The sequence below is a fragment of the Leptosomus discolor genome, chromosome 21 (assembly GCF_034619465.1).
Source record: "Leptosomus discolor isolate bLepDis1 chromosome 21, bLepDis1.hap2, whole genome shotgun sequence".
In the NCBI taxonomy this organism is placed as follows: domain Eukaryota; kingdom Metazoa; phylum Chordata; class Aves; order Leptosomiformes; family Leptosomidae; genus Leptosomus; species Leptosomus discolor.
This window is the reverse complement of record NC_141411.1, coordinates 843,187-911,015: the sequence shown is the minus strand read 5'-3', so window position 1 is coordinate 911,015 and position 67,829 is coordinate 843,187. Positions and strand designations below refer to the sequence as shown.

The window sequence follows — 67,829 nt, the reverse complement described above, 5'->3', positions numbered from 1 at the left end:
GACCACGGCTACGGGGCAGACACCAGCCCCGCACGAACGGGTGGGCACAGACCCTGCCCGGGTCCTTCCCGCTCCAGGTGAGGGACGGATACGACACCAGCAGGGATGTACCCAAGGAGCGAAGAGGAAAGGCGCAATGGGGACAGGGACAGGGGCGGTTCCAGAGCAGGAGCAGCATCGAGGGCTCCCGCCGCCCCCGGGAGGGCTCCGGCAGCAAGCGGCCCCCAGGAGCCAGCGTGAGCCCTGGCGCACTGCGGGACAGATGCTGCCGTGCCCCGTGACGTGCCGGGGCGCATCCAGCCATGTGGCCTCCAAATCAAAGGAAAGAGCCTTTCCACTCACCGGGAGCGGCTCATATGGAGGACATGTGAGCGCTGCGGAGGGAGCCGGGGAGCGGGGGGCTTGCTCCCAGCTGGCGGGGGGATGGGGCAGCTGCCCAGCGGGGCGGACAAGCAGCAGAGCCTGCAAGCCCGACCCCCAGAGAGGAGCTGGCTGGAGGGAAGGGGGCTGTAAGCGCCGGGATGCAGCACTCACCCTGCTGTGCTGCAGCCTGCCCGCTCTCAGCCTCTCCATCCCCGCGACGGCACCTTTACTCCTGCCTGCATCCTCTCCTGGCAAAGGATGGGGAATGATGAAAGCTCCTCACCACAGCCCCATCCTGCGAGGCCCAAAGAGAGCCCTGCTGCCTTTGAAGTTGCTTTCAAAGGCTCTCGAAACGAAGACGAACATGGTTTTGATTTGCAGCTTCTTTTACAGCATTATAAAAACAGCTGCGAACTCGAACCAGAGACATAAAATAGCAGGCGGCAAGCTGTGCCGCGCGGGGAAAGCCGAGCCCGGCCGGAGCTGGCGCCAGCTCCTGCGCTCAGCATCGTCCCGGGAGGGAGGCAGCCGCGGCCGAAGGGCGCTGGCTGGTCCTGCAGTGCCAGCACCGATGGGCACCCGCACGGCCCCTGAGCGAGGGTCAGCGAGGGGGACCGGTCGGGCAGCCCTGAGAGCAGCCCAGCACCCCGAGCTGCTGAGCCCTGAGGCTCAACATGAAATTCCCGAGTCTGAAAGGTGCCCGGGAAGCCAAGGCTGGAGTCGGTGGCCACCAGCGATGGCTGGACTTGGCTTACCCGAGGGCGGGGTGGTCTCGCTCCCAGCCGTGAAGGTGCCGCCGCACGGTGCCCTGCTCCCCGGTGGGCCCGGCCTGCTCACTCCCCGTCCCCGTTTCTCTCCCCGCGGCAGGCAGCAGGGAGGCCGCCTTCGTCTATGCCATCTCCTCGGCCGGAGTGGTGTACGCCATCACGCGGGCGTGCAGCCAGGGGGACCTGAAGGCCTGCAGCTGCGACCCGCTCAAGAGGGGCCGCTCCAAGGACGAGCGCGGGGAGTTCGACTGGGGCGGCTGCAGCGACAACATCAACTACGGGATCCGCTTTGCCAAAGCCTTCGTGGACGCCAAGGAGAAGAAAGTGAAGGACGCCCGGGCGCTGATGAACCTGCACAACAACCGCTGCGGGAGGATGGTGAGTGCAGCCCCTGCTGCCAAGCCCAGCCGTCCCACCGGGATGTCCCGCGGGGGAACGGGCAGCGGGAGCAGCCCGGGCATAGGAGTGGGACCCTGGGTGTCTGCAGAGGGCAGGTCCTGCTGCAGACGGGGGCAGGACGCTGCCCTGCCTTCCCAGTGCCCCCCTGCACGCCCTGCCTGGGGAACGGCCCCAGGGGGATGGCAGGACCTTGCTTACCTTTGCCCCCAGCACGTGTCCTCGCTTCGCTGCGAGGCATCGGTGACCATGGGAGTGCGTCCTCCACATGCAGCACCCCCTCCCGTTCGGGCCCCGTCCCAGACGGGCGAGGGCTGATAAGCTCCGCCAGGGACGTGCAGACCCCGACACGGTGTCGGACGCCCGGGAGCACCGCCGGTCCTCACGGCATCCCTCTTCCCACAGGCTGTGAAGCGTTTCCTGAAGCTGGAGTGCAAATGCCACGGGGTCAGTGGCTCCTGCACACTAAGGACTTGTTGGCTGGCAATGTCAGATTTCCGAAAAACGGGGGATTACCTAAGGAAGAAATACAACGGGGCCATCCAGGTGACGATGAACCAGGACGGCACTGGCTTCACGGTGGCCAACAAGAACTTCAGGAAGCCCACAAAAACAGATCTGGTGTATTTTGAGAACTCACCTGATTACTGCGTGATGGACAAGTCAGCAGGTAAAAACCAAAGCTCCAGTCGTTGCCCAAAAGCAGCTCTTCCTCCCCTCCTGACAGGCCAGCAGCTCCCGACAAGCCCAAGCTGGCAGGGCTCCTTCGGGACGTCAGCTCCCCACCAAACCCCCGTCCCTGGTGTGGGGTTGTGCTGTGGGGGTCACCCAGGCCCTCGGCGGGTGTGGGTACTCACTGGAGTGCTGGGTCCCCACAGCACCTCCTGCCTGCACAGAGGACTGGGCTTGTCCAAAATCCCCCAGCTTTACACCAAAGATCCAAACCCATCAGGCCTCTTGTAATGAACATGGGGCAGCATTTCCTCAGAGCCTCCCTGCTGCAGAGCAAAGCTCCCTTCAGCAGGCAGCAGAGCCCGCTCCGTGCGGCAGGCTGCTGGCCTCTCCTCTGAACGCAGCCCGAGGCTGGGAGGAGAGCGGGGCAGGCGGCGTCAGGGCTGCTCAGCTCCCGCAGGGAGGATCAGTGGTTTCCCAGCCTGGAGTATCCCCGGGTCAGGGGTTCTCTGGGGCCGTGGGGGCTCGGTGGGGAAGGCAGCACGTGCTCCCGCCGCCCTTCAGCGAGTCCTTAGCCCGAGCAGAGGGGGCTGCAGCAGCAGGTACAGGGAAGGGGCCTTGCAGAGTCACCACAGCTGCAGCCCCGGCCAGGCTCGCCACCCGCGCCCTTAAAGCCAGCACGGGCTCCCCGGCCTCCCCCCCACAGCCTGTGGAGGCCACGCTGCGGCACAAACAACGAGGTTTCAGCACAGAGACAGTCGTCCCCGAGGTCCCCGTGGCAGCTGGGAGCTCCTACCGCTGCTGGCAACTGCGGGGCAAGGGGGTGGAGGGAGCCTTGGAACGAGGTGGAGGAGCAGCAGCGCCCTGACCCGCTCTCGCTTCCTTCTCCAGGCTCCCTGGGCACGGCCGGCCGCGTGTGCAACAAGATGTCCCGCGGGACGGACGGCTGCGAGGTGATGTGCTGCGGGCGGGGGTACGACACCACGCGCGTCACCCGCGTCACCAAGTGCGAGTGCAAGTTCCACTGGTGCTGCGCTGTGCGCTGCAAGGAGTGCGAGGACACTGTGGACGTGCACACGTGTAAAGCACCGAAACGGGCCGAGTGGTTGGACCAGACCTGAGGAGACGGGAGCGCAGAGGGCAGAAGCCCCTGCCACCCCCCTTGCCATTTTTTTTTTAAGACCCTGTGCCCTGAGGGCCGTGACGTTCTGGGAGCTGTAGTTCAACTGCATGGCTTTTATTTAATTAATTCTGCAAAGCACTAAAGGACGGACTACATTTCCCAGGAGGTACGGTGGACCCTTCCGTTTGCCCAGCAAAACTAATCCCCTACCTAGGAGGAGTCTGCAATCCTTGCTTCGACTGTGAAACTGCCGTTGCCCGTTGTGCTCTGTGCAACGGAGACGGACTCGGAGGACCGATCGTCGGGATGCGATGGCTGAGGAAACCTGCACCTCCCCGGAGAACTTCTGTCGCAGTAAAGCTTCACCAGCGAAAAACACTAGTTCAGAATAATCCGCTCTTGCAGAAAGCATTCTTGCTTTTACTTTTTTGCAAGGCCAGAGGAAGGGTGTTGCAAACCCGTAAGACAGTTCCGCGATCCCTGCATTTCCCTCGGGCAGAGCCGGCACACGGCCCCGGCCGCTGCTGACCCCGCCGAGCAAGAGCAACCTCTGCTTGAGGCTTCCCCCCGTCTCCCCAGCGAAGGCGACAAGCGGAGCTGTAAATTGGGACTGAAAAAACCTGAATGACTGCACAAAGACAAGGGCCACCCCTAGATGCTGGCAGGCACAGAGGGCTAGAGAAAGCAAGAGAATCTGTGAACTTACTGGTAGGTTCTGAAGTTACAGATACGACAGCATCTCTGTAAAACTCACTTGTATGTTGTGTACACTGCTTATTATTTTAAGTCAAAATTCATTATAAACCTGTATCAGAAAACGATGTTCTTTGCTTTTTTGAATTCCTGCACGCCCCGCAGGGCGCTCCCCCAGCGCGGCATCGCCCCGCGGCTCCGCGGTCCTGCAGCACAGCCGTCCCTGCCTCGGCAGCGACCGGGCGCTCCCCACAGAGCAGAGCCGTGGCACCCCGCGTGCAGAGCCCCAGGGGATCCTTCAGGAGCAGCAGCACGCTCCGGGACACCTGACATAACACTGGGTCAAGCAGGAGAGGCTAGATCAGCTTCTAAACCTTTCCCATAAAAAAAAAAACCAAACCAAACACCCAAACCTTAAACTATCAACTAAAATTGAAGCTGATGAGAGGAGGGGCAGGCAGCCGCAGAGCTGCCAGCAGATACAGAGATCAGCCCCTCTCATCTCTAGACATTTCCTCAATTCTTTTTTCTCCCAGCTCGGACAAGCAGTGATCGCAAAGGTGCTTTATTTAGTGTACAGCTGTTTTAGAGAGTCTGGTCAAAAGGTACCAATCCACACAAACTGACTCAATGTACAACCAAGACAGCTGAGCCCACAAACTAAATTATCACCAGTAAAAAAAAAAAAAAAAAAAAAAAAAAAGAATTACCTTAATCATTGCAACTCCTGAGCATAAGCTGAAGCTGATGGGGTCGTTTCTACACTTCCCTCCCAGAGCTCCACTGCCCACAGCCTGGGCAGGCTCTGCTTTCCCCCTGAAATACGTTGTTCGTTTTCCTAACGTTGATCATCATCATGCTGACGGGCAGGTAAGGACGTTTCACACACTCAGAGCAAGTTTTTAAGTTATAAGCTTACGGCAACAACAGGAAAGGACAAGTCAAGGGTAACATTCACTGTAAAGACTTCCAGCGGGGGCTGCTTTCACACTGCTCTCCGAGGAGCCAGGGCTTTCTCCCGGGGCAGCGAGATGTGTGGGCAGAGGGAGCTGAGCAGGCTACAGCGGTGATGTCTGAAGGAAGGTCAAAGCAGCAGGATGGGATTAAGGCAAAGAAGATTATTCTGGTCCTAAGCCACCCATCAGCTACTGCACAAAGAGCATCTCTGGATGGGGATTTTACCCAATGGCCCTAGGAAATATTAGTTTAAGTGGTGAGAGAAAAAACACTTTGAAAACTGCTTTGATGGGAACTGCTCAAAGAATTTAAAGAGTCTGCCACGGGCACATGATAGCACCTTACTCCATGCCAGACGTCTGAGACTGCTCATGCAGAAAAGGGACCTTCAGCAGAGCTGCCGCAGTCACAGACAAGTAAAAAGGCGACGTTTTAGCCGAGCTCTTAACACAGGCACAGGAACCCCACCTCCCCGCTGCCTAACCCATTTCTTACAGCATTAAACCATCTCCCTTTTGAATCCCGTACTGACAGCACGAGGGGGCTGAGCAGCACCTTTTGCCCTCTCTGCTCTTGCAGAACACGCGCTCAAGCTGGTGTTTACCTGGGAGGCTCCCGGGTCTCACCCCAGGCCCTTCAAAGCCCTCTGAATTTCGAGGGGAGGCAATTTCCCCAAAGCTTTGCTCCGTCCGGGCTGTGCCGAGGAATGCTGGCAGGTGAGCAGGAGGTCTGAGCCAGGCCAAAGGCATTTCAAGCCTGCCGTGGTGCAGCGTCCGTCAGCAGCAGGCTAATCTGCCGGGAAGAGCTCCCTCATTTATCTTCATTACTGCTCCACCTACCATCAATTTACGACAGACTTTAAAAAAATGCTGCCCCCTCAGCAATCAATCCAAGCCTCCCTCCCAGAGCAGGACACGCTCCGTGGGCCGGGAGGGACCCAGTGCCTGGGGACCCGGGCTCAGCTGCCAATAAACATTTCTTCCTCTCCAGAGGACCCCTGGGAAGCGTCTCCAGCAGAAATAGTGCTCCGCAGCAGCTCTGCGGGCCCACCCGATGGATGACACCTGAATCAACGGCCGCTGCCAAAGTAGGTCTTCCCTCTGAATGCAGATGTTCAACGTTTTAAAACGAAGGAGGAAACTCCCAAGGTCAGGCTGTCATGGGTTCGTTGGCTTCCCGCCTTCCCCTGTCCCCACCGAGGTACTAACACCGGGTGCCCTCAGCTCTCCGCAGAATAACCACAGCCGAGAAGGCAGCCCAGCCAGGCTCAGTGGCACCATGGGGCTCCCCTCCCAGCCGCCTCCCCGGTCACAGCACAGCAGTAAATCAGAGTAAAAATACCCTGGGAGCAGGTACCAGGATTACAGAAGCACCTGGAGGAGCCACCGACCAGCACGAGTCTACCCGACAGAGGAGGTGAGCGTTTCTTCTGCAAAGGGCCACGCAAGGCTACGCTCGCTTCTTGGCTATTAACAACAATTAGCAAAAGCACCACGCCTGGCGATCAGAAGCACGCAGGTTAGCTCGAGCGAGCTCCCAGGGCTTGTGCAGGAAGACGCCCCAGTGCGGGCTGAAGGAAACTCAGACCGGTGCCTGTCTTCCCGCGGATGAAGCTCCCCTTCAGCACACTCACCCTCAGCAAGCAGGTGTTCTCCGTCATGACACGTTTAGGAAGGCCGCGGTCTGGACAGGGAACACTCGGTTCCTCTCACCAGCCCCTCAAGTAATCCGCCTAAAACGTGCACAGAGCCTTTTGTGCAAGATCATCTCGTTACCCTCCAGTCAAAAGTATCTGAACTCAAGGACAAGGAGCAGAATTAATTGCTTAATGAGCTTCTGAATAAATTACCTTCTCTGAAGAAGCTGGACAGGACACACAGGAGGTAGAAGGCATTGAAGACATGGGATCCACACAAATTCAGGGTATTTTCTCTACTAAACCACGTGCGAGTGAGAGCAGGCCTCAGCCCAGGTGACACCACCACTGTTCGGGAGGGATGTGGGGACGAGACCGACTGTGTTTGAGCCCCAGCGATGCCGAGTGCACGCGCTGCTCCGCTGCACCCATCCTAAACCCCCCTCGCCGCTGCCGTGGGCCCCTTCTGTTCACCATCGTGTTCACACACATGCAGAAGGCTTTGCCGGGGTACCTGTGCCCGCGCCGGCGCGCTCTGGGGTGGCCATCTCCGTACCAGCTCCAGCTCCCGGGGACAGATTTATCGGGGCATTTTGACTAACATTTGCATAACCTGTCAAGATCTGCATGGGAGCTTTCACAGCCCTTATGACCGAAGCCGAGTCACGGAGGGCTGCTCCAGCTAGCAGCAGGGGGGTTACTGCTCTGGAAGCTCAGCTGATGAGTCAAGGCAGGAGAATGCAACAGTCACACACTGTGTCACACTGTTTTATAACCGATGAGAGCCTACAGCCAAATTAGAAAAGAAATCAAGAGGTTCTTTAGAGGAAGATCCAAGCTGACGAGGCCACGGTATGACTGCACAACTGAATGCATCCAGAGTAACAGGAAAATGTCATTGGCCAGAAATAACCAAAGCAAGAAGATCCCCAATGGAGAAACACACTCATCTTGGTGGATGCACCCTTACTGATGCAATACGTGTGGGTGTGTTATCCAGCTCTCCCCAATGACCAGACTCACTGAAGGCCCAACCAAAACGCACAATACAGCAATCGAAGCTGGAAACGAGGAGAATTCCAAGCACATGAGCAGCATCCCTGATCACCGCCTCCTTCGTCCAGTGCTAAGGGCTGGGCACGCCGAGCACACCCCACTTCGGAGGCTCAAGAAAGGGAGGAGGGAGCCAGGAGAGCTGGAAGCTGAAGCTGCCTTCCCTCTATCCACCTTCATTAAGAGCTGGGTGAATTCAGACCACAGAAGCCCACTATGATTGCCACTATCAATGTGACCTGATGTTTTGAGATTTTGACCCGTCAGCAGAAGACGGGAATAGCTCGCACGTCACCTGTGCGGCGACAGAGCCTTAACTGGAAGGGAGAGACGGGAGGAGACTGCCCATCCCTTTTAACAGCAAAACAGGGCAAGGCGGACCGCTCGGGGGCTGGTTGAGCCTGAAGCCCGTCTGCTCTCCCTGCCCTCGCTGCCAGCACTGTCCCCTGGTAAGAACACAGCACCAGTGCACATCCCCCTGCCTCCACAGCTGGCCCCATCCTGAAACCTCGGGGCAGCCTCGTGTGGCTCCCAACCACACGCCCCAGGCATCAGTAGTTTGGGAGGTGCGTGTGTGTCCCCTCGGTGTGTCACCTCGGGGCAGGGGGAAGGGCAAAATCAAAGTCTGTACGAGCCCCGCAGGTACATCTCCCTTTCTCCAAGGGAGTTTGCTCTCCCGTTTCACCTCTTCAACCTGCTGGCACTGGAGGCAGATGATGCAGTTTGGGGAGAGGTGCAGGCACTTCACTCTCCCCCTCCCCCTGGAATCTTCCTCTCACTTGTGGTCCTTGGGATTCACCCAATGTTTCTCAGAAAAAAAAAAAAAAAGAAAGAGGACCTCAAGACAAGTATGCATTTAATAAGCAGTGAGACAAATAAGCTCCAGTTATCCCAGCAGAATTACAACACCAGAGAACAATTTTCTGCATTCCTCCGAAGGCCTGAAGGAACCCAATTGCCTCCTCTCAGCCTAAATAGGTACCAGACACCAAGTGCTCCGTAAGCAAACAGAGCCCCCAAAGTGCAAAAATGAAATAAGTAAAAAGCTTCACATTACATATAAACCAGCCGTTTGCACCTTGTTATTAATGGTCTTGACTACGACCTTTAAACCCTGCCTTGCTCAGAGCCACGGATCTACACGCCTTGGCACCCTCGCAACAATTCCAGGACGAGGAGCAGGGAATAAACAAGCCTGGCCAGCACCGGAGGAGATGCAGGACAGGAACTGGCCACGACAAACCCGGGCTGAGAACCGCCCCAGTGCAGCAGCCCGGGCTAAGAGGTGACCATCTCCACCACGGATTTGTCAACAGAACCTCCGTGACCGGGGCTTCCGACCGCATGGGAAGTCCTGGCGCTGCATATAGACGTGCAGGACAGCCAGTAACGCGTGCATCTGCCCCCGCTTTCAGAGAACAAAGTGCTCCCAGCACAGCGAGGAACTGCCAGAGCCCAGTCCCCAGAGGACAGCTCTGGTGAGGACTGAAAGTCCACAAGAACCGGAGTTGCCTCGAGCAGACCCTGGTACCCAGAAACACTTATTGGTCTAAACTGCCTCACCGCTGCTTCAGGGGTTCTGGTAGCGTAACAGCGCCTTAGGCAGTGGGAAGCTTCACCCTGAGAGCTGCTCGGGACAGAGGCAGCACCTCCGGAGGGGACGGGACAGAGGCAGCACCTCCAGAGGGGACGGGACAGAGGCAGCACCTCCAGAGGGGACGGGACAGAGGCAGCACCTCCAGAGGGGACGGGACAGAGGCAGCACCTCCAGAGGGGACGGGACAGAGGCAGCACCTCCAGAGGGGACGGGACAGAGGCAGCACCTCCAGAGGGGACGGGACAGAGGCAGCACCTCCAGAGGGGACGGGACAGAGGCAGCACCTCCAGAGGGGACGGGACAGAGGCAGCACCTCCAGAGGGGACGGGACAGAGGCAGCACCTCCAGAGGGGACGGGACAGAGGCAGCACCTCCAGAGGGGACGGGACAGAGGCAGCACCTCCAGAGGGGACGGGACAGAGGCAGCACCTCCAGAGGGGACGGGACAGAGGCAGCACCTCCAGAGGGGACGGCCCTGCAACAGAAGCGGCTGGAGAACGCTCTGGAGATAGAAATAAACGCTGCTTTCAAGTTCCTTGATTTTCACTGGCTATGAATGAAATGGAAAGTTGGGAAGTCTACTAACATCACGTACAGCCTCGTGGAAAGGCTTCTGCCATCCCAACGGCTACAAGGTCACTCTAGTGCAGGTTTCAGGGAAATGGCAATAATCAATGCTTATCTGTCCTAAGTCATAATTGTCATTTTTTATATATATATATACACAGAAACACACACACACAACTGAATTGCATGTGGATTGCTGGGGTATCAGTATGGCAGGATCAGATGGTAAGTCCCTGCTCCTCAGCGGCAAACAAACGTTCCTATGAAGCAGGAACAACCTGGTAGGAAATCAGACAGCGCTCCTCCTCCTTGCTCAAGAATTACTGGCACTTCTAGAGAGACAGGAAGGGTCTCAGCACACAGCCTGTTGCCAGCTTTACTTTCAGCACAAGCCCATCCCCTTTCTGTTGCTGTTATGTCAGGGGAGGACAGTGAAAGAAAGCAGCTCTTGGGATGATACATGGGAGGCAGCGCTTCATTTATAACCCCACACAAACGCTGGAACATGTTCAACTTTAAATAGCATTAGGTTCGTTACCTTATGGGCCCCTGCGGACCAAGAAGTGAAATTACATGAACACAACATATCTATTAATCACCACAGTGATTCCACAGTGAGAAATGGCCCCAGTGACATACATTCAGCTGGAAAGAAAGTTGAGAAAATTACCGACTAGTAGTTAGGCAACTCGAAAAGATTTGGTAGTACCTTTCTGTAGGGCTCCCCTCTTGATCCCTCAACAAATTCAAGCATTGAGCTTGGATTGAAGCCCAGTCAACAGAAATACCTGGTGGAGAGCAACAACGGCATTTCTGCCTAAACACGTGTGTCTCCTCAGCCAGGGTTACCAACAAGCTACACTTACACGAGACGCACAGGCGACTGTCCGCTTCATAGTACTTTGTTCACAAGGTAAAGAAGGATTTAGAAAAAAAAAAAGAAAAAAGAAAAAATACCATTCTCAGTCTTCTGTGTCAAGATAGATTATAGGTCAACTCTAATTGACCTGTAATTGATTGATTCAGAGAATAGAGTAGGCTACAGCAAGCTGCTTCCATCCAGGATTCAGAAACTAGAATAATTTACACCACCTTTGAAAGAAGCCATCAACACCTCGGCTGACATCAATCCTTCACAGAGATCAGTGAAGAGTAAACATGTAAAATCTCCCTAGTTATTACGGGTAAGTATAGGTGTTTATCCGTAAAATGCAAGATGATGGACAACTTTTCGTGTGTTCACAACCAGCATTTGTCCACGAGCCTGGGCTATGGTTATCACCGCCACTTTTACGAACCTTGGGCCAACACGACTCTGCTTCCTCACTGCCGAGCAGCAGCCCCGAACGTGAGAAAGGAGACATCTTCTCTAAGGAGGGGCGAGTGGAAACGGAGGTCGCACCAGTTACCCCAAACCACCTGGCCGCCACAGCCATCTTTTCACCTTTGCATAAACAAACCCTCGTGGCGGGTCCGTGCATGAAGCAATTCCTTTGGAGAGCGCTCCACACCTCTGTGCTCCTCAGGTCCTAGTGTCAACTCTGGACTAACACTCGGAAGTGCAAGTCTCCCAAGGAGACTCCCACGCAGGTACCACGACCACTTTTGGCAGTTTCAGACACCACCCTGTTCTTCAGGGCAAAGCGGTTTGAAAGACAAAAGATGCACAACTAAATATAAAGAAGTAATAATAGGAAAGAAAGGAGTTTATACTATCGTTTCCTTGCGTAGCTCAAGCTCATAGGAAACAGAAGAAACAAATCTTTGTTTGCACACTATAATCTATATTAAACAGACACTTAAGAAGTCAATAAATTCAATGTGTTAAGAAGCAACCTTTTAATAAAGAAAGCAGAACCATACTTCGCTGTTAACAAATATTTTGAAAAAGGCTTACAAAACTAAATCTAAGCCAATTATCTGGTGCATCTGCAGCTGAGAAGGAAGCGTCAGTGCCCCCAACATCTGCTCAGTTTGTGTCCTCTCCTTTCTTACAGAGGAAGTACTGGCTTCCAGTTGTACAAGTGATTAAGAGAGCAATAAGGTATTGCTCAACAAAAACTATTTTCTTAGATGATTACAGACTAAGGCCAAAGAAGAAACTGATACGCTAAGCACCATTACCAACACGGAAGCCTGTCAAAGAGACCAGTTTGAATAGCACAGCGTTCTTCCCTGCGCCCCAGGTCTGGGGGTCAGGTAACCACCGGGGGTCAGGCTCGCCAGAGCGACGAGATCGAACCATCGTGGGAAGCACGCTCCAGTCACACTGGAGCCAGCTGATGCCAGAGACTGGACAGCAGGAGGACCTCGATGTTCTCAAAAGTGAAGCTGAAGGGGGAAAGAAGAGTCCCAAAGCACTGGAAGAAACAGAACACAACAACGACAACAAATCAGCTCAGTTTCAAAACCAAGATCCTTTTACAGGCTCAAGGTACGAACAAAACACCACCCTGTGTCTTTCCCTCAAGGCCACAGAGCTACTACCCCCTCGACGCCGACGCCACGGAGCAGGCTTGTAGTAAGCATTAAATATTAGCCAAGACAGACAAAAGAAGAGAAAACCCTCTGGAAGCCGCAGCTCCGGCCTTGTCCACTCACCCCCGGCGCGGTCCGCTCAGCTGGAGGCCAGAACGCTGGGAGCACTCACCGGCCACAGCACGCGCAGCACCTAGGCAGAAGCAGGAGGGGTTAGGGCGGCGCTTCCCTGCTACAGCTGCCCCGAGCCCCGCGCCTCCAGTTCTGAGCACACTGGAGAGGAGGGCAGTGGTGTATTTTCTCGGCTATTCAGGCATGGATTATTTATAGGTCATCGACTCAAACATGTGAAGATGGAACAGACCATCCACCAAGACCGGCCTGTGCTTCCAGGGAGGATCCATATTCTAGATGCCATCTAAACAGTTCCAGAAATAAAGATCAGGCTCAAACAAACGGTGCAAACTCCCCTGCACCTTCTCAACCCATCCCCCAAGTATTCCGCTGCGACTCGTGTTATCCTCGTACAAACCCTCTTTTCAGGAGGCAGCAATGACAGGACTCATTTAGTTTGAGGGCTTTACTTTGGCCCTCCTGGCTTCTATCATAACCTCAAATATTACATTGAAAAGGCTTTTAAAACATAACATTCACAGCAGCGCAGGAGCTTTCCCTTGCAGCGAGCTTCTTCCCCGCCTGTTTGCGGGTGGCACCTTCACATTAAGTGCATGAGTTAAGATGTAGATTAGCAAGGCAGGAAACCTTTGCCCTTGGCATCGACACTCAGCTGTGACAGGAAACTTCAGGCTTTTTTCTATGAAGTGTAGACCCACTCATTACACATTGGCAGGGAAGTGCACATCTCCGAACTATACACATTTTCTCTTAGATAAGCAAAAGACTCAAGTGTTTATAAATATGAAAAGTTCAGCAGCTGGCTAAAAAGTTAATTCTTCAGTCTCACTTAATGAGCTTTGGGGAAAGTGGTAGGGGGATTTGTTCAGAAAGTAAAGCACGGTGTCACAGAAAGCAGGACTTGCCAGATGGGGCTCTGCTTAGTCCTATTTTCTGTCTCTAGATGGCTGCTCTCAGCAAAACGGCAAGGAATCCTCTGACGGGGAGCTACAGAACAACCAGAATGAGAAACGTTTTCTCCTAATCTTGCAATTATAAAAATTAGCCAATTTTTAATTTAAGTCCCATGACTTCCTTCTTTGTTGTGAAAATATCAAGTGATCCATATCAAAACGCTTTGGAACATGGATTGCCTTAGGATTTTGTCCAATCCCCTGAACAAGGAAGTTGTTTCCAGTAGGATTCAGCAGGAACACTGCTGCAGTATTTCTTCAATACTTCAATATTAACTAATACTGGTCTATTCCAGTAGCATAACACTCAGACTCAAAAAATGGCATTTGCTTGGAAGGTAAGCATGTTAGTTGTTTTCAGGAACTTCTGACAGCGCCCACTGTCACTCTGCATCTCTAGTTTTCTTGAAAGCAGACCTATAAGGTATCACCGAAGGAACTGTGCAACATCATTTTTGTCAGATGATACGCAACTACCCAGTCCTCCACCTATGTAATTATTAAAAAATAAAAATTCATACTCAATGGAAAAATAACGAGGCACTTTTGTCTGCAGTTTCAACAGAAGTTGTTCCATGTAACAGAGTATTTTTCAGCTTGCTCAGTGACCTGCAGAGATTGCCATCCCTTGTGCATACCTCCCCGCTTCTGTCCCTTACCCAGAAAACTCTGAGCAGCAACTGCTCAAGAATCAGAGCTGCCTCTGGTGATCGAGAACAGCGTGATTCTCCGAGAGATCGGAAATCTGGCTGGAACACCCAGCAAGGCCGAGCTCTTGTGCACGGAGCGCGCTTGCGCCCGTCCCGCAGGTCACAGGGCGCTCTCCCACTCCTACCCCATCCTCACCAGCACCGACTCACAGAACATCTTCCCTTCACTGAGGAATATTAAAAGCCCGAGCGGCAAGAGAACCAACGAGCCCCAGCCGGCTCTAAACCACTCGGGACTTGTGCCAGCGCCCGTCCTCGTGCCTGCAAACCCCCGACGTGTGCCAGGCAGGGCTGCGCCCCCCTCCAGAGGGAGCCGGCTCGCAGCCCCTGCTGGGGCTCGGGGCTCTGCTGACGGTGTGTTACCCTGTGTACATTGGAACCAGCAAATGCTTCATTGTGATTTTTGGCCACTTGGAATATTTTTAGCAATTTGCCAGGGTTTACTCTGTGATTTATTATGGAGGAAACAAACTCAAGCACTAACGAATGAAAATATGTAAACTCAGACTCTTCAAGTCAATAGAAAGGTATTCAACTTCTCAAAGCCCTTTAGAGGCAGGCAGTTTGCTGTAGATTCAATTGCTGGAAACAACAGTTTGCTTACGAAGCAACTGAACTGTAATCTAAGGAGTCATATTTAAGTCACTGGGAGACTCACAGTGAAAAGTTCCGTATATACAACACTTCCCAATTGTCATTCCTAAAACTGTGTTCTAGATTTGCTGGAAACTCAACAATTCAACAATTTATTGGAAATATGTTTTGTATTGCTTCTTCACTAAGGCCAAAGCACTCCAGGTATCTACCATCGAGAACTTTATTATCTCAAATTACTATATTTAGTAAGTTAGAACACAGGATCATGGAAAAAATACCTGAAGTCATGAAATCTACAGGAAAAAAAATTCATTTAGAAAGCTTAAAGCACTGGAATTACCTGCAAATATAACACTAGATACAGCAAATAATAATCGTTTCATTACGGTACTCTTGGGTGGAGAGGTGGGTGTCATTAAATAGAAGGCAAGCTTCCATTTTCGGTATGAAAACTCAGTGGGATGCTACTGCCACATACCTCCAGAACACAAGAGAGAATGCTTTATGAAGTGTTAGCAGCCATCACAGCATTATCGATGGTTAAATACTGAAGCAATAAGTCAGAAGCGTTAGTTTGATATCGAGTATCATTGTTTCTCACAAATTTCCCAAATGCTTCTGAAAACATCAGGAATGGGATCAAGAGTACAATAATCTAATAATTAAAATAAGCAACAATATTAGTCATTAGAGTATGATTGGGAGTTAACATTCATTCTAGCTAAAACAGCAGAATACTGGAAGACGGTATTTCCTTCTCAGCCATCAATCTGAAGAGATGAACACAGAATTCACTTGTCTGTTCATCTCAACATCCAGTTTCCACTTTTGCCAGCATCAAGCCAGCCCAGCGCGTAGCAAGAGCCCCTTTGTGCCTGCCACCACTGCGACTCGGTCGGTAGAACGATGTGGCAAAGTGCAGTCTTCCGGACCCTCTCTTCATCTGAGGAGACACTATCCATCCTTTCCTACAGGAGACCAGCGAAATCAACACACTGCCAGATGACCAAACCCTGGGAGTTTCTTCCCCGCATTTGGACACGTCACTTGACATTCGAAATGTCATTATGCGAAGCCAACTAACTCCTACAAAGTCTTTTTTTGGTTCAAGAAACCCAGCAGAGAGAACTTCACCAAGCAATTCTTTGTTAGCATAACATTTGACCTTGTATCTCTTTGGAAATCATACAACTTTGCTAATGCAGTCCTTACAGAATTAATCAAGCAGATATTTAAACCCTAGTTACTATGAACGCAGCCAATTATGAGCAGCACTGAAATTTGTCACTGGCGTGTCCAACTACATTTTCCAACACAAAGATCAACAGAACTGTGTGGAAATGAGGCCCCATTCTCAGCCCTGCATGACTTGGACACTGTAGACTAGAATTGCTAGCAAAATCAACGCTTTTAGGAACAAAGTATTCTTAAGAAAAAAGGCTTAGGTCCCAGGTCTCCATTACCTGCTGCACTAAAACATAACACCTTTCACCCTCTATTTTGACTAGCAAAGCTAGGATAAATGGTTCATTGAGAACTCAGAGCTCTTTATTTGCCACTCCACTCTACCGCACGAGACCCGCAGCTCAATAAAGGCCAAATGCCACGGCTTAGGCTGAGAAGTGGTGAGGGGAAGCTGCCTACGGAGCTTCTTCCTCTGCCAAAGCAAGACAGCACAGCTTTCAGAGCCCAGGGCAGGATGGCAAGGTTACAGCCAGCAGCAACGTTAACAGATAAGCACGGGGAAAGAAGCTCTAAAAAGAGCAGGGCAGAGAGAGGGAGCAAGGAGACGGGCACAGAGGGCACCCCAGGAACAAGCGCCTCACCAGCAGGCATCTTTAGGTCTATTTAAAGCAGCACAGATCAGACATGTATCCAGCTGAAAGCCTGCTGGCCACTGTCAGGTCCAGCTTCTATCCCTGAACAGGTACTCAAACACCAGAACTGTGGTCGCTGAACACCTTCTCCACCTCGTAATCAGAACCAGATGAGATACAAACCCATTGCTCTAGTTCCCAAAAGGTAGGTGACGGCTAACTCACTCCTGGACCTGGCTTGGAAGCTAAGAGTTACCTTTGCTTTTGTCCCCTCCATTCCCACCATGCTACCAGTCTCCAACGCTCAGCAAGAGACCTGCCGTCCAGCCTGCCTTTTACTCGCTTCTCAAAACCTCCAGCCAACAAATCCCGTTTCTGGGGCTCTCAAATTGCAGACTTCCACTTCTATGACAATAAAATCCACACTCAACACTGTGCTCTGTGGCAAAGTTTCTCTGGTGCCGAAATGCTGCTCTCTCACCACAGGAGCGCAAACTAAAGCCACAGTAGGCTATCGTAAGAGTGCGCCTTCTTGTCAAAACAGACATTTTGCCCAATTTTCAACAAGCGTTTGTCACTAATTAGATTCTTACAAAGGGAGATAAAATAATTCACGCCCCACGAGCGTGAGACTGACTGGAGCCTACTTCACCGTGGACCTGAAAACTCCCGAAGATCCCACCAGTTACCTAAGCAAGCCCCCGACAGAGACAATACTTACAGCTTTAGCGAAAATGACCATCAGCTCAGGGAACTGGTGCGTAAGGAGGGCGAGCATTGCCGAAAAGGAACATAGGCCTGCTGTGAAATGGATGAAAAAGGGAAGTTCCTTCTGTGGGTAAACGGAGACTTCATGAAACGCTGGAAGGAAAAAATGAAGAGTATTGACATTTGATAACTGAGGACAGTTTTCTGAATTATTTACACAGTCTTGTAACTCAGTCCTAGACTTACAGCAGTCTGGACTCAAGACTTTTGTGCAGCACGTTAGGTCCCAGTACTTAAACTTCTCAAAAATGTCTCCCCTACATTAAATGCTTGTCTTCGTTACTAATAGTCATTACGTCTTTCTCTTCACAATCTTCTTTTTTCACCTGCATGGGCTCTATTTTTGAAGCATTTCATCAGGTTTAGCTTTTGGTATCTACTCTTTTAACAGGACAGAGGGAAGAACTGTAAAATCCACAAGCTGTCAAAACTACCTAGATCCATTTAAACAATTCGGGTGTTTCCAACCCTCTGCAGCATTAATCCTGTTACCCGAAGAGAACAGCCCATCTCCCCCTCCTATAAGAAGCTCAGCAAGTGCAGAACCACCATCGTGTTATATACACACGCAAGGTACCTCCTTAATGCTTTTCAAAGATTTCTGGTTGGTAGGCTACAGTAAATTTTTTTTGAGCAGCTGACAGAGTAGACCTCAAAGGAAACAGCCCCGGGACTAGGTTATAAATTCTGTACATAGCAGCTCCTCGCAATTTCCAATCCATGGCCACAAACTCAGAAGAAGGTGATTAGGCAGGCCAAGGGCTGGCAGAGGGAGCTTTCAGCACTCAGGACACTACTACTGGGTACCAGCTGAGGACCTGTTCGGTGAATTCGCAGTTACTTACTGGCTCTGAATACCTGCAGCTCTTGACTTTTATCCAATGATTTTAAAGGGCTTTTAAATGAAAAAAAAAAAAAAAATTTCAAGACAGAAGTCATTATGAAAGGGCTGCGCACTTCTTGTGTTTTTAAAATCTAACAAAACCCTCAAGATTTAAGTAAGCTTTCTCATAAAACAAGAAAATACAGTTGTATTAATTCTAAAACTGAAGTCTGAGGAGGAAAAAGGCACCGCACGCTCCCAGTTACTGTGCTGAATGCTGGCACAGGAAAGCCACCGTCGCAAGGGCAAGCCCAGCAGAAGTGGATGGTGCTCTTGCAACTCCTCAACAGCAAAACGTGCCGGGGGTGTGTTCCACGGTTAAGCACAGATTTCGGAGCACAACTAAGCGGAACATTCGGAGCTCCATATCCAGCGCCCATCAGGATGTTTAGCATTATCCCAGACTCTCGGTCCACCTTCGCACAGGCAGCCAGCCCTGCGAGGCCGTGACCCAGTGTGACAGTGACACACGCCTCTACTGAGCAACCAAAGAAACCGCTTCTCCACCACGGGACATGGTTATGCTCGTGTACTATGGAGAAACTCACCTGGTTTTTAAAACAGAGTAATGCAATTTAGGAAAGGTCCCAACTTAAATTAGGAAAGCATAAGAGAAATAGGAAGGATTCTTTTTGCACTAGTTTTTCCTACACTGGCTAATTAAAATCAAATCCAAAGCAGGTAAGGACAACCAAGGATAATTCTATACATTCACAGCCATTAGAATTGTTACTAGTCAGACCAACACAGGATTTTTGAATCATTGATTTGGTCAACATATTTTAAATAGATAAATTTTTAAAAAATTAAGCGTCAAGATTTCTTGAGGAAGTACTGCAATAAAAGTGTTAAGATGATTTTATTTATGGGTAGTTTTATATTTAAAACACAAGAGGAATGCGTGAGTGATTGTGTTGAAATATCTGCATGTGTTGGTGTTTAATTATACTGGGAAGTCTACAATTTAGGGTTAGCTGCTAACCAAGGAATTCCTTGTGCAATATCCTGCATAAGTGAGAAACGAGTAATTTAAAGCAGTCTGGGGGCAAATTTAAATTACACATTTTAAATATAACTTCAGGCTTTTAAATAGAAACACGTATGTGTAGTTTTCCTTTCCACAGCTGTGGTCTCAGTGGGTCTGCTGGTGCTTTTGCAGTAGCACTTTCCAGTCCCGTGGGACTTGCATTTCTTCATGATGTAGAAGTTCATGCCCAAAGGAATTCTATTAGCATGTACAATTAACAGTCAATTCTAATCTAAACTAATGCTATTCTCCTAAATATGATGAGCACAGGCCCTAATGATTTAGTCTGTTTGCCTTACTTAAAGAAAAAAACCATGTAGGCTCATGATTGCATAAAGTAATCTTGAAGTAAGGGGTTGTTGGAGAAGACTCACTTGTCAGTGTCAAGTGTTAGTACAAATCCATAAAAATAGATAAAAAGTTCCAGGAAGCATACTGTCCAGCAGACCAGTGTGTACCAAGGAGTCAATGACAGAAAGCAATGCATATTCTATAAAGGTACAGATTACCCAAGGATTCTCTGGAAGATCACAGACAGGTTCTGCTAGATACCTGGCTGCAGGACTGGAACCAGCGCTGATTCCTTGCTAAAAGGAAACGGCTCCTCTACAACAGCAGTCAAATCCATGACTACTTTTAAAAGTAATTTAAGGAATTGGCCCATTTTGTTGTCCTTGAAGTTGGCCAAACTTAGTCTGAATGTACCACACACAGACTTAATCTTTGAAGGACTTTTGTGATTACAGAATCAAGCTAACATTTACCACACACACACATCAAGTGCTTCAGGATCGTTTGGGAGGGACATCAACAAATAGCTGAATCCCCTTCACAGGAAGCTCAGACTAAAAAAAAAAAATCACAGTAAGGTAAATACAGAATACCACAAACCGAACATGTCCTTAGCTTATGTTTTATTATCATCACTGCCTCAAATCACTTACTTGGCAACAGTTCTCTGTCTGCTGTTTCTGTGCAACTCGGATAGGGATAGAAAAGATGACCTTTCTCTAACGGGTATGGGATCATCCTAAATGCTGAAAAAAGAGCGAGGGACATTAGATCCATATCTAAACCAAGCGACCAGCTTCTCACAAAGAGAACCAATCGTGTTTGAGGTGAATAAAGGCAGAGAGATTAGTCTGTGTACAGAATAAAGTAAAACAAGGAGAGATACTTACTGCCTTCCCACGTGCAGTGCAGCAGATTTAGAGCCCCTTCTATCCTCTTCCAGTGCTGGAGGTGAAAAAAAGCATACGCTACTGCCTCACTGTCCCCTCGCTTCAGGATATGCTCTGGAGGTAGCACTAAGCTTTTCATTTCTAGTAAATACTGAAAGTAAAAATGGAAAGCACACTTTGTTATGTGGAATGTTCCAAAAATCTTTAATTGTGAACCATAAATGGTCATTTCAAACCCCGTGAAGTTCAAGAAGGCCAAGTGCAAGGTCCCGCACCTGGGTCGGGGCAATCCCAAGCACAAACACAGGCTGGGCGATGAGCGGATGGAGATCAGCCCTGGGGAGAGGGACTCGGGGGCGCTGGCGATGAAGAACCAAACATGACCCGGCAGCGCGCGCTCAAGCCCAGAAAGCCCATCGCACCCTGGGCTGCACCACAGCAGCGGGGCAGCAGGTCGAGGGAGGGGATTCTGCCCCTCTGCTCCGCTCTGCTGAGACCCCCCCTGCAGTGCCGTGTCCAGCTCTGGGGCCCCCAGCACAGGAAGGACACGGACCTGCTCGAGGGGGTCCGGAGGAGGCCACGGAGATGCTCAGGGGCTGGAGCAGCTCCCTGTGAGGAGAGAGAGTTGGGGTTGTCCAGCCTGGAGAAGAGGAGGCTCCGGGGGGACCTTACAGCACCTTCCAGTGCTGAAAGGGGGCTACGGGAAAGGCGGGGAGGGACTCTTGATCAGAGGGTGTGGTGATGGGACGAGGGGTAATGGTTTCACACTGAAAGAGGGGAGATTTAGGTCAGGTATTAGGAAGAAGTTCTTCCCTGTGAGGGCGGTGAGGCCCTGGCACAGGCTGCCCAGAGCAGCTGTGGCTGCCCCCTCCCTGGCAGTGCTCAGGGCCAGGTTGGACGGGGCTGGGAGCAACCTGGTCTGGTGGGAGGTGTCCCTGCCCATGGTGAGGGGTTGGAACTGGATGGTCCTTAAGGTCCCTGCCAACCCAAACCACTCTGTGATTCTGTGATTGCTTGAGGTATAACTGAGCACATCGCATGGGGGCCAACTTCTACCTGTTGAAGAAACAGCCCAATGCTGACATGGTGCAGACACCCTGCACTCACATGGGAAGTGAAAAGCAGCAAAACACAGATGTAGAAGACTTCAGTTGGGGTTTTCACACACAAAGTATCAGAAAAACAAAAATGCATCTTCAGTAAGGCAAAATAAAATACACTCTTGTGGACTATAGAGAAGTACAATGCCACCGGCACGCTACCAGTGACCTGCAAGTTTAGGCTAATAATAAAAAAAAAAAAACACACCCAATGGTATTTTCTCTCATCATTTAATCACTGAAAGTTTCCATGTAGGAGGCTAAGTACTTGTCAGCTCCCAAGTACGAGTAGCAAACCAGAAAGTGTCAGTATGCTAACCAAAGGAAGAATGATAAACCAAACCCAGGAAAACCTCGTTTTAATGTGGTTTTGCTGAACCACCACAAAGTATCTCTGATTTCAGATTTTTTTCAATTCCAGCCTTCTCCCTACATCAGCAGAATATCTGATGCACATTCTGTGGTCAAAGAACACAAGGATTAATCATTTTCCATTTCCCTTGAAACACAGGACATGCAATTTTGTTTTCTCATGGTACGTTAAAAAAAGACAGGTATTCATTTTAACTTGGCCTTTAAAAACCGATGAGCAATTTTTACAAGAACGAAGTGACAGTTTCAGCTCTAGTATTTACCTGTGAGCTGTTCTCTCCTAGCATAGAGTGTCTCATTCAATAACAGCCAAAGTTAATCCGCATCTTTGATCAATGTAGCTGGCAATTCCTTTGACTGTCTCCCAAAGTGTAAGAATGCAGCTAACTCGCCGATTTATTTCAGCAGATGCCACAAACTATGAGATTATTTACTAATCCAGTTTGAGGAATTAACTTTTCCCATTCAGATTCTTGAAGGAATGTAGGAGGGGTTGTGCCCCAGCCAAATAAAGCACATTTGCTGCCTGGCTAGGTTCTTCTCTTAGTGCCTTGGGCCTGCGCTCCAGAGGGTAATATTCTTGCTAATCCCCTCTAATCCTCCTCAATTATTTTTTTTTTAATTTTTTTTTTTTTAACACAGTAAAGGATCACTCACACAGGGCTGCTGTGGGAAAATGGTCTCAAATAGCTGACCCTTGCCCTGACTCCTCATGCTCTCCGCAGCGCCCACTCTTCCATTGTACTAACTGGGTGGAGAGCAAGGGGACAGAAACGCCACAGCAGAGACGAAGCCCCGCTGCAAGCAGTGCCACAACACGCCAGCACTGAACCCCAGGCTTTGGCTCCGCACCCGTGTTACCACATCAACAGAAAAATTCGACAGTCTGGCAGGTTTTCATGTCTGTGCTTAACCATGAAACAGGCAAGGCACCAGTGCCGAAAGTACCTTGGGTTTTGCAGACTTAAAGTCTTTACACACAATTAAAATTCAGAAGATATTCAGAAGATGATTGGAAGAGATTGCCTCGTACAGCACCAGAACGCGGTTACAGAGCTCTCATCTGAAATCGCTGAAGAGCACCACTTCCCTAGCACTGTAAAATGCCTTCCTAACTTTCCAAACAAACCCCATCCTTGTAAAAGCACAACTCGGAACAAAGAGAAACAAACATTATTTTATTTTCCTTATGCAAAATGATGTTATGTGCAAAGACAACCACTTTCATCAGACGCAAGAACAAAGGGATTTCCACTTTACATACTCATTTACTTTTAGTCCACGGGACAGAACAGACTGCAAATTCAAAAACCAGATTTTCTTCCCCACTACTCCACTGTAACCCATTGGGCAAGTTACTTCACTTGTTTGCTTTGACTACGAGCATTTCATAGATTCCGAGAGCCAACACCAGTAAAATTCTGCCCTGTCACCTAATTAATTGGTGTTTCAAGGTAATATTGTAATAAAAAAGATCATCAAGAAGACTGGCTAGGTATACAATTAGAAGAGAAGATCAGATTACTGCAACCTCAAATCACTTTCTGTGATTGCCGGTGGAACTACGGAGCATATTTTGGAAACAGCTTGTTTGAAATGATATCTGACTTCTTTTAAAAAGGTACAAGAGGCTTCTGAAACAACTGGAGGATATACAAAATAAAAGAACTTTTAGGTAATGATAATGCATTATAATCTTCTTCCCCTAAAGGCAGAGGCTAAAGAAAAATCTGTCTGAGACTGTCTGAAATGAACTTGCTACGCTCTTGATCAGTCATGCAAACAAGCAGCAATTTCTCCCAGCAATTAGCTTTCTCAGTGCACATTCTATTGGATTGGACAGGCAGACAGAGCAGAGTGGCTGGACAATGCGAGCCTGCACAGCCACAGCCCCTGGGACTCCACCATCATTTGCAGAGGATTAGGTCCAGGCCTGAGCCAACCTGCTGCACTCAAGGTCTCCACCAGAGCCACCACCCACACCAGCACCGCAAAAAGCAACCCAAGGTTTTATCTTCACCCCATGCTCAGTGGAACCCGTATCTTGGCCACTTCAAGCAATGCGGACCCCAAATTACAGCCTGTAGCCATACTGACTCTTAATCTTGTTTACACGTGGATGAACCAAATAAGTGCCTGCAGATCTTTCAACAACCCGAGTTCTGGAGCCGTGCTTGGAAGCACAGCAGAAAAAAAGAATGTTGAAATGCTACGAGTGGTTATTGTTTGGAGAACTTCATTTAGCTTCAGGGATTTTAAATATCTAAATTTATATTTATTAATGCTTACCCTTACCCAATAAAGGGCCTTCAGTAATACATTACTGGATTTTCCAATGAGTTCAAAAATTTTGAGTTTAAAGTTTTTGCAAAAACCCCTGTTTGATCATCACCTATGGCAAACAACTAATTCTGGCCATCAACCATTTACAATACAAATACGAGTGTGTTTAACAACTCAACGGCTGGACTTACAACTTCAAGAGAACAGGGGGCTAGAAAGGCTCCAATAACAAGCCAACAACGTAACATGACTTTTTTCAGAAGACAATACAAAGTGGTCCAATAGGAAATAAAACACTCTTACCTTTGGAACATGAGGGTTAAATTCCACAGCTCTGTGAATTGCTTCCACAGCATTAATTTCTGCTGTACTGAGCCCTCTCTTGGAGGCAGTTTCTGGGGAGAACCTGAAGGGAAAAACTCGCACTGAACAAAGGTAATAAATAATAAATGCTAACCAGGTCTTTATTTGCATTGGAGCTCATTAAAAATTGGCTGACTATCAAGAAAGATAAACAAACCCTTCTAGGAGACAAATGTTCATGTTAATTTAGGTATCTGGACTGTCATCCATGCCCATATGAGAAAGTTACATTTGACTTTTTGAAACCTCACGTCAATCAGGTCAGGTAATTGAGCGCCCAGTCCTTCACATGACTGTTACGGCGTCACCTCCTCGAAGGTAAATCTAGAATCAAGTGGGCAAACAGCCCAGAACGAAAGTGAAATGCCAACACAAACTGCCACAAATATCCTGCACCCAATCCATAAAACAAAGAACTGCTGAACATCACAAGCAAGACACTGAAAACAAAATTGATACAAAAGCACACGCAGGTCCATGGGCTCCTGAAAAACATCTTCACCTGCGTTAACTTTATGGATGCTTGAAAGAAGCTTTAAATTACATTTAACTACACCCCCCCACACATATATGTATATGTAACAACACTTAACTTGCTCTTAGAAATGTAACTGCTACATACTGGATTTAGACCTTTCTAATTCATATTTTACAGGATGACCCAAGATCAGCAACAACCAACTCTTTTCACAAATGTGCTTGCTTACCTTTCTGAAACAGCTCTGGCTTTTAACAGGGCTGCTGTGTAACATATTGCTGCCGATTTTGGAAGACTGATATCTATGATAAAACAAAATAATTAAGCTGTAAGATTCTAAGGCAAGGCACACATTTTACACCCACACGCTTTGAGCTTAGACTCTTACTCGGGTATACCAGACAATGAATGCAACATCTGGAACATTTCAGCTATGATTAGAAACCTCTACTGTCTTTGCACAGTCTTCTTTCCGGTCACCAGTCAGTCTCAGATTAAAAACTCAAGAGTTGTAGTTAGATGGTAAAGAGTAATTTTTCCTTCTAAACGTACCAAGACACCGAAACTGAGTTCAAAGAGAAATGCAGGTATTAATACACACTTAAGAACAGTGTATTTTTCCTGTATTGACCCACAAAGGTTTAAAACAGGCTTCTAATCTTCACCTAATTTTGCAACTGCACATTAACAGAGTTTTACACAATACTCAGAGAGAGTGACTAGAAGCTGACCAAAAAAATCACGTTACAGACAGGTAGACAAATTTTAATGAAAACACAATTTCCATTCTTTTCCAGTTGCATGGGAAACTGTTAGTTGTAGGTTTTGTAGAATATCTGAGGCCAAGTTTGAGCTGACAATTACAGATTAGATGGTTAGCACTCCACAGTACAAGTTTACTTTAAAAGCAGACAAAGTCTGGGGTCTAATTCCCAAGTACCATGTTGTGTATAGTCAGATGGCTCTTGCTTTTTTTGTAAATCCCATCCTGGGCTTGTCCATCACTTACTAGAAGTCTGGCTGTCGTGTCAAGCAAAACACAGGGGCGCTACAGAGAGTTTGAAGCTCATACTCATTTTTCCAGATGCTTAGAAAAAAAAAAATCAGCAACCCTTTCTTAAGAAAGCGTTGCAATTCCTGATGTTAACATAAAGCACCACCAGGAAAAGAGCAAATGGTTTTGTCAAATTAATAAGAATCCACACAGAACAACACGGGTGATCAAGTGACGGGAGCAGGCTGCTAGGGTGGCCACGCACAAGGGGCACGGGATCTGGGCGACAGTATCATGCCCTCGCTTCCCTGAAGCAATAAAGAACAGAGACACGAGAGAGGACCACCGACTTCTCAAGGGCAGGGAACAATTGCCACAAAATACTGCTTCTATGTCCCTCCATTCTGAAGGTGACTTAAGCGACAGCTTTGACAGAAGCACTTCGTACACTAACGTTGTGGACACGATCTGGGTGGCAAAACTCAGAGGACAGTAAGAAAGAGACTTTTTTATTAACCTTTGTCTAGACTTGCACAACACCTGAAACGTACGAGTTGAGACAGAAAGCGAAAGCAAACGACTGCCATTTAACGGCCCAAAGCTCGCATACCACTGATCTCTGGCAAGCAGCACGCTTGCACGTTACTAATCTCCAGCGAGCAACCTCACAGCATCGCAGAATCACGAGGCCAAGCCTGTAAGATGACAGAAGGGAAAACCACCTTTTCCAGCTTATTTACCTCAATTACGTAGGGAGCTATGTGCTGTGACTGCAAAAGGCTGATGAATTTAGGCATAACAAGGGATGTAGAAGAGATTAAAAAATTAAAATAATCCTTGAATTGAAGAAAAGTGAGCTCCAAGATTTCTTCACAGATGAAAAGTAACATAAAAACATAGAAACTAATTTGTATGCAATCTAGCTTGCCTAAATTTGACCTAATCGTTCGAAAGAAAAAACTTGACTTGAACCCTGGAAGTGCCTGTTCTTTGCCAGTGAAGGGAATCCAGTGATCCAGCCGAGATCACAGGCAGACATCGGCTCTGGGACGGGCGTGCCTTGCCCTCCTCACCTGTGCTCCCACACAAAACCGCCCGTATTTCCCAACAGGCCCCACTTACCATCATACTTTGCTAAAACTGCCTGGACATCTGCATAAGCCTGTAACTCCAGAAGTGCCTCCAGCAGGTTTTCGTGAATATTCAGCATGCTGAGAAGTGGAAACTCTTTCATCAACTGCAAATCAGTACAGAGAAATAAATTAAGCACGTACAGAATTGCACTTGAAGCCCTGAAATACTTAACAGAAATCAGTACCATAATTTAAGCTTTTTCAATATCCTGCTCTTTCACGGTGTTAGAAACTGGCACATAAGCAGCATGAAAAGAATCGCATCATCTCTACGTTACTTTTTTGCTATATTCACCCACTGGAAAACAAGTACACTGCGGTTCATACAGCACGCTCTCAGCCCAAAGTTACACAGTTCCCACAGCGAGTTGGTTTGGTCAGTGATATTTTCCTATGAAAAAAGAACTTATGATACTTACATCTCTCATCATTTTTACTGCTTCTCGTATCCTTCCAAGCTTTCTTGCACACATAGCTAGTCTCCTCTTCACGTATACCAATACATTGGTGTCTCTTCCTGATTACAAAGACAAAAAAAAAATTAGTCTATCAGTTTCAACCCTTACCTCTCCTTCCCTCTCTCAGAACAAACACTGAAAACCCCACAACCTTTTTCCTAACCACATCTAAAAGCATAAAATAATTACTACTGCTGTTCCAACCAAGGCCTATCTCAACCAATGCCAGCAACTTTTAACTAGGTTAAGCGACAAAAATATACCTGGGTTTTTTTCCAAAACATTGGGTGGGATATCTGGGAAGAACGGGCTACTGACCCACACTAGTGGCTTCATTAGTCTGCTCTACCTACCCAACTTCCCAAGACAAGCCATGATGAATCCACAGGGTAACTGCCACCTCCCAAGATCCGCTCCGGTACCACCAAAGCTCCCACCGCACGTCACGCGTAAGCACGGCTAAAACAGTAGGAACTGCCTCACTGAACCGGCAATCAAACTAGAACCACGAACTGTAACTTCAGTTTTACATTCCTGCTCACACAAAACCAAGAGTTCACGTGACTCCAAAGTCCTTACTCAGCTGTGCTTCGTGCTGGGGACTCTGGGAATGGCAATTCTGAGACTTTCTGTAAATCATTTCTCCTGCTTTCAGAGCCTGCTTGAAATACTTCTCAGCATCCACAATAGTTGTTGCTTCTTCCTCAGCTAGGAGAACATACGCCGTGGCACAGCTGTAATAGCAAAAAAGCCCACTAATTACTCTGAAGAAGAAAGTTTAGTATTTTTTAAGGAACTGATAAAAGCATTAAAGTGGGCAGCTTTCACTCACGTTTAATAGCTAAGCACTGACAAAATTAAAGTACCAAAATACTGACTTGAGATCAAACGATGAGTGTCAGGAAAACAGAAACCTTTCCCATTTTACAGAACACACACGTTTGGAGAAACAACAAAAGAAAGAATCATCACAGCAAGTCAAATTATTTTCCTTGAAATATTAAAAATGCTCTGGTAACTGCCGGGAGAGGTTCCTTTGTGTTTGGTTTGCTTTGCTTTTTTTAAACCCAGGAGGTTTTAAAAAAAAAAAAAAAAAAAAAAAAGGCACTTTACACAAAACCAAGAAAACCACATAACAAAATGGATCTCAGCAGTGCATGAAATTCTTTGGTTTGTGTTATAAGAGTATTTTTAAATCCCTGACAGGAGCGGCATCGGTGAACTCCACATACAGTATGGCCACCATGCCACCTCGGGAACACACACAATCTCGTACTCAATGGAGACTGTTCCCCATCTGAATAAGATTTCCTATTTGTTTCTTGCTACTGATGTAAAGATTTTAAAAAATATCTTTCCCAAGAAAAAGGGAGAACAGAAGGTTTTTACAGAACAGTTCAATATTTCAGAGCAACTGATAGCCCCACGTGCAGTTCTCACAGCCCCAGAAGTCTCCCCTTAAGCCGCTCAGGACTTTGCTAGAAGTAAATTATTGGAACAAGAAGGTGACAGTGCGCCCAGTAGCACTGGGCTTGCCCTTCCACGCTAGGAATACAGCGACTGAACTCGTACTCTAAACTTACTCATTGTTCAACTCTAAAGCTTGATACGCTGCTTTAATCCGGGCTTGAGGGTTCCTCTCGCGCCACGCCTTCTGCATAACTGTGCAAAAACAGGGAAAGGCGGGTGAGGGATGGAGACACCGGCGAAGCACCTGGGAGCCGACGGAGGCAACGCCGGCGGCTGCCGCCTCAGCTCCACCTCCACAGAACTTCCATTTCGCGCATTCCCGTTCGCTGGACGACTGTGACAGGGAAGGGTAAACAAGTGTTTTAATCCCAGCGTGGGGTTCTACCACAGGCAGCAGAACCTTGCAACCTCTCATTACGCCCCAAGTTCAATCTGAGAAAGAACACCCCCCGGAAGGTTATTCACTGACCATTTAAGACCACCTCCACCGAGAGGCAAAGACAGCTTACACAACCAGGCAGATGTACCGTTTCCAAATCGCTACAGATTTCTGGAAACATTTCCCAAGACTTGTTGAAAGCTTGGCAGGAGCAACTGTTAAACACAGGTTCTTGCACAGACCTGCACAGAATTTTAATTTAAGCTTTCAAACAGAACTTCAAAGAAAACAGCGAAAGAGAGAGCTGTGTCTTGCACAGGTACAGTGTGAGACGGAAGTACTTAGACATAGATCACAGAGGGTTAAGCAATTCCTTTTTAAATTTACAAAGCACACTTGAGTGGCGTAACACGGCAAAGCCAATTCAAGATACACCGTAATAATTTATCATGTATCAGAAAATGTTCTAGGAATTGATTAAAAACAGTGAGATCTCTCTATTCAAAAGGGTCATCTGAATCACAGCTTGAATTCAAAATCACGGTCAGGTGAGGAGCAAACCCGAGTTCAATGCAGCGACTCTAAACCCCTCCCCACTACGCTTCCCTTAGGGAAAAATGGAAATCTCAAACCAAAACCCAACTTCTAGCAAAAGAAAAACAACATACTCAAGAGCCACCATTTTTCTATGGAGAACTAATAGCTTTTACACTAAGTAAGAGTTCTGAAAGAACTCCAAAACCTTACGTTCCTGGAGTTACATATCTGGCCTATCTCAAGTACGATAAGAAAACTGAAGAATCTATACATGTTTCTTTTGGAACAAAACCTTCTGCTGTCCAGCAAGAATAAAGTGGAAAAATGTTTGAGTTTTCTTTTGGAAACCAAATATTAGTCTTGGCTTAGCAAGTGAGACAATACACTCCCTCTTGTGAAACAAAAACACATCGTTCATATCAGGCACGTCACAGCCAGCTGACAAGTAACGCTTCCGCAACGTGACAAACTGACAATCGCTCGCACCCGGCCTGACAATAACCAGGTAGGGAACGTTTTCTGCACCCAACGTGGAACACAAGGAGAAAATTCTGGAGGCGGCACTATTCATGACTAAGGTTTAAACGAGACCACGTCTTCGGCTGTTGAGAATACAATCCAGGTTTTCAGTACCGTGTTATTATTTGAAAGTGAGATCTTAAAACACGTCAGGACCCTGACAGCCTCACAGTCAGTAGAGAAACCACAAGGTAAAAAAAAAAAAAATAAATCTTTTCACTAAATGCATCTCTCCAGCCTCCTTGGCAGCTGAGAAAGGCCATCGTTCCACGGAACGTCCGACACGCTCGCTCGCGCGGCCCCGAAGCCCCCCGGCACCACCCGCGCTCCCCTCCCCAGCGGCGGCACCGGTACCTGTGTCTGAGGGCCGGAGGGCGTCTGTGTCACACGTGAAGAAGTTCTGGTGATCTTGCGCGGACAAATTCATGTCGTAGTACGTAAGGGGCTCCTTCCCAGTCACCCACATGTATCTTTAACAGGAGAAATTCCAGTGAGAGGCATACCCTGTAAACAGTGTAAAAAGGGGGTGTCTGACGCCCCCGACAACTGAAACTAGTGCAGAGAGTTTTTGTTAACGAAAGCCTGGAGCTACTAACCAGAAATTTCAAGTGCTCCTGTTCCATAACCTGTACAGGCTGTAAAGTTCTAAACAACTTGGGAACTGGCTCCCTACAAAACACCTTTTCCTATTAAATAACACAAAGAGACTTACAACACAGCCCTACCAGTTTAATAAAAGAGAATTTTGATTCAGAATCACTGTCTCAACCTCTGAATAAAGTTTTTCTACTACTTTACTCTCAAAAAACCTGATCATGTCACAGTAATATTTGCATTCTTAACAATGAAACTGCCAAAGCTTGGATAGGTGCCTTTTAAACACAGGATTGGCATCAATCACCCCTATAATCTCGCAGGTCTCAGCTGTCTCCTGATATTACAAGTGCAAGCCCTGTGAAGAAGGCATGTGTGTGTCCCTGATTAATTTTAAAAATACACGATAGAAAGTAAGGTAACTAATACCTGCTATACTCTGCCCCTCTGAAAAGGTTGAGAGGATTTCGCCACACTTTGCACTCTGGAAAAAAAAAATTACTTTTTTAATTAAGAGTCCAGGAAATACTGCCTTGACTTTAAAATGCAGTCATGCAAACGCAGTTTTACTTTCAAAAGCTGCTTTAATTTTATTGTTATGCAACCTGAGTACAATCACATGATCTTCTTCACAAACTTCTGCTATCCCATAAATATTTTTGCTCCCCAACACCGCTGGGGTACAAAAGCACACGGCGGAAAGCTCAAACGCCGTCATTAACGCTCACGCCATGTTTACCTCGTACATACTCAGAATAGTAAATATCTAATGTTACTGAAACAGGCTTAGCTAAATGGGTCGTATTTTCTAAGTCACATTTTTAATAAATCACAGACACATCATTATTTGGTTTATTTTTACCATTACGAATAAAACACGCTGTAAGATGCAGGCCCAAGCACTAATGAAGAGCCAAAGCCAGTTCACGTGAACCAGCCGCCCTGAAGCTGAAGGAAAACTGCCGGGACACCCACGATCACCTGGCATGTTCTGCCGGCTCGCCTCGCTCTCTCCAGCGGAGAACGCTGCTGGTGCCGGAGGGCTGTTTTCTGCCCCGCCAATGAGGGGCCTCAGATGGCTCACAGAAACCTGCTCGATGAACGACGTGCCGTATTTTCGGAAGTGCCACCACTCAAACACCTATGATGGGAGAAGAAAGCACCAGAAGTTTCCTCAGGCAACACCCTTCCAACATAAACATCAGAGACAAAGTGCCAGTTGTTCACAGCTACTGCATCCCCCTGCAAATGACTATAGGTGGAACTTATCTACATACAAATTAACACTAATTATCTGGTTTGGCCTGTCTTGTCATGCAGGATCACCCACCTAACATGAAAGAGACTGAACAACCCAGTAAAATTTTAGTCAAACAAGTATGTTCCTCCCCAAGTCATTAGGATAACTTGTAAACCCTTTCAGAAAGCGCCAGTACAGGGAAACTGTGCATGGAGGCAAGAACCTCAAGACAGGTAGGTTTTTTATTATACAAAAATAATCTAAAAGAATAAGGAACAAAATGGAGAAACAGGCATGTTCTGCCATTCAGAAAAGTCCGAAGAGAAAAGGCTGAATTAACAGCAATCAAGCACACTTACCAGAAATTTTGGGTCAAAAACATCACCCTCTCTCTCTTTGAAGCTATCAAAAATACCTGCGTGTCACAAGTCCTCAGCACTGCACCACACTGTCAGCCCTGGACCAACTTATCAGAGTATTTTCATTAGCACGCAGAAAGATGTGAAGTTTAGACAAACTGTATTCTTTGTTAAGAAGTGTTACTATAAATAGCGGCTGACCAACAACCACTTCCTCTTAAAAGCAAACCTATGCAAAAGGCCTGTCACAAGCAGAATCCATTTCCTTATATGACTTCCCTCAAATCCTTCAATCCATACCCAAGCAAACAAATTGTTTCTGCCACATAAATAAGATACATTTTTCTAATGTGGCAGCAAAAAAAAAAAATCACCTACAAAACAGATTCTGTACATTCTGGTAAACGGGTTCAATCGATGAGAAGAGACATTTTCTTCAGCTTTTCACACCACAAATAAAGATTAACCCAAAAGATTTGTAGGTAGTTCCAGGGTCTGCACCAGGGTCGGATAACCGCCGCTGGAGGAACAGCTGCGCTGGCAGAACTGACCACGCAAGGGTGCCCCGTCCATCGCGTGCAGTGCCTGTGCACGCTGTCATCTGAAGATGAGCTGAATTATTGGCCCTTTTTCACATCAAAGTTGTTAAAATAGTTACATACCGACATATGCACAAAACCCCCCCAAAATTACCGTGGGAAGCTAAACTCTTAACTACCCAGTTTAAAAGAGATAAACATCTCAGTGTTCTCGTTGCACAGAGGTTTGCAGAGCTGGCACGTGCATTTCGCACGTATCTGTAGAGACACACACGTATGCATGCACACACACGGACACCCACCTCCTTAAAACCTGCTTGGGTTTCTAATACAGGCACAAGCTATTTTCCTTCGACTCACCCCAACGCACAACACATGCCGCAAAAGAGCACGTCCAGTACACCAGGGAAGAGACTAAACAAGTTCCTTCCTAGCACAAAGGCACCCTCTAGAGTCTGATCCAAAAAAAGCCGACTGCATGTACCCCTAACGAAAGACGTGTTACAGTTGTTTAAAAAAATAAAAGTGGACTACTTACAAATATCAGTCCAGATATAAAAGATGAAGTCACTGTAAGGGCAAAGTAGAATTTCGGAGTCAAAGTGCTTAAGAACACAGTCACTGTTAAGAGAAAAAAAAAAAACAACAAAGACTTAAGCAGAACTGAAAAGCACAAATAGTTTATTGAACAATGCTAAATGAAATATTACGCAAATATACAATATAGCCCTAGTAACTTTACAGATAATGTTACTTTGTTAGAGAACCCTTTCCATAATTAATTACTGTTTGTAACCACCTGTGAGTGAATTAGGTTATACACCCTACAAAAAAATATTCAGTGTCAGTTCTTAGACAAAGCAGCCCACGGTTTCAACGACGTCATGGCTGGTGGACCTCAGCAAGCGACCGAATGTACAGTTTCATTTTCACCCCAGCAGAAAGGCCCTGTTTTAACCAAGCGCTGAGAACATCCCATTTCCACAGCCCTCTCCCTCGGGCACGGCCAGCCCCGGGCGGGGAAGGCCGGTCTCTAGCGCTGCTCCGGCCGCGGTTTCGACCCCCCCGGGGGCACATCAGCTCCGCCACCCGCCGCCAGCCCGGCCCGGGAGGGCGACAGAGGGGGCAAAGCGCGGCCCGGGCTGACGGACACCCCGGGGCGGGCAGCGAGGGTCTGCGGGGACAGGCAGCCGGGCACGAAGTGACAAGGAGCGGGCCGGGACGCGGCCAGCATCCCCCGGGGCACCGGCCGGGCAGCCGCGGCGGGCACTCGGCCCGCACCGCCAGAGCCGCCTCGGGGGCTTCCAGCGGCCCCGGCACCGAGGACCAGGCTGCAGCCGCGGGGGCGGCCCCAGACACCGGAGTGTCCCCAAACCTGGAGGCGGCAGCACAGCGGGGAGCCCCGGGCTGATGCGCTCGGTGTGCCGCGGCAGGACCGGCCCTGCCCGCCCGCACCGGCGGCCCCGCAGCCCTCCGCAGGAACCCGGCCCGGCCGCCACCAGGGCGGGCGGGGGCAGCCTTCCCCCGGCGAGCCCTCAGCCCCCCGGCGCGGCCCGCCGCCTCTCACCGGCCGCCAGGCTGTCCCGGAGCCGCAGCGGCACCCGCAGCACCACGTAGAAGAGGCCGAGCCCGGCGGCCACGGCCAGGAGCCCGCGGGCCCACGGCGCGGCTGCCGCCGCCCGCCGCCGAAGCTGCTCCCAGCGCCGCAGCGCCGCGGCCGCCCCGGGGCACGGCGGCCCCCGGCCGCTCCCGCCGCTGTCCGCCATGGCCGCCGCCGGGGGACGCCGGGAGAGGGGCGGGCCGCGCGGCGGGGCGGGGCCCCGAGGGCTCCGCCAGCGCGGCGCTCCCGCTCCCCAAGCCCATCATGGCTCCGCTGCCGGCGGGACGCGGGCCGAGCGTCCCCCCCCGTGCCGCATCCCGGCAGGCGCGAAGGCCCCACCGCCGCCCCCGGCCGCTGCGACCCCGCCACCGAGGCCCTCGCCGTCCCGGACGGGCCCGCCCTCCCCTACGATGGCCGCCGCGCGGCGTCTGCCCGCAGCTAATATGGCGCCGACCGCGCTTCCGGCCCAGCCCGGCGGCGGCGCCCCGTCCGGCGCTCCCGGCATGCTCCGCGCGGGGCCGGGCCGGGCCCAGAGCTGCCAAAATGGCGGACTTCGAGGACCGGGTGTCGGATGAGGAGAAGGTAGGGACGGGCCGCGGCCCCGCGCTGGGCCGGCACCGCAGCACCCGCGGGCGGGGGGCGGCAGGAGGCTCTCCTGGGGCCGGCTGGCTGCGGCCCGAGGGCGGGCGGGCCTCCGAGACCGGCTGGGCCGCCGCTGCCCGGGTGCGAGGCCGGCCGGGGGTCAGCGGCTGCTTGTCAGGGCAGCGCGGGGCGTTTCGGTTTCCTTATCGCCGGGTGCAGCCGAGGGGCCCCGGCGCGGCTTCCTCGTCCCGGGGCGGTGAAGGCAGCGGCGGCTTGAGAAGGTGCTGGGCGACCTGGTCCGTTCCGAGCGTGTCTTCACGTCTTGTGCTTGGCCCCGCTGCTGGCGGTAACTTTGGTGACGATCGTAAGAATTCTGCTGGATGGAAGGGACTAAGCAGAAGCAAATAGAGCAATGTTTATTGTAGGAAAGGGAGAAATTAACAGATTGCTCCTCTTGTGTAGGAACGTGGGAAAGTTACAGCCTTGCAAGCAGCCCTGAGTTTCGTTTAAGAAATGAAGAGGTCACCTTTTCTGCCAGGTAACACTTGTTACCTGCAAACTGTAGTTAAAAAGTCCACTGTTACTTTTCCTTACATCCCAATAATATTACATGTAGCTTTTTGCTTTGTATTTAACGTTCTGGAGGAGGCGTTACGGCTCATAAATTTTCAGTGATCCTACGAGTCTGGAGCCTGCTTTCGTTTTTCACTTAAACTGCCAATTTCAGCTTTATTACAGTGACATTCTTTGTGAAACAAGCAGATAGAGCTTTACAAGTTCCAATTCATCCTGTTGCCCTGAGTGACATGAGCATTGTTTGAAATAAGTATTCCAGAACAGAATTCGTATGGTCTTTAGCACCGACCTGAAATCTAATGGTGTATAAAATAATTTACCCAGTGTCATTTGGCTGAATTTCGTTTGAACTGCTGACACTGAAGTCGGCATTGCATTTGATCTGAAAATTAAAACAAAACTGAAGCTTTATCGTGTTGGGAGTTATGGTAGTACCGGAGAGTGAAGGAGGTGAAGTAAGTTGCCCTTGGTAATTAGCAACCCCTTAAACAACTGGAAGCAGCACTGGGGTCCCTGTTCGTAGGCTTACACCTAGGCGAGCTGTTTTGTCTGGGAATGAGAGTCAGTGTTGGAAGAACCTGGGGCCACTAGGTGGTTTTTTCCTCTTCCCAGCATTCAGCTGAACTCTGAAGTTCTTTCAAAGCACCTGCGGGGAAGACTTGTCCTTTGAGAAAAGGCTTTTCAGAACTGCCTGTGTCCAAGTGCTTTGTTTGGAAGAGTAGATGGGATTTTGCTTGAAATTGGAGCCTGTGTTCTACTTCATGTCCCAGCTCAGGCAACCTAGACTCGGTTTAAAGTAGCTCCATGCCTGCCCAGGTAAAAAAAGGGTGATCTTAATGAGGATCTGAAAAAGAAACATGCAGCAAAGGTTTGCTGTGGCATCCATTTTATAACTATTCAGATAGGTCAAGGACTTTTATATGTGTTTCCTTTTTTAAGTTGGAGTTTACCAGTGCTTTAAAGTCAAGCAAACAAACAAAAAAATAAGGCAACAAAATTAATTCATTCCATCCCCCCCGAGTCTCACTTCTTTATAGGCATATCTTAGGCAAGCTAAGGGGTTTGTTTTAGTTTAAGCTCTACTGCCATGCACCCTGTTTCTGCTTAGGTTCGTTCTGCTGCCATCTTGCCAGCTTAAACTGAGGGTTGAGCAGCTTCCCTCTCTCTGGGCCGCCTTCCCCATTTCAGCAGCAGGAAGCTGGGTTTGCTGGCGCGCTGCAGAGCTCCCCGAAATGGCAACGAGGGCCAGGAAGTCGGGCGGTTTGCAGAAGGTCTCATGTTCGTGCTTCTGCAAATGCACATCCTGCCACCCCCCTGCCACCCCTTTGAGACAAAACAGCTCTGAAAACCAGCAGCGAGTCGAACGCTTGGCATCTCGAATTCATCAGTCCGCAGCCTCCCCTCCTGATTTCGGTAGTTTGACTAAACGTGTTGTGTTTTATCGCTCCACGAGAGGGGCCGGGCTGGGGGTGCTTTAGTGAACGCTTCTCACTTGCAGCGTTGCTTTGTTTAGGGCTGGTTTGGGGATGACATCTGATTGAAATGCAGAGTGTTGATTTAGTTTTGTTCATCCTTCCAAGCAGAGGACTGTAAAAATCTCTCCTGTAAGTTTGGGTTTTTTCACAAGGATCTGTTTATGAGATCCATTGATCTGACAGTCACCCTGCTAACACAGTGGTCCCTTTTGCGAGGGTTCCACGTGCAGGACAATTCTGCAGCCACAACGTTGTTGCGTAAATTTATAAGATACTAAGTTTTGTGGCTTTTTAGGGGCCTTGTTTTTCCACGAAGCACCTTATAAATGGGAATCTGTTCATCCGGGGAGCTGATCTGCAGGATGCCTCCTCGTGCAGTCGGCATGGAGTGGCACATCCTCGTCAGCGCTGGGGCACAGCGACGCGCCCGCACCGGTGCTCACACTCGCGTGTTCTCAGGACAGCCCGTGGCCTCGTTTCAGAGGTGTTCCCGCCGTTTGGGACGGGCGCTCAGCAAAGTCCACGGAGGGTGTGAAGCAGCAATGTCCCTCGTCGTTACCGCTAGACTATCTTCATCACCAGCCACATTTCTGATCGTGCAACCTAACAAGATCATGGTGGAATGTGTCCTAATTACAGTCCTTTAAATAGCGAAAATTTTCCATCAGAACTACCTTTTTAGGGTTGCTGTATGCTTAGCAGCCTTATCTAAAAGCAGAGGATTAGGAGGAAATGGTTTGACATTCTGTATTGCATCAGTTGTACAAGTTACTGGCTTTTTAGTTTTTCCTTTGTATCACATTATTACTTAAGGCATGAAGAATGTGTGTATCTATATTTTGAAATAGATGCTAATTTGGAAGACGATCTATTTTTATCTGAAGCTCAATCCAGTTAAGGCAGAGTTGTTACTTGATACTGGTGGAATAAGACAGTATAGCCTTTGTCTGGAAGGGTGTTTATTTGCTTTCATGTCTTGCTTTAAATCATTATGTGGCAAACAATGCAAACAACAATTTCTAATTAAAATGGGGAAGGCTGTTGAGAGAAGCAAGTTATTTCCAGCTCTGGCAATAATTCAGCTGAAGCAGTTGGATATAGACGCACTCCTCTGTCTTCCTGCTCAAAGTGAAAAGCAGAAAAGGTGATCAGGGTTGTCACGAGCCCTGTTCTGCTGTCATCTTCAGCGAACGTCCAGCTGAGCGAGAAGGGCCCATTGCCCAGCTTTGTTAGCTGTGCTTGGTGGCAGAAGTGTGACTGTTTTGTTAATCTAAGGGAGAGGTTTGATTTTGTGACATTGCTGTTTCAAGTCTTCCCAGATGATTCTGTTGCCTTTGGTCCTGTAAAAAACGTGAACTCTTACTAGTTTCAGCAGAATCAGTTGGATTTCAGAACACAGTGCAGTTTTGTTACTTTTTAGAAGAGAATGGGTTTTTCCAGCTTCAAGGTTTGCGGACATTCAGGTATTTTCCTTACAGTTCGCCTTTCCAGTTATTTGGGGTATCACTCGCAGTTCCACCTCCCTGAATTCTTCCACTGCTCTGGCAGTTCGTGGCAGGACCCCGTACAGTTTCCTATAAAGTGTTGCTTCAAGGTGAGGGGGGTAACGTGCCGCAGAATGGCACAGCCGGTGTGGCCACTGCTCAGGGTTAGGGGCAACCAGGGCAGCGTTAGAGGCTCGAGACAAAACCAAAACAACCACCTGCTGAAACGTGGAGGGTTTCGTTTGGAGGCTTGCTCTGACGTCCCTCGTTCATTTTGGCACTTCCCATCACTGCCCCCGTTTCTGTCTGTTCCCAGCGTTTTGCTGGGTACCTCCTCACACCTCCTGCACTCGGAGCACCCTGCTGGCTTTGCAGAGTCCCTGAGGCATCGCCAACTCTGGACGCAGCCCCGTGGCAGTTGGTGGAAGTGATTTACTGCTCCGTTTCCAGAGGGATCAGCCTCCCAGCCTCCGCACGCCCTTCGCTGTGAAGCAGCGCCGGCTCCTTCAGCCGCTCGGCGGCATCACACGAGCCGCAGCCCGGGGAGTCACGGTGTCCTGCAGCGGGTCGGACACTCCTTAGCTGCCTGCTTGGGCAGGAGGTTACCGTTGAGTTACAGCGCCACTTTACTGCAGTAGTGTCTTATTCGTCATATACCCTGGCATTCTGATGGCTAGCAAGGATCAGGAAAAACAGTGTTTGGGAACGTCACCGAAAAGAGCAGCTTGCCAGCAGCCATCTTCTGTAGATAGGTTAGCACCGTGCAGTTTTTACAGGTGCCCGTGTGAAGTTTGCACTTCTTCCCGAGTGCATTTGGAATTATTCTGCTTGCTTGCGCTGAAAAAAATCTTGTCCCGCATACCTAGTTATTTTGGCAATGCATGCCTGGATATTTTGGCAATGCACACCTAGATTTCTCCCTAAATCTGGCACTTCCCGTCGCTGTCAGCGTTGGTTCGTTGGTGAATTGCTTCGGTGTAGGTTGCTGTCCATATGAACTCGGTAAGTTATCTTTTGCCTGTAGTTTAATTACTTTTCTGCTTCATTGTAGGTGCGTATAGCTGCAAAGTTCATCACTCATGCACCCCCTGGAGAATTCAATGAGGTATTCAATGGTAAGTACATGAGGAAAAATGATCCGTGGTGTTTTCTTCACGTTTCCTCTGTTATAAGGGTCTAAGGCTGTGCCACGATCTACTGCTTTTACGGTGCAGAAGTGGTGAGGGAAAAGCATGCCGTCATTCTTTGCCCACATGTGCTTAATGAAGTGATGTAGTCATTGTAGTGTTTGCATTTGTACAGTTGAAAATGAAATGCATAAAGAGGAACTTTTGATGAAAAAATCCAATAACCTGCTGAACTCTCTCTGCAGATGTCCGGTTATTGCTGAACAATGATAATCTTCTCCGGGAAGGAGCAGCACAGTAAGTACTGACGTTCCAAGCACAAGTCACATCGCCACCAGAGATGCGTGTGTTTTCTGCACCCCTCGTGCCGTGACAAGGCCAGCCATCTGGGGACTGAGAGCCGGCTCCTGTCATTCCTTATCCCACAAAACATAGGAGGAAAGGCACGGGTGATTCTCCTTAACAGCCCGAAATCGGAATTTGTGCTGTAGGTGCCGCACAAAACTGACAGGAAGGCGCTCTGCCAAAAAGTTGCAGCAGCAGGAACGTCTGACCTTGTCGAAGCACGATTTGTAAAGCAGGTGAAGCCTGAAATACTGAGTAATCCTGAGCTGAAATTTAGAAAAAGAACTGCCCTCAAAAAAAAAAAAAAAAAAAAAAAGGCTTTCAAAATACCTTGTTTACTGGCACAGTCTCATCAGAAGGTGCTTTAAGGTTACGCGTACAAGCTTTTTGGTGCGAAGATTTTACTTGGAGCCAGGTGACATGTCAGTCGGCAGGTCTTTACATAAGAAAATGGTGGTAAATATTAGTCTGCTCGTTTGTTTACCTTGCTGGTGTCTAAATTGTAGCTGGGGTGTTCCTGTTTTGCCTTGGCTTGCTCATATTCCCCGAGGCTGCCTGTTGTTCTACTTTTGAACTCTGTACTTCCCTCGTCATCGCTAAGTAAACCTGGCTTCAGACCTGGGTTTTTATAGCTGTCATCAAGAAAAGGTATTGAAAAATCTTTTAAGAGTGATTGTGTGTAATACTTGCCAAATTCAGTTGAATTTTTCTGTCATATAAATCACACCTTTTACTTATTCTTGAGTCAAAATAAATGTGCGTGTACAGCTAAAGTTCATTTCTTCTTGTTCCTGACAGTGCGTTTGCACAGTATAACATGGATCAGTTCACTCCGGTGAAGATAGAAGGGTATGATGATCAGGTAAGAGAAAACTTTTTACACTTGAGGTTTGTATTCCTACACTGTGCAAAACCAATAAAAATGTTCCATGGAGATGTTGACTAGTTTCACTCCACTCACAACTTATGACCTCTGCTCCTTCCCCCACACCTCAGCGTGTCACCAACCTTTGTCCCACAGAAGCAGCAGAGGTGACACGTTCTCCTAAAGCATTGGCTGGTGCTGCCTGGTGACTCTCATTCATCGCTCCTCAAGTAAAGCTCCAGGCTGAAGTCACTGGGGTTCTGCTGAGCGTGTGAATGGGCGAAGGTTACTGGTCATTTAAAGCTCACGTACAAACCCTTACCTTGCTCCCCGCTCCCCGCTGACACTATGTAGTACCTTCTTCATAGGTTGGGTTTTTTCATTTTCTGCATTTTTAATCCATTCCCAGCTACCCTAAAAACATTTGTATCTTTGATTACACCGATCTGATACTATCTGGTTGAAAAACAGGGGGGTTGGGGTTTTTTTGGGGGATGGGTTTTTTTGGTTTGGTTTTGTATGGCTTTTTTGAGAGCAAGCAGCAAGTCCTACACAGGACAGAAAGCTGGCCTGACCATCTGTTCTGTTCTCTGGGCCAAGTACTGACCTAGCTTTTTTGGTGTCCCAGATATGCTCATGGGAGGCAGATATTTTTAAGAGGGCTGTCCGTAGAAATAGCTTTGACAGTCAGAGAAGGTTACAGTACAGCCTGCAAAAAAAAAAAGTCAATGTTTGGGAAGCCAGAGAATTGTGGTAAGAGAAAGGAGAGGGAAGGTGCAGTGCTGCTTTGCTGTGTACTTTGGTTTGTGTATGTTGGAGGTAGCCACATCCATATACCCTTCTGGACCAGAAGGAGAGCTATTGCAACATGGACCGTTATAAGAAATGGTAAATTCCAGAGTAAAATTGTTCGTTTCATTTAGAAATGGGGAAGGAGAACAGCAAAAATAACTTCAAAAGTGAAACCACCTGTTTGTATTGTAAGGACGCCCAACTTCAAGCTAAACATATGTGTTATTATAAAACAGCCCTTTCTGGGACAGAACACCCGGTGCGGTATTGCTGTGAAGAGCAGAGGGTTTACCTACGGCCTCGCTACAGCTACCCTCTGTTGAAATCATTACTGAAAATCCTTGTTCCTGTGTGTGATGTTAGAGCTCAATGAAAGAACCTGTTGAAACACCAATACCTAGTCAAGTAGGGAAAACTGCCACACAGCACCTTTACAGCAGCGTAAGTGTATGCCAATGTCAACTTCTTTTACAGGTCTTAATCACTGAACATGGTGATCTGGGCAATGGCAGATTTTTAGACCCAAGAAACAAACTTTCTTTTAAGTTTGATCATTTAAGGAAAGAAGCAAGTGACCCCCAGCCCGAGGACACAGAATCAGCTTTAAAGCAGTGGAGAGATGCCTGTGACAGTGCTCTGAGAGCTTATGTGAAAGACCATTACCCCAACGGCTTCTGTACTGTTGAGTATCCGTCTTGTTTCACTGAAAGTTCATTGCTCCCTGTCCGTCAGCGCCTTGGGGGGCCCTGGTGCTGTTGGAGTTCTCCATCCTCGCCAGCGTTTTTGCTGACTTTGGAATCACAGGTTCCAGCGAGGCTGCAGATATCTTGGGGTGCCCGCAGTGGCACAGATGTGTTAGCCCTCATTTCTCGTGGCCATGACTGCCAAGCGCCTTAACGCCTGCCGTTAATGAAAAGGAGGCACGTGTTGTTTGCACACGTGTGCTAGCGGAGGTGTTGGACAAGATAATTAGTGGTACGAGATAATTAGCGGTGCGTGTTCCCAGTGAGGTACCACAGCAGCCAGCCTCCACACTGCTGCCAAGCACAGAAATTAAGAATGGCTTTCCTCAGCTCTTGGGCCTTTTTAACTCTTTTTCTAAATACAGGTTTATGGTAAATCTATAGATGGGCAGCAGACAATTATCGCCTGTATTGAGAGCCACCAGTTCCAGCCCAAAAACTTCTGGTAAGACGACTTCAACGTCGTGTATTTTCTTCCTTTGCTGGTCCTCAGAGCAGCCCATCCTCTGTGTCTTCGGACACAGCCTGAAGGGCGAGTAGTCCTGGGCTTCCCAGGCAGCTCTGCTGCTCGTTCCGTGGTCTGGATTCTTTGGGCCCCTGTGGGACTCCCCAAAGCCTTCGTGCGGCTCTGACCCATCTGGGGAGAAGGGCCTTAGCAGAGCCGGACGGGCCCCCTGCCTGTTGGGAGCACACGCACGCTGAGCTCGGCTGCACGGAAGCTGCCTCGGTGCCAGCTCTGCTTCAGCAAGTTAATTCCATGCCCTGTACGGCACTGCCGTGCTGCTCGTGAGACAACAGCAGAAACAACTTGCTCGTGTTAGTGCGGGTTTGTGTCGTTAGAGCTTGTTGGAAATAACTTTGGTGCTTGGATCGTTTTTAGGAATGGCCGTTGGAGATCAGAGTGGAAGTTTACCATCACACCCCCAACAGCTCAGGTGGCTGCAGTGCTCAAAATCCAGGTGAGCTACTTTTTCTGGCAATACCAGGAGAAGCTGCATGGTGCTTCTCCTACAGGAGTGCATTCAACTCGGGATGAGATGCTGAAATACAGCCCAGATACCCTTCTGAAGTCAAGATGATATTGAACTGTACAGTCCAAGAAATTAATCCTTAAATCTAGCGTTTCAGACATCATCTACAATCTGGCCTGTGGTTTGTTGTATAGCATGACCCTGTACGCCTCAAGTCTGCTTCACTTTGTAGGGCTAAAATCTCTATCATGAATTCTTTTATAATTGCTCTTATTTCAACTCTAGGCGTTTACTGCATTAACATAATCTTGAACAGTCTTGACAAAGAATGAATCCTTTTAGAAAATCCACCCTGCTTTTAGTCTCCACGTAAGCAGAGAAGACTGGCACAACCACGCTGTTGGGCCGTCGGGTAGCGTTTGGGGGCTCGAGGGATGATGAAGCGAGTGGTCGTGATGACCCGCCCTCTGTCTCTCCGCTCAGGTTCATTATTACGAAGATGGCAACGTTCAGCTGGTTAGTCATAAAGATATCCAGGACTCTGTCCCGGTTTCAGTAAGTATGCTGAAAGACTTTCTTATGATAGAGCAAATGTTTTATTTCTTAAACATCTCGTGGAGCATATGCTCCTGTGGCTACGTTCTCGTAGCTTTGAAGTCCTGTAATTTTAGGGTGAGCAGTCAGCGTAGGTGTCGTGTTAGAGTTACGTGGGAAACCAGGATTCTCAGTGGCTCAGAGCTGGACTGGATTAGGAAGGAGAGTCTGTTGGAAAGCCTGTCTCAGCGGTTCGGTTCCAGGGGGCAGCGTGCTGTGCTGTTCTGTCTGGGTGCAAGGGGGACGGTCAGTAAGAGCAGTGTGCGAAGGGAAAACCAGGAGTCCTGCAGCACAGCAGAGGGAGCAGCAGTCACCAGGTCCCTGGTCTGTACCATGAAGGTCGACTTCCCCTTTGCTCACTAGGGTGCAGGCCTGTTTCGGCCTGGGGCGCAGGCTGTAGCCAGCACACGCCGCTGTCCTGAGCCTCGCTGAGCCGTCTCGTAGCGAGAGAAAGGAACCCAGCTAAAACGTGAGGCAGAAGCTGCTGACAGTGTCCACTTCATCTACACTCAGCCTGTCGTTTGAGAAGAAATCTCTTGTGTAGCTTTTGTAAGTTGCTCTTAAGCATTAAAAAAGTTATTTTTCGCCTTTGCAGAGTGACGTCCAGACAGCTAAGGAATTCATTAAGATAATAGAAAATGCCGAAAACGAGTACCAGGTAAGATCGGTGGTGGTTAGTTAAATACATACGGTGGAATCGTGTCGGTCTCCATTTACAGGGAATGGAAACATGGAAAACTGAACTCTAATTCAGTTTCTGACTGAGTCTGGTACTGACTGTAAGAATTGCTTAGAAAAGGGCAGTAGCAGTTGTTTAAAGAACACAGTTGTAAAGCTTTTGTAATTAATAATCAGGTTTGCTGTAGTTATTGCAAAGGGTTACAGATGGTGCCTGGAACAAGCATGGAAGGGCAGCGGGTGAGTCGGGTAAGGGTTTTCCTCTGTGACAGTTAGAAGTACTGAAGAGGAGCTGCGTGTGGCAGCTCTGTACCTTGTCCCAGCCTGTGTGCAAGGAGAGTTGGTACAAATAAGCGCTGAAACACCTACGGAGACCCTGCTGCTCGGGCAGTTCAGCAGAAACCCTTCCACTTGCCCACCCGCTGGCGCCTGCCTTGTTTGGTCAGCAGCGTGCCTTCGCCTGGTGGAAAGGGGTTCGTGGCCGCAGCACCGAGTCCCGCTTTCCCCGCGTGCCTTACGCTGCCGTAACCCCCCCGCTTGCCCTTGCAGACAGCCATCAGTGAGAACTACCAGACCATGTCGGACACCACCTTCAAGGCCTTACGCCGGCAGCTGCCCGTCACCCGCACCAAGATCGACTGGAACAAAATCCTCAGCTACAAGATTGGCAAAGAAATGCAGAACGCTTAACGCGGCGACGGGGGGATCTGCGAAGTGTTTGTGTGCGAACAGCAGATGTGGTCCTTTGCCAAGTAGATGGTCTCTAAAGCAGTGCAGCGTTTTCCTAGGGCTTTCCAAGTTAACAGGTTTTCTAGCCTCAGAGAGAACCGTGGGACAAATCGTGTTGTCTTTGTGTTTTGTGTTCCCTGCCACGTAAACCTCCCGTGTGACTGCAGCGGCTGGTGGGTGGGTTTAACTCGGCCGCGTTCCTGGCTCAGGAGTGGGGCTGTTCGCAGTCACCGATCGTGCTGGTTGGAAAACTGCCCAGCTGGAGCAGCCCTACGACCGGCGCGGCTGCGGGCGCGGGGCGTTCCCCTCACCCGTCTGCGGCGCTCCAGGTGCTCCAGTCGGTTTGTGGAACCCGCCAGCAGCTCCAGGCTGTGCTGCAAGGTCGATGCAAGCAGCAGTCAGTCCTCGTGTGTCCCTGTAACTGACCTCCACAAAGCAAAAAGCCTGCAGGCTCAGATTTTACTGTCATTTTTACTGTAGGAATGAGTTTACGAGATCCTTTACAGAAAGCCCTACACAGCCAGCTCTTCCAGGGACATGATTTTTTTTCTTGTTCTGAAGATTTGAGCCATGTTCCCTAAAAGTGAACATTTTTGCTCTCCCCTCCCCTGTATGTATGGTTACCAGACACGTGCATTTTTACAGAACTACCAGTTCCCGTGTTGAATCACTGCTGATCCGTGTAGGCTGGTTGGTGATGAAAATTGCATATGTCTGCAGAACAGTAGGTATGTTGTGCTTTAATGCTTTGTGGCAGGTTCATAGAATTTGTATCACAGGTGTATGGATGGATAGTGTACAAAATAAATAAACTTGCACCAAAGTGAGAGAAAAACCTTTCCGTTTTGTCTCGGTTGTGGCCGGTTTCTTCTCATACTTGAAGGGGATTTTTGAATTAATCTCTTCATTGCTCTCTAAATGCTTCCTCTGTGTTACTTTCTTTTCCTCTGTGAAGTCAGAGATAAGAGCCCTACCAGTTTCTCTGACGGGGAATGTGCCTTTCTCCATCAGAACTCAGAACATGGATTCACTGCAAAACGAAACCCCTTTGGTGAACTCGCTTTGCTTTGCCTGCACTTGGTTATCCCTGGGCCTTCTTGCTGCTTCTGGGGTTTGAACTGGCTGTTGAACTGGCTGGTGTCTTCCTGGTTTTAAATACACAAAGAAAGGGGTTGGGAAGATAGGGATGGGTTTGCCTGTGCGTTACACCTCAGGTTTTGCACAGTAATACTACAAAATAAGCGTCTCCATCCCTTGTGAGAAGTTCTGTCTAAAGAAAACACATTTGTATTTGCTGTTGAGACTGACCATTCACCCTGCAGGCATCCTCTGTATCAAATAGCCCCATAGAAATACACCAGTCTTTGGTTTAAAGTCATTTGTGCCTGTTCTTCCATGGCCTTGATTCTGTCTGTCAGCTGCTGAGGGAGGCGGATCTCCAGGGAACAGCCTGGCAGCAGGGTGTAGTGCTTGCTCCCTCCCTGGCATGCCGACCAGGGAACCGGAGTCAGAGAACTTGGACAGTAAGAAGGGTTACGGAGCTCTGAGGAAGCCCTGCACCCCCGGGACGACAGTGGACAGGGTTGCTCCCCTCGTCCTCTGTGCCTGGCTGCGGCACCGACCTCGCCTCTCCTGCCGGGAGCGCCCAGGCTGTCCGGACAGAGCGGGACCGTCCCGCGGGGGAGCCGCACGCCGCTGTGCCAAGAGCTGCTCAAGGTCGGTGCTGCTGCCGGCGGGTGTTTGCAGAAAGGGGTTCCTCCCTGCCCGCCACCCCAGGGCAGATGAAAGGGGATGTGGGTGAGCGCCTGAGGTGCTGTGGTCTGTGGCCCTGGTCCCATCCAGACAAGAGCTGCTGTAGCAATTCCAAGAATGCGAAGCTGAAGCAGGAGCCAAGATAAGGCTGGTCCCACTACAGAGCTTTTATCTGCCTCAAGGCTAGTCTTTGCCCGCTCGGGGTTAGTTACACTGCAACTAGTTCACCGTCACTTGTTCTAGCCTTAAGCCCGTCTCTATCTCTTTGTCCTTCTCCAAATCTTTCGCTCGCCACCCTTTAGGCTGACTCACTCCCTACTGGCCTCCTGGCCCCTCTCCCCCACCAGGCTCAGCTACCCCAGTCCTAGCCCCTTACCAGTTCCTATTTCTTCCTTCAAAGAGCATCACCACCACTGCGACACTAAGCAAGTGCCAGCCCAGCCCAGCGGTGACACGTGCCCAGAGGCCTTCTAATCCTTAAAGCCATCGGCTATTGCCTGTGGGAGACCAGAGGCTTTGGCCAGCTCCGGAGCAGTGTATGAGCTGGCTCTGTCCAAGGGTAAAAAAGCCAAAGGCTGACTCCAGAGGAATCGCGCTGAGCAGGCGCTGCAGCTTGACTGAGCCAGGGAGGGCGAAGCCAGCGCTGCAGGATGAGTCCAGCCCAAACAGCAGCCAGGCCATCCAGCTGCCCCCCATGAAAAGATCTTGTTCGCGAGACCAAAGCTTAAAGCTCCAGGATTCTGCCCGCGATACGGGACAGAAAGACTTAGAACCCACTGCTCTGTTTTTCAAGGCTCAGAGCCCTCCCACAACCTGTGAGGGGTCCCGCACCATCACAGTCTATCGGCTCCCTCCAGACAGCGGCAGGTCACCAGAAAAGCCCCGAGCTAAGCTGGGGCAAACCACAGCCTGACCCCCAGCTCGTGTCCTTGGGCCACAGGCAAGGCGAAAGCAGCACCCGGGCGGGACCATGAGCAGCCCCAGGGTCCGGAGCCGTTTCACAGCACAGGTCAGGGATCGCCACCCTCCCCGGGCAGTCTGGGGGACAAACACGCACGATACCAGCGGCAGACACAGAAACCAGCCCGCTTTATAGAGCAGCTGTGGGAGCTCTGGGAGCTCCGGCCCCTCATCATGGGGTGCAGCTGGGCACCTCTCCCGCCCTGCAGCAGCCCGGGGGTGAGCTGGGAGCTTCTGCTCTCCCTCCCCGGGGGCAACCAGGGCCAGGGCTGCGGGCAGGGGGGTAGGGGGTAGCAACAACTCGCCCAGCCTTTCGGCACTCGCCAGCTCGGCTCCCCCCGGCCCTGCAACCGCAGCCCGACCCGGGCCCGTGCCCGTCCCGTCTGGGGCAGCCCTGCGAGGTGGATGCGCAGCCCCGGGGGTCCCGGGCCGGGCCAGCCCCAGCCCCAGCCCCAGCCCCTCCGCACGGCGCCAGGGCACTTCCCGCAGCCGGGACCCCGAGTGGGGTGCGGGGCCCCGGGCGAGGCTCTCCCCGAAGCGGGCTCGGGGCGATGGTGCGGGGCCAGCGGCACCGGGCAGGAGCCGCCCCCCGGCCCTCCCCGGGGCGGGCCCGCATCGCGCTCCGGCCCCTTTCGCTTTCGTTTCTCCGTGCGGGGCCAGCCCCGGCTCAGCCCAGCCCAGCCCAGCCCAGCCCGGGACGGCTCAGCTCGGCTCGGCTCACCTCAGCTCGGCTCGGCTCGGCCATGCCGCGGTTCAGCGTGGCGGAGGCCCGGCAGTGCGGGGATCAGTTCGTGCAGTTCCTGCGGGACACGGGCCGGGAGCAGGAGCGCCGGCGGGACGCGCTGCGGAGCATCTACAGCCAGGAGTTTCGGGGCAGGTGAGAGCCCTCGGCCGGACCCGGGCAGCGTCGCCTGGGACGGGACCCGCAGCCAGCAGCGTCCGCTGCCCCGGCCAGCATCGCCAGTGCCGGGCCAGCATCGCCAGTGCCGGGCCAGCATCGCCAGTGCCGGGCCAGCGTCACTGGTCCCCGGCCAGCATCGCTGGGGCTTCACGTGGGGTGTCAGGCCAGCTCTGGCCAGGAGCTAGGTGTGAGGGTGGCGCTGGGGAGCGGGTAGGGTCTTCAGGGGCTCTCCTTCATCACCCTCCTGGGTGGGATGGAGGACTGTGGGCCGTCCGAGCAGCGAGGACCACCTGGACTAGTTAAACTCCAATGCAGGGGCTCTGCTCCCTCCAGACACGGGGAAAACAGAGCAGCATTGCTGGAGCAGCCCGTGTCCCGCTGGGCTGCGGATGCAGCGAGTGGCAGAGCTGCCTCTCCAGACACCAGCCCCGCATGGTCCCAGGCCCCTCCATCCCACCATAGCCCTGCTGGGATTGTTCCCCAGCTGCCTGGGCATGGCCTCGGACACTCGCTGCCCACTGTCCTCCCCAATGACACTGGTCACGCTGGCCCTTGTGCAACGTCGCCGCTGTTAATCATTGGCAAAGCTGGGGTTCAGCCTGCCAGCGGGCTGTGGGACATGCCCTGGGGTGCAGGAGGAGGTACCCGGGGAGACTTCGCTACCGGGGGCGCAGTGGCCGTGCCTTGGAGGAGCCCCCATCTGCACCGGCTCAGCCCCTGGGGCTCTGCGGGGGGGATGACCCCTCTGGGTGGCCTCTTCTGTCAAGGATCTGGGGACAGGGATGCATCCCTGCCCTGCTGCCCTTTGTGCGCCGGCAGTGACAGGGAGTGCGTGGCTGTCGGGGCCAGATGCCATGGCACAGCTGGAGTGTCCGTGGCACAGCTGGAGCGGCCGTGGCACAGCTGGAATGGCCGTGCCACAGCATGGATTTGCTGGAGCAGCCTGCAGGGATGGAAGGTTTGCGTGGGCCAGTGGAAAGCCCAGGTCCTTCTCCCTCTCCCGGCGCAGAGGGGAGCTGCAATGCCCCGCTTCACCCTCCCTCCCCGCTCGCCTCCTCTCAGCTGCCTGTGCCCCCCAGCCCAGTCGCCCTCTGGCCCACACAGAAACCTCTCTCCGTTGCCTGTGCAGGACTGACACAAAAATGCCCAACTTCTCCTGCGTCTTGTACGCGCTGCGGGTGACCCACCGGGTGCAGGTGCACGGGGACTCGGTGCACTTCAAGAAGGTGAGAATCACCCTGGGCTGGGGCAGTGGGACTGGCTCCACGGGAGCCCCCGGCAGGACCCCGGGGCCCTGCTGATGCTGGCGGCTCCTCGCAGAAGAAAAGGCGCGTGGTGGTGGCAGACCAGTACCGGAGACCCAGAACGAACGCGGAGGCATTGACATCAGCGTCTGCCTCTGGGCAGCAGCCCAGCTCTGGTCCGCAAGCACCCCAGAGCCGTGCCAAGAAGTGGTAAGACCAGCAGCACCCTGCCCACCCCTGCCACGGCACAGCCCCGGGACCCCCCACCCCGGCTGGGAAAGCCCGACCCTCCCTCCCCACAGGGCTGAGTTCATCCGCGGGAAGCACGGGGTAGAGATCATCTCGGAGAACGACCAGGGTAATGGGTACATCCGCTTCCCAGTGGTGCCTGGACAGCCCCGGACGGTCACCGTCCTGGTGCAGAACTGCGGGGCAGAGCCTGTGACGCTGCGGCGGTGCCAGCCGTGCCGGCAGTCGCGGGAGCTCTCCTTCTCGGATGAGCAAGGGGTGACACAGGGACAGTCCCTGCTGCTGCACCCAGGTATGGCCCCGTCCCCTGCCCCGTGCCCTGCCCCGCCGGAGGAGACGCAGGACCCAGCTCTCACCTCTTTGCCTCGCAGGCGGCACCTACCCCATCCAGGCGCGGTGCCTGACCACCTGCAACGGGTACTTCCACGCCGTGGTGACCTTTGAGTTCACCAAGGAGCCGGACGAGCCCTTCAGCATCGGGCGCTGCATCGCTGCCATCGCTGAGAGCCAGCTGGCCAAGGACCTGGGGCCCTCGGCGCCTTTCCAGACTTACCAGGCCAGCCTCCAGCGCCCCGTCACCGTCATCACTGAGGACGGCATCCCCCCCGACAGGTACGTGGTGGGGTCACCTGCTGCCATCCTGCACCAAGGGCCCCAGCCTGTTCTCTGGCTGGGACAAGGCTCAGCTCCTTGGGGCCCTGCTGTCCAGCTCCCTGGGACAGTGCTTCGTCCATGTGCCATGGCTGGTGACGGGTTTGGGGACACCCTGCTTGCCGGGTCCGTGGGTGGTGGCAGCCCAGGGGCAGCCCAGCCCTGCAGTCCCTGCGGCACCACTGTCCCCTCCATCCAGCTCCACAAAAAATGAACTGGAGAGGCAAATCCCTCTGGGCACGTACCAGTACCCGAAGAGCCTCAAGGACACAATCCTGCTCGGACCCAATGCCAGTGCCAGCTCCAGCTGGGCTGCCATGCGGTGAGTGCCAAGGTGTGGGGGCAATGCCGCCCGGCCCCGCATCTCCCACCCGCTGCCCCTTCGCCGAGGTGTCCCTGGGGCACGGTGACATCCCTGCCGCCTGCAGGTCGCTGCTGGAGGCCCCCCTCCAGGCCGGGAACTACCGGCAGAAGTTCCAGCTGCTGCTGCACCTGGAGGAGATCCAGATGGAGGTGGACATCCGACGCTACGACATTCAGGACGTGCCCATGGTGCAGGAAAGGGGGCTGCTGGTCCTTGACGTGCGTAGGAGCAGCCAGGGGGGCGGGAGGGGTGCTGGGGCTCCCGAGGTGCCCGGCATCACACCGGCCATTTGGCACAGGTGCCTGGCGTGGCCGAGAACCGCCCGTCCGTGCTGAAGGGGGACCACCTCTTCGCCCACCTGAGCAGCGAGCGGGACCGCTCCCCGCTCGTCCAGTACAAGGGCTATGTGCACAGCGTGGAGATGGAGAAGGTCAGGCTGGGCTTCTCCTCCAAGTGAGTGGCGTCCAGCCCCAGCCAGGCTGGCAGAGCCCCGGCCGCTCTGCTCGGACGTGCCGAAGGCCAGGCACAGGCTGGGAAGGGCCGGGGAGGGCATGGGGGAGCGTTCCTATGCCATGCTCACACTGCTCCTTCCCAGGCTGCAGAAGAAGTTTGTGAACAACCTGAGGTTTGACGTGACCTTCACCTTCAGCCGGCTGCCACTGCAGGTCCAGCACCGGGCTGCAGCCCTGGCCATGCAGCGCGGCTTGTCCAGCCTCCTCTTCCCCTCTGCCTCCTGCCACAAGTCCCTCTTCCCAGGTGACTTCCAGCCCCGGTGAGTCCCTGTGCCTGCAGGCAGGAGGGGACAGAGGGGTACATGAGGGGATGGGGCAAACTCAGCCTCTGCTCCCGCAGGTGGTTCGACCGCAGGCTGCAGGCGAACGAGGAGCAGTGCAGAGCTGTGACACACATCGTGACGGGGATGTCCAGGCCAGCCCCATACCTCATCTTCGGCCCCCCTGGGACAGGCAAGACGGTCACTCTGGTGGAGGCCATCAAGCAGGTGAGCAGCCAGTGCCCACGTCCATCCCTGGGCACCGCTGCCCACCCCAGCCCGTGGGGCTCAGTGCTATCACCCCCTCCTCCCACCTAGGTATGGACATGCTTCAAGGACGCCCAGATCTTGGCCTGCGCCCCTTCCAACAGTGCCGCCGACCTGCTGTGCCAGCGCCTCATCAAGGACATCGCCCCCCGGCACATCTACAGACTCATCGCCAGCTCCAGGAGCTACCAGGAGGTGCCTGCCGATATCAGGGTGGGTCCCTGCCCCTCCGTTCCGGCACCCCGCGGCACGTCTGGGCTGGTGGCACCCGGGAAGAGCAGGATCCCACGGAACGCCTGTGTTTCAGCCCTGCTGCAACTGGGATGATGAGCAGAGCTGCTACGTGTACCCGAGCAAGGAGCACCTGGGGCGCTACCGGATCCTCATCACCACGCTGGTGACAGCGGGAAGGTTGGAGGACCTGGGATTGCCCCCACCACCTACGGCGGGTGGACCCGGGGGCTGCCTTGCAACCAAGCTGTGAGGGCAGCCCCGCTGGGGTGCAGCGAGGAGGGGGTGTGGAGGAGGGTGGGCAGCAGGGGGGACCCCGCCTCTGCAGGAGGATGAGGATGAAGGCAAAGGGAGGAAGGATGGCCAGCCGAGGCAGGGATGCTGAGGCAGCTTCACGCCCTCTCTCCCCCAGGCTGGTGTCAGCCAACTTCCCCCCAGGGTTTTTCTCCCATGTCTTCATTGACGAGTGCGGCCAGGCGGTAGAGCCGGAGAGCGTGGTCGCCATCGCAGGTGAGTGGTGTCCAGCTCCTGTCTTGGGGACCAGCGTCTCTGCATGGCCCAGGGACCCCCCCGTCCCCCGCTGAGCTCTCCTGCCCAGGGCTCCTGACTGCCATGGACCGGGAGACCAACCCCAACGGAGGGCAGCTGGTGCTGGCGGGAGACCCCCAGCAGCTGGGTCCTGTCCTGAGGTCGCCGCTGGCCATCGAGCACGGCTTGGGTGAGCAGGGAGAGGGGTGGGAGCGCTGCCGGTGCCCGGGGGCCAAGCAGCCTTGCGGGGAGCCATGGGGTCTCGCTGGGCACAGGCACCTCGCTGCTGGAGAGGCTGATGCTGCACAACCCCCTGTACAAGAAGTCAAGCGGAGGATATGACCCACAGTTTGTCACCAAACTGCTCTGGAACTACAGGTGGGGATGGGGCCAACAAGGGGATGGGCGCAGGCAGGGATGAGCGTGGCTCGGTGCAGGATCTGTGCGTGCACCCCGGGCTCCAGCTCCCCAGAGCCTCGTAGCGCCCCGGCTGGTGCGGGAGATGGGAGCGCACCCACTGTCCCGGACGCACGGTGCCCGGGAGGGTGCTAGGGCTGCGTGGCCCCTGTGCTGGGCACTGTCCTGCCTCTGCCAGGTCCCATGAGGCCATCCTCAGGATCCCCAACGAGCTCTTCTACGACAGTGAGCTGAAGGCCTGTGAGAGCAACGAGCTTGATGTCCGGAGCCTGTATTGTGCCTGGGAGGAGCTTCCCAAAAAAGTGAGGGGGGCAGCAGGGAGGGGGCCCGGGGGGGGGAAAGCCTCAAGCTGCAGGCAGAGCAGAGCCCAACACTCTCCACCCCCAGGGCTTCCCCATCATCTTCCACGGGGTTTGTGGGGAAGACCGGAGAGAGGCCAAGAGCCCCTCGTTCTTCAACACGGCTGAGATTGAGGTGCTGGTCGACTACCTCAAGAAGCTGCTGCAGAGCCGGGGCAAGGGGGGCTGCCCCAGCGTCTCGCCCAAGGAGGTCGGCATCATCTCTCCCTATAGGAAGCAGGTGAGGAGCTCTGCAGGCAGGGGATGGGCAGAGACCTCCCCAGGGGACAGGGGGCACTGGGACGGAGGGGCAGCCCTGGGGCTGGCACATGAGGCTGGCCCCATGGCAGCTGGACTGTGCTGCGTGCCTCCCCCCAGGTGGAGAAGATCCAGAAAGCCATCACCTCCCTGGACCCTGTCCTGCGGACGCTGCCGGACATCAGCCTGCTGAAGGTATGGACCTGGGTGCGGTGGGAGAGGAGCCCACCCTGCCCCAGGTGGAGGGTGCCCCGCTAGCCCCAACCTGGGGATGCTCCCCAGCCCCTCACCTACTGTCCCACCCCGTAGGTGGGCTCCGTGGAGGAGTTCCAGGGCCAGGAGCGACGCGTCATCCTCATCTCCACCGTGCGCAGCTGCAGCGAGTACCTCCAGCTCGACCAGACCTTCAAGCTGGGCTTCCTCAAGAACCCCAAGGTACCTGCCCCAAGCTGGCCCCTCTCCCTTGGCACAACCACAACCAGGTGGGGCTGGGGAAGGGGCTGAGAAGCGCTGCTGCAGGGTAAAGCCCTCGCTCTCCTTCTCTTTTCAGAGGCTCAACGTGGCCATCACCAGGGCCAAGGCTCTGCTGATCGTGGTGGGTAACCCGGCCGTGCTCAGCAAGGACCACCACTGGCAGAGGTGAGCCTGGCCCGGCTGCGCCTGGCCCCCTCCGCAGACGATGCTCCCGAGCACCTGCCAGCCCTTCCCTGCCACCCGCGGGGGCAGCGGGGCCGTGGCGGGCAGCGGGGCCATCACGGGCAGCAGGGCCATCATGGGCAGCGGGGCCGTGGCGGGCAGCGGGGCCATCACGGGCAGCGGGGCCATCACGGGCAGCGGGGCCGTGGCGGGCAGCGGGGCCGTGGCGGGCAGCGGGGCCATCACGGGCAGCGGGGCCGTGGCGGGCAGCGGGGCCGTGGCGGGCAGCGGGGCCGTGGCGGGCAGCGGGGCCACGCCACCTCCTGCCCACGCTCCCCTCGCTTTGCACCCACAGGTTCCTCAGGTACTGCAGGGAGGAGGGCGGCTACACGGGCTACCCCTACGAGGAGGAGAGCCCGGCAGAGGATGGTCTCGCCGCCGACCTCCGTGCGCTGCACCTCAGCAATTAGTGACCCGGTGAGCAGGGCTGGGAGCTGCCGGCAGAGCCCCGGGGGTCATGTGTGCCAGGGGCACCAGGAGGCTGCTCCTGCAGCCAGTGGCGCAGGGTGCAGGACGAGCTCTCGCTTAGGGGCTGCCCGTCCACTCCTGAGCCTGGGGCCAGCTCTGCCATGGGGTTTCTCTGCAGGAAACCCGCCTGGGAAAGGAGGAGAAGCCCCTGGAGCTCCAGCACCCCTCCGCCTGCCCCTGGCCTGCAGCAGCCGCCTGCTCTGCCCCTGCCTCCATCCTGGGGTGCTCAGTGCATCCCTGCGGAGACATGGCTGAGCCTCCTGGGCAAGGGGGTCCTGCCAGCCTTCCCTGCCAGCCGACAGCCCCACAGGGCAGCCCAGGACAGACCCTTGCAGAGCAGGACCATGCCAGTGCCAGTATGGGACCATTCCCCATTTTAAACAGGTTTTGACACGGCTGTGGAAAGCCAATTCTGTGTCTGGCCTCACCGTTCAATGAATGGCTTAAGCGAGAGCCCGGCCTCCGAAGAGCATCACTGGGTGCGCAGGGGAGCTCAGTGCTGCTGCGGTGGGTGACCGGGGTGCAGGCAGGGACCCGGCTGGGCACAGGGTGGCTGGCCTCCCCCGCTGGGCAGCTGCCTGGCCCGAGAGCTGGCATGGCCACACAAGCACACTTCATTTCATTTCCCTGGAATAAATGTTTAGAGAAAAACACCGTATTGATGTCGAGTCCTGGGCCCTGCCACCGCAGCTGGGGCTGCCAGAGCAGGGACAGGCTTGCTGCAGTCCTGCCCCGACCTGCTCCGGGATGGTTACAGAGGAGGGAGAGCCAGAAGGATGCCACGCAAGCAGAGTTACAATTACTAAAATACCACTTTGCATTTATTCTCCCAATTAGGCAGTTCAGTTTACGGGTGCCAAGTCCGTGACCAATGCAAACTCGAAGGCGGCGTTACTGGCAGAGCTGGGCAGAGGCGCTGCCCCAGCATGGTCCCGGCAGCAGAGCACTTCTGGCAGCAGCTGAGCCCGGCTCTGCACAGACGGGGCTGAAAGCTGCCCTGGGCAAGTCTGTATAAAACACTGGTGTGTGCTGCCTGCACGGCTGGGGGGAGTGGGCAGAGCCCCCCGAGGGCCCAGCAGACCCCACACGCGAGCTGCGGGCAGCAGCCAGCGGCACCTCCCGCTTCTGCAGCACCTGCCCGGAGCTGGGGAGGGAGAGCAAACACGGCGGCAAAACCCATGGGAAAGGAGAAACCAGGGAAATTGGTACAAAACAGGGCGACACGGGGAGCTTTGCAAATGCCCGGCCCATAGAGAGCAGCGGGTACCGAAGGCACTGGCCCCTCACGCCCCGGAGTCTCGCAGGGACACCCCGCGGGCTCGGGTGGCAGCTCTCGTGCAGAGGGTTCGGGGCAGGTACTGGCACCATGAGGTCCCGCTCCGGCCGTCTGCCAGCGCTCCCTGCCCGCGCGGCGCGGCGCGGGGCAGCCGGGTGCCGGCGCAGGCAGCCGCCTCCTGGCCCGCCGGGCTGCTCAGAGCAGCGGGCAGCCTCTGCGCTTCTTGTTCTTCCGGACCTGCAGGCCTGCGCGGGTGGCCATCTCGAAGACCTCCCGCACACCCTCCTTCGTCTTGGCCGAGCACTCGAGGTAGCCGAAGGCATTGATCCTGTTGGCCATGTCCCTCCCCTCCTCTGGCTTCACCGGCTCCTAGGAAGCATTAAAGAGAGGGTTCGGAAATATCGTCAGAAAACAGCAGCAAACGCACCGGGACTGCCCTGGGGGCACCCGGCCCTCTGCGCCAGGATCCGGCGCGGCAAAGGGAAGCCCCAGCGAGGCGCCCTCGGGCCCCCACCTGCTTCATCTTCGCCAGCTCCCGCCGTGTGTGCTCGTCGTTCCGCAGGTCCTTCTTGTTTCCCACCAGGATGATGGGCACGTTGGGGCAGAAGTGCTTCACCTCTGGCGTCCACTTCTCGGGGATGTTCTCTGCAACGAGGACACATGGAGCCCCCTGAGACAAGGGGCTGCTCCCCTCCCTCCGCCTCCTTCTCACAGCTTCGGGAACGAGCACCAGGCTTTTCCCGTAGGAAGGGAGGAGAGCTCGACCGTGGCATCCTCCTCTCCCATCACCTCCACCAAGCCAGCAAGTTCCCAGGATTTTTCTGGAGTGCACGCAAAGCCAGGAGATGGAGGGGAGGGACCGGCATCCCCCAGAGGGGCGGCACGGGGGTTTCCCAGACCCTGGGGTTTTAGCAGCAGCACCTGGTCCTGTGGGAGCCCCCCCTCGCTCCCTGGTCCCTACCGAGGCTGTCCGGGCTGTCGATAGAAAAGCACATGAGGATAACGTCTGTGTCCGGGTACGAGAGGGGCCGCAGCCTGTCGTAGTCCTCCTGTCCCGCCGTGTCCCACAGGGCCAGCTCCACCTGCGAGGGGAGAGGGATGTGGCGCAGCAGCTCGCAGACGGCTTGGCAAGCCAGGAGCGAGCAGGTTTATCTTCCTCAAACTGGGGCAGGTCCAGGGTGACCCAGAAACGTGAGAGGCGGGCAGTGGCAGTGCCAGCATGGGACCAGGGGAGCAAGGGGATGAGAACAGCTTCAGCACCCCACGATGGCCCTTACCTGCTTCCCATCCACCTCTATGTCAGCAATGTAGTTCTCGAACACGGTGGGCACGTAGACCTCGGGGAACTGGTCCTTGCTGAACACGATCAGCAGACACGTCTTTCCGCAAGCACCATCTCCCACGATCACCAGCTTCTTCCTGATGGCTGCCATCGCTGTGGGGACAAGAGCAGGTGAGAGGGATGGAGCAGCCATGGGCCGTCCACGCTCCCGGCCCCTCCTGGCCCCCCGTGCCCCAAAGTCTTTCACGCGACTGCCCGGGAGGGTACCGGGCACACACGCCAACACGAGCAGCTGGTGACCGCCAGGGCAGAGGGTCTCCCAGCCCCCCGCCGGGCGCACCTCCAGCTCCCGCACAGCCCCAGCTCACCGGCACTGCACAACCAGCCCAACCGGAACCATTCACACCCATTGCTGCCGCCGCGGCCAGGAGAACTGTCACAGCGATGCCCCGGCCACGGTGAGCGCTGGTGGCTGCACGCAGGGACCTCGTGCAAGACAACAAAAACTGCTCTGCCCTCCCCGCCCCGCCGGGCAGCAGGGCTCCTGCCCCGGCCACCCAACCCCTCCCGCACTGGGCTTTCTCCCTGCGCCACCACCCCAGGCAAATGGGATTTCCGACCACCTCAGGGCTGCGCGCACACACACACACACTGGTTTTATTTCAGATTATAAATTCTTCAGGGCAGAAACTACTCTGGGTTTCACCCGGGCATGCTCACCAGCTCCCGAATAATCCCATCAGCAGCAGGAATGCGCCAAGCCGGGCTCTCGGAGGTCCGGGCAAGCACGACCTGTGCGCCTGGCACCCGGGGCTGGGCTGGCCCCATCCCAGCCCGTTTGACAAAGGAGCCTTTGCCACATAATGACCGAGAGCTGACGCTGGCACCAGCGGCGGGAGAAGCTGCCAGCCATCACTCAGCAAACAGAGCCAAAACCCCGCGGTAGAGCAGGCTGCTTTCTGCCCAAGAAAAAGGGATGCAGTCCTGCAAGTAAAACTGTGCCTCTGCATCCTTGAGTTCAAAAGGGGACTACAGCTGAGCCTGGGAACCGCCCAGGACAATGCCACAAAACGCCTGCCGTGGCGTCTGAACGAGGGACGAGAAAATCAGCCATGGTGGGATCGCATCCCTCCCTGACCTCGGGCCCAAAATCTCTTTCCCATCCCCAGCTTTCCAGATGCTTCAGTCCAAAGAGCCCAACCTGCTCCTTTGGCACATCAGTGGTTCTGTGTCCCCGCAGACGTCCCGGGCAAGATGCACGCTGGCAGCTCAGGGTTTAATCCCTGGAAAGGCGCACGCTGCTCAGGGGGCTGGGGGAAGTTATAGGGAACCAGAAAACTGCTCCACATCCTCCAGCCAGCCCTGCCCCTCTCCAAACCCCCTCTGCCTGGGGCACTTTGGGCTTGGAGCCTTGGGGAAGTTCAGGGGAAACAAGCGCGCAGGAAGGATGCAGACACCTATGCTAACGCACCGAGCCGTGAGCGGGTCACACTGGGATCCCACTGGGAAGAACCAGCCATCGCAAGCCTGGCATTTAACCGGGGCACTGACACCGAGCCTTAAGGAAGGCCTGGCGCCTGGCCTCTCCCGCACCCTGCGCCAACAGAAAAGGGAGGAAAAGAGGAAAACCCGAGTAAGGCTGCATCATAATTAGCTGCAAGTGAAGGATTAAGAAATTAGACTCAGCGGCTGACTTGCATTTCAAAAGCGAGCTGAAGAGAGCTCCCCTCACCTGCACACTTAGCAGGGCCCCGCTCAGCTCCCGCCTGGAGGAATCCTCCCCAGGGCTGTCACACAAAGCCCTGGGGAAGTCTCGGGGACCACCCCAGCTCTCACATATCAAACCACCCAACTGCGTGGTTAGGACAGACGAGAGAAACGTTTCACCCGAATCCAGGCCAGACCCTGCCCCAGCCCCGGGTCTGTGCGGGCTACAAGCACTCTGGCTCACAAGCCGAAGCAGGAATGGTCTGTGGCTGCCGAGTGCTGTGGAGCTGTTAACGAAAACAGCGAGCCGGCACGTGTAAGGGGGGAAGAGCGAGGATGAAGGGCCGTGTCCAGCGGGATCCAGCACTCAACCAGGAGCCCCGGCAGTAAGCACACATCCCAGTGGAGCCGCCTGTCTCTACAGAGTGCAATGCTGAAGTTGAAGAAAACATTGACAGTCCCCAAAGGGTCCCACTGCCGGGGGCTGAGCGCAGAGGGGAACCCCCCAGCATGGCTCCCGTCCCCTTTCCTTGTGCCCTCCCGCTCCTGTCTGTCCCAGCTGGGCCAGGGACGCCCGCGGCCCCACGCACGGGCAGCCGGCCGGGAGCTCGTCCCGAGGAGACACTATGTTTGTGTTATGGCGGCAGATAAAAGGGCTGGAGGAGTTGCTGTCTCCTGCCCACTTGAGGAGGGAAAGCTCTCGAGGACAGCGTATCCCTGCGGACACAAGAAACGCATCACCCCTGTTGCAAACCATCCTCCTCCTCTGACCAAAGGCTTGGCCCCTCTCCAGCCATCAACTCCACAGCACGGAAAGAGGAGAGCTCATGGGCAAAACCAAGTCTGTTTACTTAGACAGAAAGCTCCTTTGTCCACAGCAAAATGTGATTTGCTGCTTTGCAACTCGGTATCTCGAACGGAGGAAGGTGGTGCGGGACACGCCGCTATCTAATCCACACGAGGCAGAAGGAGACACATCTGTAGCACGAGGAACAGCGGATGCCCGGGGAGACAAACACCCGCTCCCAGACAGACAGACACCGAGATCTGCCCGTGCTCAGCCTGCCGGACAGCGGACCCAAACCAAAACCAACCGGAGTGGCCCAGCACGGTGCGGCAGCCAGCCCCGCTGTCCCGGCAAGGGGACGGCAGATGCGCCACACCGAGCGGAGTTGCCACACCCAGAGCTCCTTCCCACGGCCTCTGTTGTCCACCCTGACCTGGGACGGCTCCGGGCCCCGGCAGCTCCCCAGCCCGGCGTGATGCCGAGCGGTGACTCAGCGGGCAGAGGCGCTGTCCCCACCCCACGTCTCAGCACGATTCATTCCATTACTCACGAGAGCGATCCAGAAATAGCCCGTTACTAACCCAGAGCTGGTGTGCAAAGGCGAGCGGGGCAAGGAGGCTGCGAGCACTGCGTGCCCCGGTGGCCAGCGGGGCTGCCCGCATCCGTGCCCTTGCCCCACGCGCCGGCCGGCACGGCACCAATGCCAGGTGCCGGTGGCGCTCCGCTGGGGGAGCGATGAGCTCCTCTGCCAGGGGGTGATGCTCTGACACTCAGCAGGACGAGGCCAGTCCCTGGGACAGGGGAGCCTGATGCAAAGGGCTTTGCGCTGTTCCCAGATCACAAGCGGGTGAGAGAGAGTGGAAAACGAAGGCAATCCGAGGCGGATAGCTTTGCTACAGCTGCCAGCAGGCCAAACGATTAGCAGGACACGGTCACCCACATCAGACATGAAAATTCAGATTTTAAACTCTGCCAAGCACTAACCACCCCGAGTTACAGCAAAGGCTGCCCAGCCACGCTGGCAATCCAGCCCGGCCTGCACAGCAACCGCGGGGTTTGGGCGCGAGCAGCACTTGAGGTGCCTCACTGGAGATGCCTCCTGCTCATTCACAGAGATAACGAAAGGGAGCAGCACCTTCGTGCCAGCAGCTCCTGTGGAGCGGCGCTGCCAAACCCCGCAGGGCTCCTGCGCCCGCTGCTGCAGACAGGCTGGGGCCGTGGGTTTAGTCCGTGCCACCGCTGCCAGCACCAGCCTCATCCCGAGCAGGCAGCTCCTTCAGCACGCCAAGAAAGTGCAAACTGAAATCAAATTGCTCTGCTCTGCTTTCCAAGCAGCTGTTCTAAAGCCACCATCATAAAACCAGCCAGGGCTCCGGGACAGCTCTTGCGTTATTGGCCTCTCCCAGCTTCATGCCTCAAAATGTGAAGTTCCTGCTGAGCAGGAAAAGGGGAATTCCTCTGGCAGCAGGATGCATCAGTCATCCAGTGTCTGCTGTGGGATCTCAGGAAACAGCAGGGGAAGATGTTAACACTTTGAAGAAAGGCTCAAACTAGGGACAGAAATCTTTCAACAAACCTTCTCGGCGAGGCTCGAGCTCCCCAAGCCAACAGAGGGGTTTTGTTCTAAAGCAGAAATTCCCAAGCGCTGCTGCTGACAGCCCCACCCCGGCCAGACCTGTCACACCACCTATCAGCAAAACCAGCCCCATTTCTCTGCTGCCCACAGCCCTGGCCGGAGGCACAACCCCGAAGCCTGGGCAGGGCACGGATGGAGCCATGCTGGGAACAGCCCTTTTGCAGGGACACCCCCAGTGTGCTGCCCAGGTCTGGCAGATGTCCCACTCCGAACAAAACCTCCTCATCCCGAACAAGGAGAGCAGAGTCCGGAGGAGGGTCAAGCCCCCGCACTGCCCCAGTCACCTTCTTGGCTAGTGACAGGAGAGCAGACCTGGCGCTCGTGTTCCTGCCTTGCAGAGCTGCCACCAAGCATCCCTCTCCAGACTGCCTGTCAGATGATTAGAAAACGTTGCTCTGCCCCAGCAGCTCTCTGGCCGCTCCCCTCCGACTGCCGGCTCAGGAACAGCCAGCCCGCTGCACGCAGCCCCGTCACCCCAAAGCCTGGGCACCCGATCGGACCCCCCACAACCACAGAAGGACAACCACCGAAGGACAACCACCTCTTCAAACACACCAAGATCTTCCTGGCATTCCTGTGTCTTCAGCTCTGCTGAACTTTTCAACAGTTTAACAAACAAAAGCCTCCAGAGTGCTTGGTTGGGCTGTTTCGATTTAACTCTCGTTTGGGAAGGAGCCGGGCTAATGCAGCACCGAGCAGGCTGCAGGCGAGAACTGCCAGGAGGCATTTGACTGGATCCCAAAACCCCCAACGCACACCCCTTCAGCTCAGGCCGTGCAACCCGTCGTACAGACAGGACCTAAGGGGGCTCACAGCACCCAGAGAGCACGACACACCAGTGGGGAACACAGAACATGTTTTCTCACCAGCGCAGCCAGGGACAAGCTGTCTCCGCTTCTAAACACGGCCGTGTGCGTGCACAGGGCTGCTGCCACTGCCCCAGCGCGCCAGGCAAGGGCACCTCAGGACAGGGCCCCAGAGAGGCACCACTGGGCAAACAGGAGCCACTCTGGACAGCCACAGGCCACCATGGGTGCTGCCAGAGCCCTGGGCGCTGGGGACATGGAGGTACCTCCCTCCAGAACCCCCGGGAGCAGCTCTCCTCCCGCCCCAGCAACGGGTCCTGGCTCCCACCAGCACAAACAGGGAGCCCCACCAAAGTGTGGGTCAAGGCCACAGCTGTCCCCAGGTTAAACTGGAAGGGGACAGAAGGTGCTTGGGGACAGAAGGACAGAGGTGCACGGGTCATTTGCATGCATTACCAGCAGAAAGCTCCACAGTGCTCTTTCACAACTAGCACTGTAGGACTTGCTGGCACAGCTGGTGCCATGAAAGAGAAAGTGAGCTTCCACATTAAAATCTGACAGGTATGCCCATCGAGGGGAATTTAATTTGCTGAGACATCTAAACCGTGGGCAAGGTAGCACCGGACAAGTGTCTCGGGTATCAGAGGGACTCTTATACAGAAGCAGAAAAAAGCTCCAAAAAGGGCTTGAAGCAAAGAGCGAGGCCAAAGGGAAACGCGACAGCCAGGGCAGAACTGGGGCTCCGAGCTCCCGGGCAGATCACAGCTCTGAGACGATCAAAGTGGGGCTGGTTTTGGCACAGCAGCATCTGCAATTTCACGCTCGCACAGCCCCAGGGCAGGCCAAGCTCGGCATTTCTGCGTGGCACAGCAGGGAGCCGCCTCCAGCCCTCGCTCAAGCCAACAGTGCTCGCTGACACCCAAAGCATGACCCACACCCACCCACTGCTCGGAGCCCCCCCCGCCCCGCCTGCCACCGCTGTCAGAACTGCCCGTCGCCGAGCACCGAGGAAAGTGTCTGTATTTACCCCCGGGAAAGCTGCCCGAAACCTTCTTAAGACGCAGACCTACCATCTCCAAATGACGAGCAACCATCAAAAAGGGAGCTCAAGCTCTGTGCTTACTCTTTAGACCTCACCAATTTTTTTCTGAACTCGTGGGCTATTCTTTGGGCGGGACCGGACAGCCTGGGATCACAGCGCGCCCCAGCGCAGCAGCGGAGGGCAGCCGCCCAGACCCAGACCCGGAGCAGAGCGGCCAGGCTGGCTTGTTTTCATTGCTAAATCCCACAAAAACATCCACAAGCAAAATAGAGAAAGGGACTTGGAACAGAAGAATTTTAAAGCCTAAACAAAGCTTGAACCACAAGAACTTGAGCTTTGTGGGAAAACACTGCCTGCCCTTACCTCCTTTTCCAAAGGACATCATGCCATGTTCTTACTTTACCTCCTGCGGAAGCGACAGCCTTCCCAGACTCACGGCAGCACAAGTGTCTCGCTGAAAGCTTCAAATAACGTGCCACATCTCAGCAGATGCCTGTACTTGTGCAATGCCTGACTGCCGCTGCCCCAGGGCCAATCAATATTTGCTAATACATTCCTTACTTTTCATGTCAACACGCCTCTCCAGTGTAAACAGCAAGTTAGGAGGTGAGCCTGGTTAAACGCTCCCGATAACCTGTTGGAAGACAGTGACTTGGCTTATTTTCCACTTAAAAAAACGTTTCCCTGGAGAAGCTGTAGCTGTCGGGAGCATGGATTGGATTTAAAGTCTGTAAAATCTCAGACAGTCCCTACCTACGCTACTTGTAGCTGAGGAGGAGGAGCTGAACATAATTGAAGCTATTTGGACACCAAAAGGCACTTGGCAAAACGCAACCAAAAAGCAACCAGTCTCAGTGTGACACAGCCAGCCAAAGCTGCTGTCCCTCTGCCTCCGGCTTCCCAACCCGGCCACTTCGCTGGGGATGGGGCCGTGCCCAGCTGGGCGTGCAGCCAGGTCCCCGCTCCCAGCCCACCCCTGCGAAGCAAACTGGGGATCACGCTGCCATTTCCATGGGGGTGTCGAGAGGATGAGGCTGGATTTAGGGGGTTCTGCGACCGCTGGGAAGACTTGGCTGCCACATTGTTAGTGCTGGAAAGGGCCGCGCAGTCATGCTTTTGGAATGCTCCCTTGCTCCTAAGACATTACACAATTATTTCTCCTCCCCGCAAGCCCCCCTAATATAAATGTTTAAAAATGAGCTCAGCAGTAAGCAAAGGGAACTTTTTTCCTTTTTCTGAAGAAAACACGGAGAGGCCGCTCCGCGAGCAAGACTGTGCGTGGGGATGCTGCCGGAGCGGGGGCTGTGGGGAGGGGTGGCGGGATGGGGCAGCAGCCCCTGGGCCCTCACCCCAGCCTGGCCCGGGGCAGTGCCTGGCTGGGAGGCAGCGGGGAGTCGGGACCCGCAGCCCAAGGGCACCCTCGAGGGACGACCCGCGGTGGCCGAACCGCCGCTGACCCATCCCTGCCCCAGGCCCGGGGACCCCCACCCCACCCCAGGCACCCCCATCCCGTCCTGTCCCGCTGCGCCCCACCCAGCCCGGCTGGGGCATCCACCCCCCTGCCCTGCTCTCCCAGCACTGACCCCACACCCCACCAGTAACACCAGATCCCGGTTCTAACCCCCCAGCCCAGCTGCCCAGCCCCCAGCACTGCCCCCAGCCCCCGCGCCCCCAGCCCAGCCCGCACCTCTCTCCGCCGCTGCCCCGCTCCGCTCCCAACTCCGGCCCCGGGCCCGGCCCCGCAGCGCAGCCCGGGCGGCACCGCCCCGTCCGGGGGCCGCCCGCGGAGGGCGGGGCGGGGCGGGGCGGGCGCCGAGCCGTGCCGAGCCGAGCCGTGCCGAGCCGAGCCGTGCCGAGCCGAGCCGTGCCGAGCCGAGCCGTGCCGAGCCGAGCCGTGCCGAGCCGAGCCGTGCCGAGCCGAGCCGTGCCGAGCCGAGCCGTGCCGAGCCGAGCCGAGCCGTGCCGAGCCGTGCCGTGCCGAGCCGAGCCGAGCCGAGCCGTGCCGAGCCGAGCCGTGCCGAGCCGAGCCGAGCCGAGCCGAGCCGAGCCGAGCCGTGCCGAGCCGTGCCGAGCCGAGCCGAGCCGTGCCGCGGTGCCGGGCCAGGCCGAGCCGGAGGGCGGTGCCGTGGCCGTGCCCCCTCTCCGCGCTACCCCTGTCCCGGCTCCGGGGGACACCCGGGACCCGCCGCTGCTTCCCAGCGGGTGGGTGCCTCCAGCCTCGGCCAGCCCGGGCTCCGGGGGGGGGGGGCGGGGGGGGGGGGTGTCCCGGTTTGGGTTAGTGGCGCCAGGCCGGGAGAGGGGCGATCGCGGCGCTGCCAGGAAGGGCTGAGCTGCGGCTCCCACCCCCCCTTCCAGGCAGGAGCAGCGGCGAAGACCACCCCGCGCTTTTCCCCCCGCCAGGACCCCCCCCGTCGCAGCACCTCCCCAGGAGACGCCTTCCCCCCCCCCCCCCGTTGAGCGTCGTTCACGGCAGCACCGAGAGCCACCGCTGGCGGGGGGCGAGCCCCGAGCTCTGCTCAGCCCAGCCCCCCCGCACCCTCCTGCGCCCCCCGGGGCTGCTCAAGCCCCGCGTCCCACCCCAGCGGACACAGCGCGGGGGGGGGGGGTGGGGGTGGGGGTGGCGAGGGACGTGGCCTGTCCCCAGCACCCCGAGTCCCCTCCGCAGGGCCGAGGGGAGCCCCGGGCCACAGGCGGGGGTCCGGCTCCCCTCGCCCCCCCACGAGGCCGCTCTCCCCCGCTGCAGGGCCGAGTTCCTGTCGCTCAGCCAGGGAAAGGCAGCCCCAGGGTCCTGGCCCAGACCCAGGCTCATAAACTGCTGCTATTTTAAGAGCTCGGAGACAATTTTTCTTAATTTATCAAGCCCCGGGCCAGGAGCTGGTTCCAAAGGAAATGTTTCTTTAGTAAAAAAGGGAACCACAGAGGAAGCTTTAAATGCAGCCTCTGCCTCCTTCCCTTTTCCAGCAGCTCCCAGGCAGCGACCTGGAAAAGCAGAGCCAGTTCTCAGCCACCAGCACACAGAGCATCGCAGCAGGGGACCACGGCTGGGCAAACAAGCGCGGGGAGAGCTGGGGGTGTGGGGAAAACGTGGGTGAGCGTGGGGAGCGCCAGGGGTACCGAGTGGCAGACAGGGGGATAGGGGACAGCAGGGATGCTCCCGGCAGGCAGCCCACCCTAGAGGCAGGGGGTAGCTGCTGCTGGGATGCCTGAGCTCCCAGACAAGGGTCCTGCCTCTCCAGCACATTCGTGTCCCTGGAAGCACAACCTGCAGAACTCCATCCACAGCCCAGCCCACTCCCTGAAGGAGGGACCCTCCGGGCAGCAAAACCCGGCCTTTCCTTTCTCCTCACCCAAGCCCAAGGCAGCGCTTGCCAGCTGGGTCCTGTTTTGGGTTCCTGGCCCACCTGGCAATCCCTCCCCATCAGGCTGGCCATGCCACTGCCCCCCA

At 53.6% G+C, this 67,829-nt stretch overlaps 5 protein-coding genes across 8 annotated transcripts in view; 3 read left to right on the top strand and 2 right to left on the bottom strand.

The window, feature by feature from the left end:
- Positions 1 to 3,319, top strand: part of WNT2B (Wnt family member 2B) — a 15,750-nt gene extending 12,431 nt beyond the window's left edge. The window contains exons 3-5 of the mRNA XM_086476399.1: positions 1,231 to 1,508; positions 1,932 to 2,196; positions 3,090 to 3,319. Of these exons, the coding sequence (XP_086332525.1) occupies positions 1,231 to 1,508; positions 1,932 to 2,196; positions 3,090 to 3,319 (773 nt within the window). The remainder of the gene's footprint in view (positions 1 to 1,230; positions 1,509 to 1,931; positions 2,197 to 3,089) is intronic.
- An 8,829-nt stretch (positions 3,320 to 12,148) lies between these two features.
- Positions 12,149 to 34,957, bottom strand: ST7L (suppression of tumorigenicity 7 like). Its single transcript, XM_086476398.1, has 16 exons — positions 34,759 to 34,957; positions 33,730 to 33,812; positions 32,035 to 32,194; positions 31,483 to 31,537; positions 30,814 to 30,929; positions 29,138 to 29,216; positions 28,134 to 28,288; positions 27,516 to 27,613; positions 27,086 to 27,200; positions 25,199 to 25,271; positions 24,432 to 24,534; positions 20,374 to 20,524; positions 20,137 to 20,229; positions 17,236 to 17,375; positions 12,426 to 12,495; positions 12,149 to 12,184 (listed from the first exon to the last, which is right to left on the bottom strand). Exons 1-15 carry the CDS (start codon positions 34,955 to 34,957, stop codon positions 12,442 to 12,444), a joined length of 1,674 nt encoding a protein of 557 aa, XP_086332524.1. The 3' UTR covers positions 12,149 to 12,184; positions 12,426 to 12,441.
- A 365-nt stretch (positions 34,958 to 35,322) lies between these two features.
- CAPZA1 (capping actin protein of muscle Z-line subunit alpha 1) lies at positions 35,323 to 46,589 on the top strand. Its single transcript, XM_086476466.1, has 10 exons — positions 35,323 to 35,373; positions 39,960 to 40,023; positions 40,281 to 40,332; positions 41,179 to 41,242; positions 42,512 to 42,718; positions 43,146 to 43,225; positions 43,661 to 43,739; positions 44,235 to 44,306; positions 44,941 to 45,003; positions 45,573 to 46,589. Exons 1-10 carry the CDS (start codon positions 35,335 to 35,337, stop codon positions 45,711 to 45,713), a joined length of 861 nt encoding a protein of 286 aa, XP_086332592.1. The 5' UTR covers positions 35,323 to 35,334; the 3' UTR covers positions 45,714 to 46,589.
- Positions 46,590 to 49,207: 2,618 nt separating this feature from the next.
- Positions 49,208 to 55,790, top strand: MOV10 (Mov10 RNA helicase). The gene is made up of 21 exons (XM_086476575.1): positions 49,208 to 49,341; positions 50,495 to 50,591; positions 50,686 to 50,819; positions 50,912 to 51,150; positions 51,230 to 51,470; positions 51,709 to 51,831; positions 51,938 to 52,091; positions 52,172 to 52,326; positions 52,469 to 52,645; positions 52,726 to 52,873; positions 52,964 to 53,125; positions 53,220 to 53,323; positions 53,556 to 53,653; positions 53,742 to 53,861; positions 53,947 to 54,049; positions 54,267 to 54,390; positions 54,476 to 54,667; positions 54,805 to 54,879; positions 54,994 to 55,119; positions 55,235 to 55,323; positions 55,676 to 55,790. Exons 1-21 carry the CDS (start codon positions 49,208 to 49,210, stop codon positions 55,788 to 55,790), a joined length of 2,910 nt encoding a protein of 969 aa, XP_086332701.1.
- A 1,529-nt stretch (positions 55,791 to 57,319) lies between these two features.
- On the bottom strand, positions 57,320 to 64,952 carry RHOC (ras homolog family member C). 4 transcript variants are annotated; one of them, XM_086476594.1, is made up of 5 exons: positions 64,946 to 64,952; positions 58,402 to 58,559; positions 58,086 to 58,206; positions 57,639 to 57,769; positions 57,320 to 57,493 (listed from the first exon to the last, which is right to left on the bottom strand). In XM_086476594.1, the coding sequence occupies exons 1-5, from the start codon at positions 64,950 to 64,952 to the stop codon at positions 57,320 to 57,322; spliced, it is 591 nt and encodes a 196-aa protein (XP_086332720.1). The 4 variants fall into 4 exon arrangements, with proteins under 4 accessions (XP_086332720.1, XP_086332719.1, XP_086332721.1 ...); XM_086476593.1 differs by lacking the exon at positions 64,946 to 64,952 and adding an exon at positions 64,748 to 64,769; XM_086476595.1 differs by lacking the exon at positions 64,946 to 64,952 and having other exon boundaries at positions 58,086 to 58,173; positions 58,429 to 58,557.
- Positions 64,953 to 67,829: the final 2,877 nt, after the last annotated feature.

What these genes read in the sequence shown, in the direction of transcription:
- RHOC (XM_086476593.1), bottom strand. Translation starts at nt 64,769, where the DNA reads ATGATGTCCTTTGGAAAAGGAG. An exon ending in CGACAGCCCGGACAGCCTCG is followed by an intron (nt 57,770 to 58,085) that starts GTAGGGACCAGG and finishes TCCTCGTTGCAG; the next exon opens with AGAACATCCCCGAGAAGTGG. An exon ending in AGCTGGCGAAGATGAAGCAG is followed by an intron (nt 57,494 to 57,638) that starts GTGGGGGCCCGA and finishes AATGCTTCCTAG; the next exon opens with GAGCCGGTGAAGCCAGAGGA.
- CAPZA1 (XM_086476466.1), top strand. Translation starts at nt 35,335, where the DNA reads ATGGCGGACTTCGAGGACCGGGTGTCGGATGAGGAGAAG. An exon ending in TAGAAGGGTATGATGATCAG is followed by an intron (nt 41,243 to 42,511) that starts GTAAGAGAAAAC and finishes CTTCTTTTACAG; the next exon opens with GTCTTAATCACTGAACATGG. An exon ending in ACCCCAACGGCTTCTGTACT is followed by an intron (nt 42,719 to 43,145) that starts GTTGAGTATCCG and finishes TTCTAAATACAG; the next exon opens with GTTTATGGTAAATCTATAGA.
- ST7L (XM_086476398.1), bottom strand. Translation starts at nt 34,957, where the DNA reads ATGGCGGACAGCGGCGGGAGCGGCCGGGGGCCGCCGTGCCCCGGGGCG. An exon ending in TTAACCCTCATGTTCCAAAG is followed by an intron (nt 20,525 to 24,431) that starts GTAAGAGTGTTT and finishes TTTTACTTTCAG; the next exon opens with TATTTACTAGAAATGAAAAG. An exon ending in GCACTGCACGTGGGAAGGCA is followed by an intron (nt 20,230 to 20,373) that starts GTAAGTATCTCT and finishes CTCTTTTTTCAG; the next exon opens with CATTTAGGATGATCCCATAC.
- MOV10 (XM_086476575.1), top strand. Translation starts at nt 49,208, where the DNA reads ATGCCGCGGTTCAGCGTGGCGGAGGCCCGGCAGTGCGGGGATCAGTTC. An exon ending in AAACTGCTCTGGAACTACAG is followed by an intron (nt 54,050 to 54,266) that starts GTGGGGATGGGG and finishes TGCCTCTGCCAG; the next exon opens with GTCCCATGAGGCCATCCTCA. An exon ending in GGGAGGAGCTTCCCAAAAAA is followed by an intron (nt 54,391 to 54,475) that starts GTGAGGGGGGCA and finishes CTCCACCCCCAG; the next exon opens with GGCTTCCCCATCATCTTCCA.